General features: G+C 39.6%; 1 protein-coding gene across 1 annotated transcript; it reads right to left on the bottom strand.

The window, feature by feature from the left end:
- Positions 1-14,985: 14,985 nt before the first annotated feature.
- LOC113542770 (ectodysplasin-A) lies at positions 14,986-58,665 on the bottom strand. The gene is made up of 8 exons (XM_026940519.3): positions 58,262-58,665; positions 30,416-30,503; positions 28,631-28,654; positions 26,833-27,009; positions 26,696-26,730; positions 16,758-16,809; positions 16,444-16,568; positions 14,986-16,003 (listed from the first exon to the last, which is right to left on the bottom strand). The coding sequence occupies exons 1-8, from the start codon at positions 58,517-58,519 to the stop codon at positions 15,713-15,715; spliced, it is 1,050 nt and encodes a 349-aa protein (XP_026796320.1). The 5' UTR covers positions 58,520-58,665; the 3' UTR covers positions 14,986-15,712.
- Positions 58,666-72,089: the final 13,424 nt, after the last annotated feature.

The following is a 72,089-nucleotide window of genomic DNA, read 5'->3' as shown; positions in this document are numbered from 1 at the left end:
GCCATAGTGCATTCAAAGACAAGTGCTGGAACAAGTTGAACAAGTTTATTGACAAGTTGGAATACCTTAGGCTAAAAGATTACCATCAGCCTGGAGGTCCAGCACAAGCTAAAGAAAGCATGCATATTCTTATACTATATGGGAAATCAAAATTTCTTCAGGGAATTATCAGATAAAGTTTATATGCCCCAAGGAACAGCTCATAATATTGACAGGGGGATTTTGGAATTGACCTGCTTGCTGGCGACGTGTACAGTAAATGGTCAACCAAATGTTAATCAGTTCAACACCTCTGTAGCACTAGGGGCATTACTGGGGCCAATGATAGGTGCCTTATAAATATCCAGAGACCAGTAGTTAGAGGAGGGGATTATCTCAACAGGAAATGCTTCTATTCAGTTCTCCTACAGTATTCTCTAATGGCAGTGGCCTCCTTAAGCAGGACAATGTGCCCTGCCATACTACAAAAAATGTTCAGGATTGGTTTAAGGAACCTGACAAAGAGTTCAAAGTGTTGACCTCCAAATTCCCCAGATCTCAATCTAAATGAGCATTTTTGGTATGTGGTGGACAAACAATGGAGGCCCCAACTCGCAACTAACAATACTTGAAGGATCTGCTGCTAATGTCTTAATGCCACATACCACAGCACACCTTCAGAGGTCTTGAGGAGTCCATGCCTAGAGGGGTCAGAGCTGTTTTGGACCTACACAATATTAGGCAGGTGGTTTTAATGTTACAGCTGTAACTAATCTCACAGATCAACAGATCACGAATCTTTCGCATTCTTCTTTTGTAATACTTTTCCAGTTTCGTACTGCAGCTTCTTCTGGTGATTGACTTGACCAGTCTAAAACCTTCCACTTTTTTCCCCCCTGATTCCCCTGAACAAAGTCCTTTGTTGTGTTGTCATTGTGTTTTGGGTCTTTGTCTTTTTCAATTGTTCCTCCCAATTAGCTTTGATGCATTTCTCTGTAAATGTAAATGTAAATGCAGACAATGTTTCTGTAGACTTTTGAATTCATTCTGCTGCTACCATCATGAGTTACATCATCAATAAAGATTAGGGAGTCCATGCAACCATGCCAGCCCAAGCCATGACACTACCTCCACGTACTTGATTGATGAGCTTGGATGTTTAGGATCATGAGCAGATCCTTTTTTTCTCCACACTTTGGCCTTTCCATCACTTTAGTAGAGGTTAATCTTGGTTCCAGAACCTTTGTGATTCATCTCTGTATTTCTTTGCGAATTCCAATTTGGCCTTCTGATTCTTACTGCTGATGAGTGATTTGTATCTTGTGGTGTGGCCTCTATATTTCTTCTCTCAAAGACTTCAAATGGTGGATTGTGATACCTTCACCCTTGCCCTGTGGAGGTTGTTGGTAATATGCATGACTGTTGTTTTGGGGTTTTTCATAGCTTTCAGAATAATTCTGTCATCAGCTGCTGTTGTTTTCCTTGGCCAACCCATTTGATATCTGATTGTTAGTATACCAGTGGTTTCTTTCTTTTTCAGGACATTCCAAATTGTTGTATTGGCTATGCCCAATGCTTGTGCAATGAATCAATTTTCCCTATTTTCTTAGCTTCAAAATGGCTTGCGTTTTCCCATAGACATCACTAATCTTCTTCTTTTTTTTCCAGTCTTCACTGGCGAAACCCAGTTCTCAAACCAAGAGTAGACATTTCAAAGTTATTAATTGTTTAAATAATCATTACATGTGTTAAATATCAAGAAATGTAAGCTAAGATCCCTTTTTTCCAATTCCTTCATATATATGAATGTGTAAAAATTCCGCTAAAGCATGCAGCACCACAACACAGAACTAAGTGTGTTTAATCACTGTACTAAATTATTCTGCCCAGAAGTCTAATTATAGAAATGTAAATGATCTTCAAGACAACACATAATGATATTTATAATTTTGTTAATACCTTCAGTTCTAAATGAACAACACTTTATTCTATTTGGGATGACTGTATGTCTGACCTAGTGGGTAAATTTTGAAGTATACCCAGTGAACACATGTATGTCTGGAAGACATCTGGAAAAGATGATCATCTCTGTGCGTGTGTGTGTGTGTGTGTGTGTCCGTGTATAGGTGAGTCAATCATGCGCTACTAGGAATTGATCAATGAGATTATAAAAGTCTGCTATTTCAATTGTATATTGGTTAGCCAACTATATGATAAATATATATAGTATAAATATAGTAACAGTTATATTTTATTGTACTTATATAGCACAAGCAAATCATCATAATAATAGGTGTGACAACCTTTTTTAGTTATTACTACTTATAGGTTCCTACAGTAGTCACTACTGGGCTGGAGAAGGTCATCTAAATCATCTTTTACTAACAATACTGCTTTACATGGCCACTGTTAATGGCTGAATAGGAAACAGTATAACACCGTCCTTAAGCCAACTTTACACTGTACAATATTCAGACGGTTTTTGCTGTTGCAGGCACAACTGCATATTGTAAAGGATAATCTTTGGTCAGAAGTTGAGATTGTGGTCTTACAAGGCATAATGTGACATGCTTGCCAGTGGCCGATTTAGTGCAGAGGCAACCAAAGACAGCCAATGAAAAGGTTCTGGTAATGTCAGAAAATTTTTCTTAAAATCTCAGTGTGTGACCACTGCTATGACACTCATCTAAAATCTACCAATATAAGGATGGCATGTGATTACACAAAACTCATGGGTCAGCTACAAACGTGGAAATGGCAATGACATAATGTAAACAAAACATGGGATTTAGAGACAGAATGTGTCTATAATGTCTCATCACAGTTGTAACATAACAGGACAAAAAGGGATGCAACACGGAGAAGAAACAGAGGATGAATTACAGCTTGAACTCTATCATAGAGTTTATTTATTACTATGACATTGTGAGACTATTTTTATGATTTCCAGTTGAAGACTTCCAAACACATGCTGTGTCGATACACAGACTATGGCAGGACATAGTAGCTATCTTCAGTGTTTAATCTGGCATGAAGTACACATTATTGTGAAGTCTGTTACAGAATTCTTATTGGGATCATCTCCTGCAGTGTGACAATTAATAATCGTAAAAGACCACTCAAATCCCACAGTGTAAAACTGGCTCTACTTATGACATACTTCTGAACTGAGTCACCTAGTTAATTTGACCACATTAAGAGCCAAGATGTGGAGAGAAAGCAAGTGGAACACTATGCATTACTGTGTGAGATGCTTTGCTCCGTAGGCTCCTCCAAGGTTTAATGCTACAAAAGGCCACTGTGTCAAAACCATTGTAGATTATTATTTTATGCTGTCTGATGTTAACATGGGTGTATTATTTAATATAACTTGTTTTCCAGATACTCTGAGATATCTACCAGTATTTAAATAAGGCAGTGTTTTGTAAATTTTGTCCTGCTTCCTTCCAGGTAACACAGTATAAAACATTAAAAATGTCTGTTTGATGTCGAACTTCAATATTGGATTAGAATTCTTTGAATGAGGGGAAAAGACAGAAGTATGATAAAGCACTACTCAGAAACCAGCTGAACTCACTGGACATCCTAAGATAAGAATGATCAGAATATGGCCTCATATTTTAATGAGCGTAATTGATTGGCATCTCTCTGCACAGGACCTCCAGTCTTCTACACCCATAAATATAGGGACCTTGCATCGCGGCCTCCCAACCTCCCAACACACATGCTCCATGTCACCTGATGATTGACTATTTGCACATGGATGCAACCACACATTCTCACGCACACACACACACACACACACACACACTATAAAACCCAGTCATGGACAGACTCACGATGCGAACTATTGTCCTGTGTTTCACTGCCGACATACCAAGCCTTGTTATTTCCGTGTAGGACATTCTGGTTTTGCTCTTGTTTGTTCTCTGTTTTTTGGGATCTGGTTTTGTCTACCCAAGTCTGTTTGCTCATTGCCTGACATTTGCCTGTTTTTTTTGACCAACCTCTTGTGTATCATTTTGGATCTGTTTGCCTACTGTTTTTAATAACGTATTTACCTGCAATTGCAGCTGTCTCTGCTGCTTGACAGCATACTTCACCACAACATGGATTCAGCAGGAATGGTCTATTGGCACCAGGCATTAGCGGCTCAGGGCCACTTAGTCAGAACTGCTGGAGATTTCATAGACCAAACCCTTGTTGACACACTCAATATGAGCATACACCCACTTCAAACCCCACTCCAAGTTCAAGCTCTTGACAACAGACCCATCAGAGTCCACAATGCTCCAAGTCAGGGCTCTTCACCATGAGCACATTTTATTCCTGGTAACTGTCACCACTAAGTATCCCATTGTTCTTGGATTTCTGTGGCTGAAAGTCCATGACCTCCAAATCTCCTGGGCAGAGAGAGAGACTACTGGTTGGTCTGCTCATTGTCATGCAAAATGTCTCAAAGTTCTCCAGCTCCTTGCTGCATCGACCTCCGTAGAAAGCCCAGAAAAGCTGCTCCAATGTAAAAATTCCCCCTGTTTACCATGAACTTGAAGAAGTTTCCAGTAAGGCCATGGCCAGTGGCCTGCCCCCTCCAGAACCTATGATTATGCTATAGAGATTATGCCTGGCACCATGCCCCCTCACAACTGAATTTACCCCTTATCTGCCACTGAAAACCAGGTCATGGAGGAGTACATCAAACAGGGATATATCAGGTCCTTCACCTCCCGTGCCTCAGCTTTTTTTGTGGAGAAGAAAGGAGGCGGGCTCAGACAATGCATCAATTATCAAGGATTAAACCAGATCACAGTCAAGTATTGTTTCACATCAGAGAGAGAAATGAATGGAAGATGGCCTTGAGCACCACCTCTGGCCACTATGAGTATTGTGTCGTACTGTACGGGCTATCTTGCGCACCTTCAGTCTTCCAATGCTTTATCAATGATATGCTGTGAGACCTCCTGGCCAAATTTATCATTGCCTACAATGATGACATGCTCTATTCGCCTTCCATAGAAATCCATGTAATGCATGTAAACCAGTCCAGAGGGGGTGCTCATGGACCAAGGCAAGATCTCTTCAGTCAAGGAGTGGCCCAAGCCTTCCACCATCACAGAACTTCAAAGATTCCTAGGTTTTGCCAACCAGGAGCTTCATTCGCCACTTTAGCTTAATCATCTGCCCCCTCACGTCACTGTTAAAGAAAGGTCAAAAGAGACCCAAATGGAACACTGAGACTCAGCACACCTTCGAGTGGCTCAGAGAATCATTTACCCTGGCCCCCATTTTGAAGCACAGTGCTGTGCTGTCGTAACACTTCAGAGAAAACCCCAAACTCCATCCAATGGCATTGTTTTTCTAGGAAGCTTTCTCCAGATGATATGGACACATCTACGTTTAAGATCACAGAGAAGAACATTTGTAATCACTGTATCTCAACCCTATTGAGCTGTTCTGGGAGCAGCTTGACTGGATGGTATGAAAAAAGTATCCATCAAGCCAAACCAACTTGTGAGAGGTGCTTCAGGAGGCATGAAGTGAAACTGATGCTATAAACAGCTAGAATACAATAGGTCTGCAAGGCTGTAATTGCTGCAAGTGGAGGAATCTCTGATGAAAACAATGTTTGAAGCACTAAATTGTTATTTCAAGCAGAAATCATTATTTCTAACCTTGTCAATGTCTTGACTATATTATATATTCATTTTGCAAGATATTTGATGAATATAAGTAAAATTATGAAAGGTAGTGTATGTACAGTCCCCTCCAGAAGTATTGGAATGGCAAGGCCATTTCTTTTCTTTTTGCTTTTCAATGAAGACATTTGGGTTCGGGTTTTTGATCATTTGAACAATGGGTGGGTTCATTCAAAAGGTACCATGTTCTAAGTTGTTTAACACATCTGGATGTAAATATCATGAAATGAAAGCTGAAATTCTGACCTCTTGTCTCATATTCATCTTTTGAACTCAAACCCAAATGCATAGACAAATTGAACTTGCCATCCAGTACTTTTGGATATAAATAGAAGGTGGGGCCTTCATGGATCCGAACTCTCTTGAGCTCTTTTTTCCTCAAACCATTCCTGAACAATTTCTGCAGTGTGGCAGGGCGCATTATCCTGTTGAAAGAGGCCATTGCCATTAGGAAGTACCATGAAGGTGCGTACTTGGTCTGCAACAATGCTTAGGTAAGTGGTGCATGTCAAAGTAACATCCAGATGAATGCTAGGGCCCAAGGCTTCCCAGCAGAAAATTGCCCAGAGCATCACACTGCCTCCGCCTGCTTGCCTTCTTCCCATAGTGCATCCTGGTGCCATCTCTTCCCCAGATAAGCAACGCATCCGCACCTGGCTGTCCACATGATGTAAAAGAAAATGTGATTTATCAGAGCAGGCCACCTTCTTCCACTGCTCCATCATCCAGTTCTGATGCTCTGATTGTAGGCATTGTGGACAGGGGTCAGCAATGGCACTCTGTGCAGCCCCATACGCAGTAAGCTGCAATGCACTGTGTTCTTCCTTAGATCTTTTTTGGTAGGTACTAACCACTGCATATCGAGAACACCCCACAAGACCTGCCGTTTTGCAGATGCTCTGACCCAGTCATCTAGCTCTTGTCAAAGTTGATAAGATGCTTATGCTTGCCCATTTTTCCTGCTTCCAACAAATCAACTTCGAGAACTGGCTTGTTCACTTGCTGCCTAATATATCCCAACCCTTCACAGGTGTCACTGTAATGAGATAATCAATGTTATTCACTTTACCTGTCCGTGGTCTTAATCTTATGGCTGATCAGTATACATATCATGGTTTCCATTAGCCTGTAAATACTGGACACAGAGTCTGGTAGAATATTCACTTAAAAGACATAAAGTAAATAAAGTACATATAATTTTTAAAGTAAGTAACGATCTTTTCTACACCTCCTTTTATTCAATAATGCATGTCTCTTTAAATGAATATAGACGATGAATAGAATATAGAATATGCAGTTGTTTAAGTGCACTGCCATTGGGCATTGTTTCATTACCTGCTGCTCTACTTTACTACTTTACTCAATTCCAAAGTTCAAACGTTCTCATCCTTGCAGAACTCAAGGTGGCTGATACCAAGACATACCAACACATAATCACTGTACTATCTCAGTGGTCTAGTCGTAAAAATGTAGTCACTGTAAGTCTTTCACCAGAGCCCCTTTAGTTAGCACAATTACAAAATTAGCGTTTTAGTAATATCTTTCACATTGTTCACTGTGTAAAACACATGCAGTGAGCTATTACCTCCTCCTGTGATGGGGGTGAGAGATTGGATTTTAGGAGGCAAAAGAACTATACACACTAATTACCAAGGCTGATGGCTGGGCTGAACATGAACTGCAGCAATTATGAACTTTGTAAAAAGAGGAAAAAAAAGTCCATCTGACAAACACTGGTCTGCAATTTCAGTACATCAGTGTACTGGATTTTGGTTCAGATCATGCCACACTATGAAGCACAAGCAGTCTGCAATCATGCAAATTGGCACAAGACCTGCATTTGAAAATAGCCTTGTTCTTCTTCTTCTTCTGTGCCAATCAGTGTGCAAAGTATCTTCTCCCCTGGGTGGCCTTTAGGTTTGGATCTGAGAGAAAGATCCCTTAGGCCTTCTCGTTGCTGCCTGCTGTACTGGCCCTCAGAAGAAGTGGCACACATGGCTTCAGGCCCCCTTTTTCCCACAGATGGCCAGCTCCACAAAAAAATATCTTTGAAGTGCTTCTGGGTTATGGTCTCCTGCTGTTTGTACTTCTCTTTGTGAAGAATATACAGTCAGGTCCGTAGGTATTTGGACAGTGACATAATTTTCGGAATTTTGCCTCTGTACATCACCACAATGGATTTGAAATTAAGCAATCAAGATGTGATGAAGTGTAGACTTTCAGTTTGAATTCAAGGTGTTTAACAAAAATATTGCATTAACCATTTAGGAATTACAGCTGTTTTTTGCAGTGTCCCTCCATTTTCACAGGCTCAAAAGTAATTGGACAATTGATTGATAAGCAGTTTAATGGCCAGATGTGGCCTGTTTCGTCTTTATTTTATGATAAATTAAGGAAATAAAAGGTCTGGAGTTGATTCCAAGTGTTGAATTTGCATTTGGTAGCTGTTCATGGGAACTCTAATTGTGCGGTGCAAAGAAGTGTCAATGCAAGTGAAGGAGGCCATCATTATACTGAAAAAAACAAAACAGACCTATCAGAGAGATAGCAGAAACTTTAGGAGTGGCCATTTTTAAAAAGGTAAATTCATAAAAAGAAGGAATGCACTGGCGAGCTCAGCAACACTAAAAGGCCTAGAAGACCACAGAAGACACCTAAAGTGGATGATCACAGAATTATTTCCTTGGAGAAGAAAAACCTCTTCACAACATCTAGCCAAGTCAAGAACGCTCTGGAGCTGGTAGGTGTATCATTGTCAAAGTCTACAATTAAGATACGCCCTCAAGAATGTAAATACATAGGGTTTACCTCAAGATGCAAACCACTGGTAACACTCAAGAACAGAAAGGCCAGATCAGATAGATTAGTCTGCCCAGTTCTTGGAACAAGACAGATGCAAACAAGATTGTACCAGAATGATGGGAAGAGAAGAGTATGGAGAAGAAAAGGAGGCCCTCATGATCCAAAGCATATCACATCATCTGTCAAAAATAGTGGAGGCATTGTTATGGCATGGGCATGTATGGCTGCCAATGGAACTGGGTCACTGGTGTTTATTGATTATGTGACTGCTGATAGAAGAACCCAACTGAGCATGCTTTTTACTTACTGAAGACAAAACTGAAGGCAGAAAGACCCACAAAGAAGCAGCAACTGAAGGAGGCTGCAGTAAAGGCCTGGCAAAGCATCTCCAGGGAAGAAACTCAACATTTGATCCATGGGCTCCAGACTTCAGGCAGTTACTGACTGCGAAGGATTTGCATCCAAATATTAAAAATCAACCTAATATTTAAGATTGTTATTTTGTCCAATTACTTTTGAGCTTGTGAAAATGGAGGGACTATGTAAAAATGGCTGTAATTCCTAAATGATTCAATATATTTTTCAATATATTCAATATTTTTGTTAAACCCCTTGATTTAAAGCTGAAAGTCTACAATTCAATATCATCTAGATTGCTTCATTTCAAATCCATTGTGGTGGTGTACATAATTGTGTCACTCTCCAAATATTATGGACCTGACTGTAGCTGTTCACAACTGCAGTATCCACCAAGACAAGGAACAGCGTCTTGTACCAACAAATTGTCTTCTGGGTGGTGCTGAAATACTTGATGAGATCATCTGACAAGTCCCCTTGTGTATCCTTCCACTTCACATATGGGAGAGGACCATCCCTGATCCACCTCATGTCTCCACACTCAGCTTTCTTTGGCAGGGCTTTCAGGAAAGCAATCACTTGCAGCACTCAGTGATGCAATTATGGAGAGAATCACTATACACTTTACTCACTGAGATAGGTGGGTGACTGAATCCTCCAACCAATCATGTTTGACCTTTTTGGAAAGCTTATAATGAGTACACTTGGCTTGTCCACATGTCAATTACATTAAATAAAATAGTCCTTGGTATTGTACATCTATCTACGCAAAGTATTATTGGTATTGATGCAAAACTAGAGAATGATGGTTTATGACACAATCTTTCCACCAACAAGGAAAACAACTGATGCTTTTGTAAAGGACAACTTCAACTTTCAAAATATCAGTAAGATTTCTTCATATTTTCATCCAATTTTGACAAAAAAGTCAAGTGAAACTGGAAGTAAATTACCATTTTGTACAAACACATGAGCAAGCGAATAAACTAAGATATAACTGTTGTTTTTTAGCTGTCAGCTGTATTTTATTGTTGTCTTGTTGGAAAATGATTTTTGATAGCAAAAGTATTTGATTTGTGATGTCCCAAACACTTTTAAATGGCCACAATACAGGAGGAGTTCTGGCCCCCTAGGCTGTAAACAAGACTCAAAGCGACATTTGTGTTAATTTATTGAGTGCTCCACACTGACAGAGAGAGCTCAAATTTCATATAGAGATATTCAATTTATTACTTTCAAAGATGATATGCAGCTTTCATTGATATTGTCACCATTTTGTTTATACAAAATCTGTTTTTGCACAATAGTCGGACTGTAGATGCCAGTGTCTATTCCACTAGAGCACTGATCAATCTGATTTTCAAATTTAAGTGTATTTACATCAAAATTGGGTGAATCACTTTTCATATGTGGCTCCCCCTTTTTAAGGGACCAAAAGTAAATGGACAACCTAACAATCATAAATTAAATTGTCATTTTTTTAAGTACTTGATTGCAAATCCTTTGCAGTCAATCATTGCCTGATGTCTGAAGCCCATAGACATTACCAGATGCCTTGATTCTTCCCTGACGATGCTCTGCCAGGCCTTTACTGCAGCTGTCCTCAGTTTCTGCTTGTTTTTGGGGTGTTTTGCCTTCAGCAAGTGAAATGCATGCTCAGTTGGATTCAGGTCAGGTGATTGACTTGGCCATTGCAGAACATTCCACTTCTTTGCCTTAAAAAAGTTGCTTTCAAAATGTACTTTGGCTAATTGTCCATCTGCAGTGTGAAGCTGCTGGGGATGGCCCCATATGGACAGCCTGAAAATCATTGGGATTGCTGGGGATGGTGCTGTATGCGGGCATGGAGATGGCTTGGGGATCTCATATGGGGTTGTTGTACTGTGGTGGCTTTGGGACTGCGGTTGGTGAGAGCAGTTTTGCACTCAGGTCTCCATCAGTGGACAGTGGATATGTTCAACAAAACAGACTTCGTGTGAAAACTGTAATGAATATACTGTTTACACAATTGTACTATTTGTCCATGTAGTACAGTTATAGAAGGGATTAATTTATAATTGCACCCAAATGAGGATGGGTTCCCTTTTGAGTCTGGTTCCTCTCATGGAGTTTTTCCTTGCCACTGTCTCCTCTGACTTGCTCATTAGGGATAAATTCACACATTTACATCTTATTTTGATTTAAGTAAATTTGAATACTTATTTCTGCCTTGTGACAATGTCTATTGTTAAAAGTGCTATACAAATAAAATCGAATTGAATTGAAGCGCCGTCCAATGAGCTTTGAAGCATTTGGCTGAATCTGAGCTGACAAAATAGCCCTTTACACTTAAGAATTCACTTAGATTCATCTGTCCATAACACTTTTTTTCCCAATGTTCCTCTGTCCATGTCTGTGTTCTTTGGCACATCTTAATCTCTTCTTTTTATTGGCCAGTCTCAGATATGGCTTTTCTTTGCAACTCTGCCTAGAATGCCAGCATCCTGGAGTTGCCTCTTGACTGGTGATGTTGAGACTGGTGTTTTGTGGGTAAAATTCAATGAAGCTGCCAGTTGAGGACCTGTAAGACATCGGTTTCTCAAACTAGAGACTCTAATATACTTGGCCACTTGTCCCAAACCCAAATATAAATACCCCTGAATGCTTTTTGCCACAAACCCCAAAATTAATACCCCTTGACCACTACTTGCTCCAAAGTCCAAATATAAATGCACCTGACTGTTAGGTACAATCAACCCCTATATACCCCCATATACCCATGAATACTAAATGCTCCAAACCCCAAATAAATACCCCATAACCTCTAATTTCCCCAAATGCAAATATAAATACCACCCTGACTGCTAACTGCCCCCAAACTCAAAAATAAGTACCCATTGTAATTGTGACTTGTAATTGCCCCAAAACCAAATATAAACAACATGCTGGCTGCTATTTTCCCCAAAACACAAAAATAAATACCTTGTGAACTCTGATTATCCCAGACTCAAACAAAAATTCTCCTCTGTCTGGTAATTTCCCCAAATCCAAAAGTTAATTCTCCCAAACCCAAATATACCTCCCAACTTCTATTTGCCACATACACAAAAATAAATGCCTCAGATCATGTGGAATTCCATGGAACCCACCTAGCAACACCTTAGCAACAATCTGGAAAACCAGCGCCCTAGCAACATGCTAGCAAACTTTGCTCTTTATAATTTTTTTTTAACCTTTCTCTTACCTTTTTAAACTTTCTTTTAAACCTTCTCTTTAGCTTTCTTTCAGCTTTTTTCACTGTGCCCTGTGTATTTCCTTCAAGAACTGCAAATCTAGTTTCTTTACTATTGCATTATAAACTACAGTTTAATTGTTGTGGCTGAACAAGTTTTAATTAGGAATTGTCAAAATGTTAACATTAGCTTTTTATCCTGCAATCTGTTGTAACTTAGTGTACTTTTAGAGGGAAACTCATACCATTAAGTAGAAAAGGTTATGAAAATTACTAGCTGGCTCGTTTGACATATCACTGGTGCCTGGATGTCATGGAGTGACGTCATGGAATCACTATTTTGCCATACTGTTAAGTAGTTTGTAGTATATGATTTAGAACAAAGACATGATGAAGCACATAGTTGGACCCAGTATTTTTAAACTTTATTGATTTTGGGCCTCATTTATCAACTTGGATATGAACAATTTTATAAATCTTTCACAGGAGCATTTAATGTGGTATTCATGAAAAATTATTTCAGGGAAAAAAAATTTGTATCCTACGAGCTCTCCCAATGTTGTGTAAATTTACTTATAAGAAGACTCAGTAATGTAAACCTTGATTGATAGACTTTATATTGTAAAATTGGCATGAGATATTGCAAAGTTATATATGGATTATGTCAATAAGTACAAATAGTTTATTTATTGCAAGTGCACACACAAATTTAATGAAAATTTTGTAAACCTCAGTTGTTTCATATTAACGACCTAAAAGAAAGCAATCAAATGGCGCCCTATAATAGGAGGAAGAGTTAGTCTGGTAGCCGATGTGCTGAGATGCAATTGCTGTGCTGCATCACTGGAAGATTTAGTGAAAAAAATTGTCATTTTGTCATTTTCAGCTTTGTGGGCACGTGTAGAATAAAGAAACTCAGATTTACCAAAATGTAGTAAGTTTATTAAATCTGGCACGAATATTTAGTTCAGTTTGTTCTACGCCAACATTTTCAGACACAGATTTACTACATGTTCGATAAATGAGGCCCAATATATGGTCACAGAACAATATTTTTTGGGCCACCTGGACGTCTCAGCTGTTAAAAGAACTAACTTTTTTTTTGGATTTTAGATTACAACATTTCAACTGCATTTATTTACTGATGGAAATTTTTAATAAATGTATTAATCAGTCAGATTCTCATATTTAATGCTAGTTTTAGTTTTGGCTTTACAAGTCAATCCTTATACCACAAGCACTGGCTATTAATGTTTAATGAGCTTTTATTGTTTTATTGTTTTAATGTTACTCACTAGAGGCTCTGCAGGAAGACCTGTAAGAGATGGAGAGAAGGATGCAGACACATCAGAACCTGGCTCTTCACTTTCCCCTAGAGGACAGACACACAGTAAAAACATGCCAGCTTTTACTGGCATATATTCATGTAGTATTGTTTCTGAAATGCCAAAGCATCATAATTACCTTTCATTGGATACTGTAATATACTAATATATACTCCTTATAGACACACGGTATTTCATTCTTCTCACGTTCCAGTAGGCCTCAATCTCTCTAAAAGTGAAAAAAAATTATCTGGACTAAAAAAAATTCTGTCTATACCGACAGTTCTAAATGTTCCTCTAGCATTAGACATCTTAGACTAGGCAGCATATGGGAATGTCTTGGAGCACGGCTTTGGAGGTAATTGCAAATTTGTATTGAAAGGAAATTTGTATTAAGAAACATCAAACAGGCAATTATATCATGTTAGGTTTTTAGTTACCCAGTAGGTACACTGGATGTGCTGTCATGCTGGAACATGTTTGGGCTAGGCCCCTTAATTCCAATAAAGGGAAACTGTATTGCTATAGCATACAAAGACAGGATAACTGTGTGCTTCAAACTTTGTGGCAACAGTTTGAGAAAGGCCCACATATGGGTATGATGGTCATGTGTCCACAAACCTTTGGCCGTATAGTTTATTTTGTGATGTACCACAGGTTAGAATAATTGGAGGCTTAAGCATCTGTGGTTACTCTTATAACTATAAATCAACTGTAGCTGAGATATCTTTTGTTATTAGCTTAGGAATAACCACTCAGCTGTATGGATCTTCTTGCCATCACTTTCAATTCTAATGTAAATCATGTTAAAACAATTTTACAGTTTTGACAGTTTACATTTTGGTCTCCAGCACATCAAGTAAACACAGCAATGTAAAGAGTATGACATAGCCAAACTTTTCAGAAACTGGTGAGTCACACTAAATCACAATATGAAAACAAACTGAAAAACAGACTGACATAGCTCCCATGTGTGTGCCTTAAATGTTATCAATGGATACCTGGCAACTGCTGCTACTGGAAGATAAAGTGCTTTTATAATATCCTTACTTTGCCTTTCAAGTGGCCTCTTGGATTTAACGCTGATAACCGTAAATTTAATGTTGATTAAATTTAACCTACCTATCTTGGCTAACCTTACCAAGATATTTCAAAAGTGTTCCCTAAGGTCATACAGTCAATAAATTATTATGAAATTATTATGAAATTATTACGAAATTGTACCATCACCTCATGTTCATTCATGCTGGTTTGCTAGTTAAACTATCAGTACAATGAGCTAGCTTAGACCTAAAATTATAAGAACTTCCTGCTGAGGGTCTATTAGAACAGTTTAGCAGAACAAAACATAGCTTTGCTACAGAGCTGTCAAGAGCATCAGGTGTGTGTTGGAAATGTATGCGTTCATGAGGCTCTGAAGCTATTAATCACCTCATCAACCATATCCTTGTATTCATCACCAAATAGCTCCTATAAAACGCATATAAGAAAAATATTTGGGGGAGATAGCAAGGTCAAATGAAACCTGTAAAAAATTATGGCACACTATTCCCAAAAATAATTTGTGGAGCTGTAACTTAAAATAGAAGTTTGCCCTGGATCCCATTCACTAACATGGGAATGGGCAGCGTTAAGAATTGTACTGTAGTACAATATGCATGTTGTTCCAGGTGGACTTTTTCTTTAAATGTTAACAAAAAAGCTTTTATTTCCCAAATATGTCCAAAATCAGTTAAGCCTCTGGAGGCAAGTTTTTAAACCTTGTGCTGGGATACTGCTGGAACTAAGTTTACAATGTTCTCCATCAGGTTATGTTTATTTATACAGTAAACCAGGCACATTGTCTAACAGTGGTCCAGTATATGGAGCAGTCAGTGGTTTTAATAGGATTTGATTGAGATTATTAGGCTTTGTTAATCACAAGTTGCAAAATCATATAATTTTCAATTTAACATGAGAGTGAGAATTAGAAAGATTTGAAAGGTAAAAAAAGATTTGAAGCCATGTTTAATTTTATTACCTCTTAACAGTAAATGTTCCTGGTTCCTTTAAATTTCCACAGACAGATTGTTTAGCATCTGCACATTTTAAAGCAACAGTCCACATAAGGTATACATAAGCATTTATTGTACTTGAATCATTGTACAAAAATATTTTTTATTTTATATACATATATACATTGAGAAAACAATTGTATGTACAGTGTAAAATGATTTCTCCAGTTTAACTAAAAAGTTTACTTTGAAGACAGAGATGGCACATAATGGCACTAAATATTATGCTTATTAATAATGCTGGCATAATATTTAGTGACATTAAGTGAAATGCTGACTGGATGATGACTACACATAAGGTGATAATGTTCTATGTGTTTTAGAGTGACCAGAAGAAGGCACATCTCCCAGGCGCACACTACCCAGAAAAGTGGAATGATCAGTCATGCTGATTAACAAGTCCTCATAAACAATGCGGATGGAGATGCGTTGGTGGGCACGCAGCATGCTCACACCAGCCGTATAACACGTGTTGAACTTGCGCTGTCCAGTCTCAATGCTACATGTACAGCGCAGAAATGGTAAGCGATCCACCAGCACTTCGTAGCTTGCTATGTCCGTGAAGTTGAGATAGTAGATCTAGTCAACAGCAAAACACAGAAAACATGACCCTGTAAGAATGTTTTCATGTTAACCTTCTTTCTTCTCACGAGTGCAAAGACATGCTTGTTGCATGCAAAGACATTGTGTGTTTTTATAAGAAAATGAATAAGCCATATGCTTTTAGAAATAAGCAATATGCTCTTATATGTATTAAGCATATACAAAACTTCTGGTCGCTACCTTTAATAGAAGCAATTATTCAACAGGAAGCCATTATATGATTTTCTGCACATAGCTGTTATAGTTGTATTATTTGTTTCTCTGTTAAGTCACGTTCTAACTCATTCAGTGGTTTCATCTTCAAGCAATAATGAAATAAGTGGACTAAATGGTTAATATACGTAAAATAATTGTAAAATTTATGTCAGAGAGGGGCATGCTGGGAAAAGGAGGCCCAGGAGCGTACTCACTTCTACCTGACTATAGATGAAGTAGATGCCATCCATGAGCACCTCTAGCTCTCCAGAGCGCGAGTGCATCTTGAAAACATTGTGTTGCACTGAGACAGTTTTCCAGTTTTTCAGCAAACCCTCTGGAAGATCTCAGTATAAGAAGAAAGACACTCAATACCAGTCACAGAAAACTGAAGAACTTTTTGATTGTTATTATTTTTTTTTTTACTGTTCCTTTATGTTATAGAGTCACTTGTGTGTATATCTGTTGAGCAGTTTGGCAGGCATGAAGGACATCTGAAAAAATTGCGAGAAAATATGCGACAAATTATCCTTACCTTCTCTTACTAATATGGTTGTCTCTTGGCCTTGCAAGTGAACAACAGCAGGCTGAAAACCATAAAATATGTGAGGATTACTACAAATCATGACAAATATACAATAGCCAACAAGTTAAAAAAAAAAAGACCTATGAATAGGCCTGGTTAAAGACGTACATTTAAATCTGTGCTGTGACATTATAAACTAGCTGAAACAGCAGGGTGGCCAGCCAGCAACACATTACAGTAGTCCAGTCTAGGGTTTATGACACAGTGTATTAGGTTCTCATCAGTAGTGGTAGGATAGGTCTTATTGTAGCTGTGTAATAGCACATAATTTCATAGATTTTAGTTATTGGGAATCAAATAGTAACTGTAACGAGGAGTCAACAGAATGGGGATCCATTAGCAGCGTTTTAATAAAAGGCAGACACAGTCGTACAGGCGTGGTCGGGCAACAGCGAAACAGGGTAATCAGAGGCAAAACAAAGGCAGAGTGATCAAACAGGCAGATGGTCAGGGCAGGCAGCAAAGAATCAGAAACGAGAAGAAACAGTCCAAGGTCAGGGCAGGCAGCAAAGAATCAGAAACGAGAAGAAACAGTCCAAGGTCAAACACAGTAATCCAACAGAGAAGATATAAACGCTCAGAAATGTTAGCTGGGGCAAAACAAGACTTCGCAATGAGTGAGCGAGAGGCGGAGGCTTAAGTAGTCCCGGTAATAGGCTGCAGGTGAGCTCGTAATCAGTGCTGGGTGCGGGGTGATGGGAAATGTAGTTTCGAGGGGAAAGTCAATACTCGGGTGATGGTGACCTCTGGTGACGATCAGGGGGAACCACAGAGGCCGGATTCGTTACAGTAACAGTGTTGAGGGTTATACAAAGATTCTTAGCTGTAACGTTTGGTTTTACACAATAGCCATTAATGTCTAGTGTGAAAGAGTTGACAGTGGTTCCTGTGACATAGTTCCTGTTTTTGAATCATTTGCTGGGAGTTTCTTGCCTGCGTCAGTGTTTAAATTATACAGTTTTTTTCTTTTTCCTCAATAATTTTGTGGTATCATTTCCCCTTCTGGCACATTTTCATTTTCTCAAAGAACACTTTTGTTTTTTTGTCTAAAGACAGCGAGCGGAGGCTAACCACGCCCGGATCTGTCTAACATAATTTCAACTAATCTTCAACTAAGGTACATTAAACACTCAACATGGCAAACATTCAGCTTGTTTAGTGTGTTGAGTGCAGAATGTTTAGTCATTCTTCCATCAATAGCAATAGCTTTATTTGTGATAACTGTATATTAGTTTGCTCTCTGATGGAGAAAATTGCAGCATTAGAGGTGTGCATCCAGACATTAGAGAGGGTTAGAGAGAGTGAGAGCAGTCTAGTTTCTGTAGGAGAAAGTCTGGATGCCATAGGCAGAGTTAGCAATAGAGTTAGCTTTAGAGCCCTCACAGCGGGGGGAATGGTTGAAAACTCAGCGGCATAATCGCAAAGCAAAAGCTAATGCTAAGACTCGCCCACGGGAGCACTCCTCTCCACTTCAGGTTTGCTATCCTCAGTGAAGCAACCACTGAGAAACCTGAAAGAGCTCTGGTTATAGGAGACTCTATCGTAAGGCATGTGAAATTAGCTAGGCCCTAGGCTTAGGGGCATCAGCAGCACTAGTTAGTTGTATACCGATAATGAGGGCGCTGGACATAGCAGGTACTCTTAGGGTCTTAGGCAAGCACAGGTTTTCAAATATAGTTATTCATTTAGGAGCTAATGATATACACCTTTGTCAGTCAGAGGTTACTAAGAGTAACATTGTAGAGGTGGGTAAATTAGTGAAGGTGATGTCCAATGTAGTAACATGCTCTGGCCCCATCCCGAAGAGGCATGGCGATGTAGCTTACAGCAGGTTATGTTTGCTGAACTGCTGTATGTCCAGGTGGAGCACCAAAAACAATGTGGGCTTTAATTGGTAGATAATTGGAGCAGTTTTGAGGGAAAGGCTGACCTGTTAGGGCAGGAGAGTATCCACCCCCCTCAGGAAGGTGCTGCTCTCATTTCTTGCAGCACAGCACAGAACAGGCCTGAACAGATCTCAGAACAGGTCTCAGAACAGGCCTAGTTAACTGGTGACAATCCAGAGCCAAAGCCAGGGAGCAGACAAACAGGCTAAACTGATCGTCTGCTAGCTGCACTGAGTAGTCACTCAGGTTGCACTATATTGAGCCTGTGTCTGTTCCCTGAGCTAAAAATGTAGAAAAATCTCAGAAGGTTTGTTGTAGTAACCTAACTAAATCACACACACACTAATATCTAACAGTCCTAGCTTCAGATCAAAGGTGCTGGCTGTGACGCTAGGACTATTAGATATTAGATCTCTTACATCTAAAGCATTTATTGTTAATGAAACTATTACTGATCAGGAGTTTAATGTACTGTGATTAATAGAAACAAGGCAGTCGTGGCCTAATGGTTAGAAAGTTGGACTTATAACCCGAAGGTTTTCAGCTGAAACTATTACTATTAGCATCATTAGCATAACATTATATACATTTCAAGGTGGTTAATCCAAATAATTTCTTTACTCAGCTCTCTAAGTGATAAAAACATAACTACTGGATTTGTTATGTAAAAAAGGCCACTGAAAAAGCTTTAGACAGATTGTGTTTACAGACCTTTCCAGGAGCAAATAAAAATACTCCATCTTGGAAAAACACTGCCAGTGTTTATCCTGGAATTATTGTATTTAATGTCTTTAAGTTTTTTTTTTCCCCTGAAGCACAGCATGATGTTTGTTAACACAAGAATTATCTGGCTGCACTGGGAGCTTACAGGCTTCAGCTGTGTTTCTTTTCCCTCCCAGCATGCTGCAGGGGGCCGGGCAGAATGAAGGGACGCTGGGGACTGTCTATAAAATGACTGACACGAGGCCCATCCAAACAATTCCAGATTGAAGTGCATTTGCAGTTTTGCAAAGTTTTTTCAGCCATATAATACACTAATGCTGAGACCATGGCTTAAACACCATTATTTTTAATCATGTTCTGCATATGTTTCTGGTAATTTGTACATCTTGTTACTCTACAGACATTCTCCTCTAGGGCTAATATAATTGTTTCCTGTTCAAATTACAACCAATTACAATTAAAACTAAGTAATCTGGTTAGGAATTTATTTAAAATAAAGGCACAAAATACTTGAAATTTGTGGTTTTAAATTGATCTTTCTCTCTACCTTTTGATCTAAACTGTAGAATCACAAAGACATTCATCATTAATATTAATCCACAATAAATCGGGCTAAACTTAACCGGCCTCGTTAACTATTAAATTGCTACAGCTAATCGAAAAAATATCAAAAACCTTAAATGAAATGTAATATGGGTCTATAAAGCCAGCTGTTATATTGTGAGAGAGATGTAGCTCAGTCAAGTTCACATGAACTTGGTACAAAATGTCATTAAACCTTTTCCCGATTTCTTTCTGACAACTCAGTCCGGCGTCTTGTTATCTAAGCATTGTTATCTAATGCCAACATCAGCATTTCTATTTTATCTGAATCTAAGAGAAGGAATTTTCCATTCATGCAAGCTTATACAGTCTTCTATTTTGTGTAGCTGAATGTGGCTTAACTGCTCAAGTGTAGAAGTAAAAGTAAGCAGTATGTTTGTGAATTTTCCAAAAGGCTGTATATAACAACAACATGGCAATAAACAATTCTCTGCATTTTTTTAGGCCCTGAAAAATGTTTTTTCAGTACGCCAATAAACTGATAACAGTCTGTCAAATACGCTCTAAACCAGGCATGCCACTTGCTGCTTCTGCTTCCAACACCAGACTAAAATGCACCATACTTTTTTTTCCTTCTTAGAAGAACTGACCTTTTAGGCAACAAAATTATAGAAAGGAAAATATAGATGGTAATGAGAGAAATCTGAAGGGTCAAGAAAAAATTTTGAGATGTGCCCCAAGCTATTTTATTTTGTTCAGTAATTAATAATTTATGATAAATGGCCCGATTTATATACAGTGTAAATAAGTATTTATGGTATATTATTCTTATTGCTTTTATTAGTTTTTAATTTAAATAACTAATGATAGTTATTTCTCATACAAGATGGTGGTACATTGTCCAACACAGACCTTAGAGATTAATTTAACCCATTATTCAGTTGGTCAAGCTGGGATTTATCATGCAGAATCGGACTGTCACAAACAACATGCCCCACAATTCAGCCACACTTTCTCAGCCCATTACAACTACAAACAACCGGATTGGCCATCTTAATAAATAAAGAATCACATTCACACATATTACTATTACAGATCCCAAAGACAGTTGCATCATAATAAACATCTCTATTAACAACAACCCAGTAAGTATAGCAAATATAAAACGCTGATAACCCATCAATCTTCTGTAACTTCTTCACATATCTGGAAAACTTCCTGGACTTCCCAATTATATTTGGTGGTGACTTTAACACAATCATCAACACAGACTTAGATAAAACCACTAGTACACGTAAAACAATGAACTGGCAGTCCACAGAAACAATAAAACACTACATTTCTGTCTCCAGTGTCTCTTACCTGGAATAAAAATCACCTTCAAAAGAGGCACTTTAACACATCACTACTCAAAAATCCGGGAAACTTGATAGATATACCAAAAAAGAATGGGCATCCTTCATCAAAATAAATGATTCTCCAGAAACCCCACCAACATTACTATGGAAAACACCAAAGGACACAAGGCGTATGTGGCAAGGCATTTAGGCCATCATAGACTATAAAACTACACCACTTGTCTGTGACGGTGACGCCTCACTCCCAGACAAACTGAACGATTTCTATGCATGGTTCGAATCATGTTGACGACCAGCCCAACTCCCACCAAGTCAGTTGTCCCTGTGTCTTTCAAGATGACCACCATCATCCCTGTGCCAAAGAAATCATCTGTGTCCTGTCTGAATGACTACAGCCCCTTGCACTCACATCTATCATCATGAAGTGCTTCCAGTGACTAGTCATGAAACACATAAAGGGCAGTCTTCTCACTGCACTGGACCCATTTCAGTACACTTACCATCCCAACCGCTCAACAAAGGACACCATATCTGCTACCATCCACCTTTCTGACCCATTTGGACAAAAAGGACACCTATGTAAGGATGCTGTTCATAGACTTCAGTTTAGCATTCAACACAATCATCCCACAATAACTGATAGGAAAGCTAACCTCCTCCTGCAACTGGATCCTGGACTTTTTGACTAGGAGACCCTAGTCCACAAGGATCGGCAACTCCACCTTCAGCACCACCACACTATACACCGGTGCTCCCCACACTGCTGACACATGAATGTGCTACAAAGTACAGTTCAAATCACAAATCACAGTTTTCTAATGACACTACAGTTGTGGGCCTCATCAGCAACAATGATGAGTCAGCATACAGGGAGGTGAACCAGCTCGCAGAATTGTGTAGAGACAATAATCTATCTCTTAAGGTTGATAAGACTAAAGAGATGATTGTTGACTTCAGGAGGACCCGAGTCTCCTGAAGTCTCACTGTCCACTGCACATCAATGGAACAACTATGGAGAGAGTCAAAAAGCTCCAAGTTTCTTGGTGTGCACATGACAAGAGGCCCTCTCCTGGACTCTCAACACCACCTGCCTAGCCAATAAGGCCCAGAGAGCTCTCTCCCTCCCATCCTCACAACCTTGTATAGAGAGACAATAGAGAGCGTCCTGACCAGCTGTCTCACCATGTGGTATGGGAACTGCACAGTGTCCAACTGCAAGACCCTACCGCGGATTGAGAGAACAGCTGAAAAGATCACAGTTTCTCCACCCACCATCAACACCTCATACAACAACTGCTGCATCTGCAAAGCCACCAGTACTGCAGTCAACCCCTCTCACCCATCCCATGCCCTCTTCACTCTTCTGCCATCTGGCAGAAAGTATCGGAGCATCCGTGCCACCACCAACAGACTCCGCAACAGTTTCTTCCATGAGGCAGTCAGATTACTGCTGCCTCCCAACACTCACCTGGGCTAGACAAACACCTGGGCTAGACAGAATGACTAAATACCACTGTACACCTGCACTTTATAAAGCTGCATCAGACACTTAAATGTATTGCTGCTACCCTACCAATAGTTTACAGTTTACAGCCCATGTTCTGTGTATTTATTTTTCCTTTGTATTTATTGTCCTGCACTCATCTCACACTGTCATGTATTTGCACTTTATGTAGTCTTGCATACTGTTATATGTTGCACCATGGTCCTGGAGAAATGATATTTCGTTCCAATTTATACAAGCTGTATAGAGGAATGACAATAAAAACCCACTTTACTTGACCTGAAAGCTATTCTTAGAGGAAAAATATCCTATGCATCATATAAGAAAAAGAAAAATAATTAAAGTAAATTAGAACAAAAAAATACTCAAATATACTGACCTAGTAAATGAAAAAACTCAATTCCTACTACAAAGACTCATGAAAACTTTGAATATAATAATAAATTTGGAAAATTCCTAGCAAACCTCATTAAACGAAATAAAGAAAGAACAACAATCCCAGTCATCAAGAACTCAGCAAGAAAGACCTTACAAACCCCAGAGTAAATTAATAAATTAATACATTTAGATCATTCATCTTTCAAGACCCATACTCATCACATGAGGGCCCAGACACAGAAGACTTCAACACTTCTACACAATATCAATCTTCCAAAATTAACTGAAGAACAAGCAAATGCCATAGATAAACCAGTAAAACCCTCAGAGATCCATAATCCCTTAACCATATGCCTAACATTAAAGCACCAGGTCCAGCCAGGTTCCCTGCCGAGTTCTATAAACACTTCTGGACTATTTTAGTGCCACTATTTAATAGATTACTAACTGAAATTAAACAGAATATGATACTACCAACAGAAATGAATACCACCATTATATAATTTCACCCACAACCCAACAAAGACCCCACCTTACCTTCTAGTTATCACACATTATCACTCACCAACTCAGACACAAAAATTATAAGCAATACTCTAGCTGCTAGAATTTAAACTGTTATTCCTTCACTAATCCACCCCGATCAAACAGGCTTTATTAAAGGCAGACAATCAACCACCAACATGCACAAACGTCTCAACCTGATACACTATATATCACATAAAAATCTGTAATCAGCAGTAGTAACACTTGATAAAGTAATCCTTGATAAAGTGAACTGGAAATTTCTACTTACCACACTAAAGAAATTAGGTTTTAGGGAGTCATTTATTAAAATGAATATTATTAAAGTTCTCTACACATCACCCAAGGCCACAGCTATCACTAATGGACTAATAGTTTAAAGTTTCACACTGCACATAGGCACTAGACAAGTATGCCCACTCTCCCTGTCACTGTTAGCCAATTTTATAGAACCTCTAGTGGCAGCAATAAGACAAAATACAAATATTAATGGGGTCCAGACAACAAACATTGAACAAAAAAAAATCAGCCTATATGCTGACAATATTTTACTCTTCCTGCAAAAAACCTACAAGTGTCAATACAAGAAACTGTCCGAATCAAATGGATAAAGCCTAATCAGAGAGATGAGCTATGGCTAGAAGCGGAACAAACACTATGCAAAGAAATCGGAACCTCAGACCTACAGTTCACCAGCCCAGCTGTCGGACACCACACTTGTTTCAAAGATTGCAGTGACTCTGACAATTTGGTGGAAATTGTATAAAATCACAAACTCACCACTTCTACTAACCAAACACACTCCCATATGGCAAAACTCCGATTTCTCAAATACTGTGAAGATACCAAACTTTTCCATGTGGGTAGAAAAAGGCATTATGCATCTTAAACCCATCTGTCAAAACAACACATTTATATCCTTCCCATAGCTAACCAAGAAGCATTAATTGGAGAATAAACATTTTTTTTAATTCCTACAACTCCATTATATGCTCCACACAGATCTATTATATGCTCTAAAATCTATCTAAAGGAAAATACATTAGAAATATTGAAATGTTAGTATCAGAACTTCTCAATAACTCATCTTTTAAGTCCTATCCAAATTATATAAAATATTGTCCAAATCCAACCCTACATTTGCTATACCATGTAAAAAATTGGAAGACAACCTAGCAATCACAGAGATGATTTTTGGCCACAGATTTTACAGAACATGTCCTATATAACTAATAACATCAGTCTACACCTTATACAAAACAAAATAGTTCAAAGGACTCATAATACAGGGCAAAAAATGTTTAAAATGGAATATGACATCTGTACACATTGCACAAAAAAATAAGCCAGACGATTACATACATGCTCTATCGGACTGCACACTCGTTAGACACTACTGGAAACAAATCACTAAAGAATTATCCCATCACCTGAATCATACCATCCCACTCTCCCCATCACTGTGTTTACCTGAAGATACATTCGGGTCCATAAGTATTTGGACAGTGACACAGTTTTCATAATTTTGCCCCTGTAAACCACCACAGTGGATTTGAAATTAAGCAATCAAGATGTGATTGAAGTATAGACTTTCAGCTTTAATTTAAGGGGTTTAAAAAAATATTGCATTAACTGTTTAGAAATTATAGCCTTTTTTTTTTTTTTTTTTTTTTTTAAACAGAGTCCCTCCATTTTCATAGGCTCAAAAGTAAATGGACAATTGACTGATAAGCAGTTTCATGGCCAGGGGTGGCCTGTTTACTTGTTATTTCATGACAGATTAAGGAGATAATAGGTCTGGAGTTGCAATGAAGGTCGATGCAAATGAAGGAGGCCATCATTTGGCTGAAAAAACAAAATAGGCCTATCAGAGAGACAGCAGAAACTTTAAGAGTGGCCAAATCAACAATTTGGTACATTCTTAAAAAGAAGGAATGCACTGGCGAGCTCAGCAAAACCAAAAGGCCTGGAAGACCATGGAAGACAACTAAAATGGATGAATGCAGAATTTGATATGACTGTTGAAGAAAAACCCCTTCACAACATCTAGCCTAGTCAAGAACACATTGGAGGAGGTAGGTGTATCATTACCAAAGTCTACAATCAAGACACGCCTTCACGAATGTAAATAATAAATTTTTCATGAATGTAAATAAATTTGCATCTTGACGGTTTCCCTCAAGATGCAAACCACTGGTAACACTAAAGAACAGAAAGGTCAGATTAGACTTGCTAAAATACCTAAGCATTTGGTGATGTCCATGGGTTTCAGAATTCAGGCAGTCATTGACTGCAAAGGATTTGTATCCAACTATATCCAATAATCCTGATATTTATGATTATACTAGTTTGTCCAATTACTTTTGAGCCTGTGAAAATGGAGGGACTGTGTAAAAAATGGCTGCAATTCCTAAATGGTTAATGCATTATTTTTGTTAAACCCCTTGAATTAATGCTGAAAGTCTACACTTTAATCACATCTTGATGGCTTCATTTCAAATCCACTGTGGTGATGTACAGAGGCAAAATTACGAAAATTGTGTCACTGTCCAAATATTTATGTACCTGACTGTATGTCTGAAATCCCTAATGCACCATGTTTTTGACAGCATCTAGAAGCAAAATAAATTAACCAAGAGTCCAAAAAACCCCGAGATGTGCCAATAATAGCAACACCACCCCCTTTGTTTACAGGGGGATGGTTAAAGTTTGAATAGGAAAAGGACACTTGACTAATCGAAATCTTGAAAATGCAGCCATTATCGACATATTTGGAAAGTCACTGTTATTCCTGTCTTCAACAATATAACCCATAAAAAATCTAACCCTTTTTCTAGCAGTCTTACCTAATCACCCAGTAGTGCCCTGCTGGTCAACCTGCATATTATTATAAAAGAAATTTGGAGTACTTTGTACATGCAGAACAAGAATATTTATTATTGTTAATTTATTTCTTTCATGAACACCTACCTGTAACACTCTTGCTTTGGTTTTATCAACAGATCCTGGGGATGGGGAGGGGGGATTGCATTTATTGAAACTGAATTCAAAAAAGTAAAAACATCCACTTAGGTTAAAAGATTTAATGTACAAATCACATTTTTCACCTGCTGGCCCTTGTGGGCCTGGAGGGCCCCTTGGACCTGGGGGTCCAGGGGGACCTAATGGTCCTAAACTATTGCTGCCAGGAATACCAGGAATACCAGGAATGCCAGGGGGTCCCTGTGGCCCTGGAGGACCTGGAGGCCCAGTTGGACCAGGTGTGCCTTGTGATCTTTTCCTGCCTGTGACAAGAGAATATGCAATAACAAATAACTATTTGTAGACACAGACCTCAGATAAACGTGTGGTGGCCTGGGAAAACCCTTCACATTGTGAAGTTTTCACCTTATACTACATATGGTTCTGAAAGGTACAGACTTTCCTGAACTGAAATGCATTTCTTTTTTGCATGTATCTCAACCACAAGTAGAATTATAGCATTTTAAAATATGGTTACCCCTAAAAGAGAAAAGTGAAAAATAAATTACACAGAGGGCTAGAGTAAACACTGCTTATCTTATAAACGGTGACTAATACAAGTATCTTTGAGCACTAGGAATTTAGCCTTTCAGTTTGAGGCATTTCACTGTATTTGAAGGCAGTATACAATTGCTCAGCACTTATATTAACTGGCCATACTTGTAGGTTGATCAGCCAATGCTGATTACCTAAAAATGCTCGATATTGGCCAATCATGGATTTTATAAATAAGAGGACTTCAGCTGTCCATTAACCAAGGGGTGTGGGGTAGAAAATACGGGTATGATGGTCAGGTATCCACATACTATTGGCCATATAGCGTATGCTAAAATGTAGATAGCTAAGCTAAATTCTCTCCACTAAAAACAGTGCTGAACTGTTACTGTTTTTCCCTGAGTTCATTTTCAAAGTCTTGGAATCCCAACTGTGAATGTTTCAAAGAGAAAGCACAAAATAAAACAAACAAAAAAACAGGTAATGATGACCAAAGAGACATGTTAAAGTATGTTCAACAACACCATTATGAAGAAAGTAGTAACAGAAGAGCAACTTGTAAGAAAGTATCAAAAGACTAAAGTAAAAAGTAACCCGGACACATACCCAGAGGCAGAGACACCATGAATATACAAAAACAGTAGAATTTCTCTTTCAGCAATCCAGATTCTCACATATAACTCCCAGCAAAGGAAAGAGAAACAACAAAAGAAGGACTCAAGAAGGGCAGTCCTAGCATGTGGGAAAACAATTTCTAATCTTCAGACAAACGGCACATCCAGGTTCTTCTACATATTTAGTACAGCATAGGAAACTGATTTAGCTTGTGGCTGTATGACAATAAAATTGACATACAACATACAGTTATGACATAATAAATATTATGTATGACAAAATAATGAATCAGCACATTCCTGCTTAGCATCAGGCTGCAAAAGACTGATTTCAAAGAAGACATTTGTTAGTATTCATATCCAAAATGCTTCACCCTTCATTGTAAAGGCTGTTAAAGCTAATAAATATTAATGAACAGTGGTGAAACTATGTTATTTATATTAATGAAAATTTAACATTACACATTACACACACACATCTATTCCTCTCTGCAAAAAATATGATACTGGAACAGATGTTTCTCTTAAAAGAAATTGTGGTGTCCTACTTTAATCCCATGAAAGATGTCTATACCTCAAACATTATATAACCTGTATATCATACCTCTTGTAAAAAATAATCTATAACTCATATTGCTTTAAACCACTAGGCTGTGAACAAAGGATGAAAGATGAAAACATTTGAGGCATGATGTGATTATCAGTTTTGGTCATTCATATTTTATAATAATTTAAAATAGTTTTTGAATGACAATTTGGAGATAGGTTGACATACCTTTTTTCCTTTTTCCGTTGGATTCTGAAACAGAATTAACAAGAGTTTGTATACAATAAGTAAAAGTACACTATTTGGAGGAATGACTAAGGATTAAAGTTTGTACATTTGAAATTAATGGAAGTAATTTAATTAAACTAAGTAATTTAAGTAATAAAAATAATTTGAAAATATTCCCCTTATTACTCAAAGAGAGTGTGCACTCACTCACACAAACACATCCACAAAATACAGACTTACATTTTACTGTAAGTTGAGGACCTAAATTTCAAGTGTCATAGCAAAGGGTCTGAATGCTTATGTCAATGTGATATTTCAGTAAATTTGCAATATTATCACAAGTCTGGTTGTTGCTTTGTCATTATGGGGTATGGAGTGTAGATTGATGAGAAGAAAATAATTTAAAGCATTCAGCATAAGGTTGCAACATAACAAAATGTGAAAAAACTAAACTGCCTGAGTTCGGCCTCTTTCTCGGTACTGTAGATCGCAGAGGCGCTACTGAGCGTTCAAGCTATGGGTCACATCACAAGTGTGGACAATTCCCATTTTGGTAGTGGTACAGGCTCTCCACAAAAGTAAGCAATCACATGACCAGTCTAATGTAATCTGAGTTGTTGTATTTAAAGCATCAGAGGTGAAAGTAATTCTGATTATGGAGTGTTCACCATAAACTGATATCACTATATGATGACAGTGATTTCAAACAAAGCCTCTAACTGTTGCATGTTAAATGTTGTTCAGTGGAACCACACCTGTTAAAACTGCTGTTATATAAAAAATGAAACCATAATAAGTCATGTCAGTTCTTTTTCCACCTTACTGTGATACAGCAACTAACAAAATGTAAATGAAAAACAAATAGAAATGTTTTAGGGGAAAAAAGGAAAAACTTAAAAAAATAACCTGTTTGCAAAAGTGTGCATACTAATACTTTGTTAAAGCACCTTTTTGCCTGTAAAACAGCACCCAGTCTCTGTCTTACCAAATCTTCATTTGGCTATTTTATTCCACTCTTTCTTGCAAAAATGCTCCAGTTTTATACAACTATGAGGGTGTCTCCAGTGCACAGCCCCTGTCAAGTCATTCTCCGCAGATTTCAAACTGGGCTCTGAGCAGGCCATTCCAAAGTGTTGGCTGATCTTCTTCTTCATTCCTTTGTTGACCTGGATTTGTGCTTTGGGTCATTATAATGCTGGAAGGTGAAAATCTTCAGCTGTCCAACAGAGGCCTGCAGGTTTTGTGCCAAAATACATTGGTATTTAGAGCTAGTCATGATTCTCTCCATCTTGACTAAAGCCCCAGTCAAAAGAGCACCAGCTAAAGAGAAGAAATTTAGACAGGTTTGGATGTTTTTTTTTATTTTTGTCAGAAAAGACTTCCATCTAGCCACCCTACCCCATATCCCAGACATGTGAGGAATACTTGATTGTTGATTCATTGATGTGTCATCAATAAACTGACACATCAATGAATCAACAATCAAGTATTCTTCACATGTCTGGGATATGGGGTAGGGTGGCTAGTTTGAATGTGATTGGTTAATTCTGAGCACAGTCACATGCCCCGTTAAAAAATGAGGTAAACAGTTACCAGGTTATTGTACGTTTTTTTCTTTTTTCCCCCTAAAATGTTTCTATTTGTTTTTCACTTAATTTTGTTGGATGCTATTAAAGAAATCACATTAAAGGTGGAAAAAGATCTGACATGATTTTCTACATCTCAAAACCCTGCAATTTTAACAGGCGAGTTTTTTTGTATATCCACTGTATATGAAAGCCTTACCTTTGGTTGCTCTTTTTGTTCGCCAAAAACTGATTCTCTTTTCTTCTGTTAGGTCAGTGAAATCATGGTTTTGTGCTGAGATCTCTATCTGTAATTAACAAAGATACTTATTACTTCTGGATCAACCCTGTAAATATTACTGACACATTTTTGGACATTGGTATTGTGCAAAATCAGCAGGGGTTATATTAGGAAAAATCCATTTAAAGGCATTGTGATTGTAGTTTATAGCCAATGCTTGTGTTTATAAAAATTCAGAATATAATTCAATATTTTACATTGCTCAATTCAGCAAATAGCGAAACACTAAAAACAGACACGTGACATGTTTAAAGAAATGTTGAAAAATTATCCACAACATCAGCTGTGCACATTGGCAGATGCACATTTGTCTTAAGAGCTGTCTAAGAGTCTTGCACATCACATTTAAGCTTTGGTTGTATGTAAGCTAGTGGAAACTTTATCTAATCTTGCACCATGTTTTTGACAGCATCTAGAAGCATCTCTTGTAAGAGTGGATAAACTTTTCACAAGGGAACAGAATGTCTCCAACGTCTGAGGCCAAACAATGTTCCAACAGTGGGATTTGGGGCTAATTGGTTTGTGCATCTTTCAAACAGAAAATGTATCTTTCACTTAAGGCTTTTTACTGATCAGTATAGCCAAACAATAGCCATGCAGTATCAACACTGTGGAGTTCAAACATGCCATGGCGGGGCCCAAGCATTCCTACTAAATATATTTTGGCCACTTGTAGTTTAATAAACCTAACACCATACACTATATGACCAAAAGTATGTGAACACTCATTTGACACATGCTGTGGCTTCCACCTGAGCGGCACTAAGAGGAGTATCACTTACAGACATTTACGAAGTGGCAACACAGTGCTCACTGTCTGCCGACAGATTTTACAGCCTGAATGTTACTTCATTGCAGCCCATGTGCTCTCTACAGAGGATGAGAAGCAGTATTAGAATGTTCAGTGGTTCATCACCTCAATATAGGGGCAGTATCAACACTTAAGTAAAGTATCATTTATCAATGTTGTTCTTTATTGTCTGATGAGGTGCAATATATGCATTATATGCTAAAAAACCTCTGTATGACTTTGAAAAACCTCCACTAGCTCTGAAAGAAATCGCTTTGGTGGTCCTGGAACAAAATTAGTCGAACAGATTATGTATGTAACTGTTGTACATTACGATACGATAAAGTATGATAACCAACAGCAGTCCACTGAGTGATTTGGAGGAACCTCAGACATTGCAGGAGCTAAACCTAGCTGCAAAGCCATTAAAGACATTAAACATTACTGAAGACTCATTCAACTGCCCAAATTAAATCCACAATGAAGATTCACACTAACTGTTCTCAATATGTATCCACAAAATGACAACTGGTTGTCTCATACGTGATTTGTAATATTGCTCCTTGCGAAACAATCAAAGGTGTAATTATGTTTTGCCATAAGTATGTTTCATATAATTATATATATATATATATATATATATATATATATATATATATATATATATATATATAATGTATGTATACAGTCAGGTCCGGAAGTATTTGGACAATGACAGAGTTTTTGTGATTTTGCCTTTATACACCACCACAATGAATTTGAAATAAAACAATCAAGATGTGATCGAAGTGTAGACTTTCAGCTTTATTTTAAGAGGTTTCACAAAAATATGGCATTTACTAGTTTGGGAATTACAGCCATTTTAAGCAAAGTACTTCCATTTTCAGGGACTCAAAGGTATTTGGACAATAGACTGACAAGATTTTAATTGACCAGGTGTGGTCCATTCCCTCATTACTTCAAGACAAATGAAGCAGATAAAAGGTCTGGAGTTGATATCATATACAGTGGATATTCAAAAAACACACCCATGTTAAAATTGCAGGGTTTTGAGATGTTGAAAATCATGTCAGATCTTTTTCCACCTTTAATGTGATATCTTTAATAGCATCCAACAAAATTCAACAAAATGGAGGTACTTTGTTGAAAATGGCTGTAATTCCTAAATGGTAAATGCCATATTTTTGTGGAACCTCGTAAAATAAAGCTGAAAGTCTACACTTCGATCACATCTTGATTGTTTAATTTCAAATCCACTGTGGTGGTGTATAAAAGCAAAATCACAAAAACTCTGTCATTGTCCAAATACTTCCGGACCTGACTGTATACATACATACATACATATATATATATATATATATATATATATATATATATATATATATATATATATATATATATATATATATATATACATATATATATATATATATACATACATATATATATACATATATATATATATATATATATATATACACACACACAGTGGAGATCAAAATTAGAGAACAATTTATGAACAATTAATTTTTTCAGGAATAATGTAATCTTCATTGCTCAACATTTGAAGGAATTTTTGTTGTGGCTATACCATGCTAATAGAACAGTGTTTTACAAAATAACCAACGCACTTCAGCAAAAAACCTTTATTTTGTAGAAAACACAATGATCAAAATTAAAGAACAGCAATGACTGTAGCACGGAGAAAGATTCCAACTAAAATTTCTGAAGGTTACAACAGTCAACAATTAGTAGGAAGTGTACAGGCCCTTTGAATGAGGCCACAGGACTTCACATCTGTGGCCACAGGACTTCACTAGTCTCTCACATTGCTCTAGTGTGATTTTGGTCCACACTTCTTCCAGTCTCTTCCACAGTTCAGTGACTGTAGTGGGTTTCTTGGCCATAACTTTGTCGCCAAGGATTTTCCAGAGGTTTTCTATTGGGTTTAGATCAGGACTCTGGGCTGGCCATTTCATTATTTCAATGTTGGGTTCAGTCTTTCTCCAGTTTGGCGACGAACATAATATTTCCCATCTGACCCAAATAAATTAAACTTGCTTTCATCACTAAAGTGAACTTTAGACCAGTTCTCCTCTGTCCACACAACATGCTCCTCGGCAAAGGTTAGTCTAGCCTTTTGATTGTTTCTGCTAATGAGAGGTTTGGTCACTGCAGAGTGGGCTTTCAGTCCAAATTCTCTTAAACACTGTATGATGAGGCACTGAACTGGTGAGCAATCCCAGCTGCAGTGTTGAACCAATTGCCCATCAATTCCTTCATCTTCGAGGAACTGCCTGCATACTCTAGCCACATGAGGCCGGGCATTGTCGTGCACTAGGAGGAACCCAGGACCCACTGCACCAGCATAGGGTCTGACAATAGGTCCAAGGATTTCATCCCGATACCTAATGGCAGTCAGGGTGCCATTGTCTAGCCTGTAGAGGTCTGTGCGTCCGTCCATGGATATGCCTCCCCAGACCATCACTGACCCACCACCAAACCGGTCATGCTGAACGATGTTACAGGCAGCATAATGTTCTCCCCGGCTTCTCCAGACCCTTTCACTTCTGTCACATGTGCTCAGGGTGAACCTGCTCTCATCTGTGAAAAGCACAGGGCGCCAGTAGCGGACCTGCCAATTCCGCTTCAATGGCAAATGCCAGTCGAGCTCCACGGTGCCGGGCAGTGAGCACAGGGCCCACTAGAGGACGTCGGCCCTCAGGCCACCCTCATGAAGTCTGTTTCTGATTGTTTGGTCAGAGACATTCACACCAGTGGCCTGCTGGAGGTCATTTTGTAGGGCTCTGGCAGTGCTCATCCTGTTCCTCCTTGCACAAAGGAACAGATACCGGTCCTGCTGATGGGTTAAGGACCTTCTACGGCCCTGGCCAGCTCTCCTAGATTAATATAATTTTTTGTAATTATATATGCTGATCAGCCATAACATAAAATCCACTGACAGGTGAAGTGAATACCATTGATTATCTCATTATAGCAGCACCTGTCAAGGGGTGGGATAAATTAGGCAGCAAGTGAACAGTCAGTTCTCAAAGTTCATCTGTTGGAAGTAGGAAAAATGGGCAAGTGTAGGAATCTGATCCAAAAGTGGTCCAAGGAAGGACAACTGGTGACATGGGCGCCCGAGGCTCATTGATGTGTGTGGGGAGCGAAGGCTAGCCTGTCTGGTTTGATCGCACAGAAGAGTTACTGCAACACAAATTGCTGAAAAAGTTAATGCTAGCTATGTTAGAAAGGTGTCAGAACACACTGTGCCTCGCAGCTTGCTGCATATGGAGCTGTGTAGCCACAGACAGGTCAGACCCATGCTGACCCCTGTCCACTGCCAAAAGTGCCTACCATGTGCATATGAGCATGAGAACTGGACCATGGAGCAATGGAGGATGGTGACCTGGTCTGATAGAGCATGTTTTCTTTTACATTATGTGGATCATTTTACATTATGTTTTCTTTTACATTATGTGGAAGGCAGGGAGCGTGTGCGTCACTTAACTGGGGAAGAAATGGCACCTGAATGCACTATGGGAAGAAGGCAAGCTGGTGGAGGCAGTGTGATGTTCTGGGCAATGTTCTGCTGGGAAACCTTGGGTCCTGGCATTCATGTGGATGGTACTTTGACACATCCCACCTGCCTAAACATTGCTGCAGACCAAACATTCCCCTTCATGGCAACGGTATTCTCTAATTGCCTCTTTCAGCAGGATAATGCACCCTGCCTGCATCTGTGGGTGCTGAACAAACAAATCTGATCCATGGAGGCCCAACCTTGCAACATACAGGGCTTAAAGGTTCTACTACTAATGGCTTGGTGCCAGGAACCACAGCACACCTTCAGACATCCTGTGGAGTCCATGCCTCGATGGGTCAGAGCTGTTTTGGAGGCACAAGGGGGACCTAAACAATATTGGACAGGAAGTTTCAGTGTTATGGATGATTGGTAAATATTATAATTTGCCACTCATCTGTATCTACTAGAGACATTAAAAGCAGTGAGGAAACAAACAAATTAGCAGTTATATTCAGATGATAAAATACTAGAGACATTATATCTTGACTATATTACCTGTATTAGGTTTATCTAATGAGGTATCTGTCACTTGGTGTTTCTTCAGCTCTTCTTTTTCTTACTTCTAAGTTTCAGTCTGTTCATACAGTGTTAGTGGCACAGGGTTGTGTTAGCTGGAGGGCAGTATGAGGCGTTGTCGGGAACACACACACGGGACACACCAGATATATATAAAACGTGGTATATTATACAAGATATATATACAATTGCTGTACAAGCAACAGCTGGGTGGAGCTTCAGGGTAGACCAAGGCCATAATAATATACAAAAGACACTGTTTTAGGGAACTACCTGACCTACAAAGAAACACCAAAACAAAATACAGCAAGACTTCCCTAACTCCCTAAGCAAAAACATAGATAAAACCCACTCCCAAAATAAATGGCGGACACACCCCTACTACCGGTGAAAACTAGCAAAGAAGAATATTTACAAATATACAGCGGCTAGTAGCTATTTACAAACAGCAAAAGTACCAAGAGGCAATCCAAGTTCAGAGTCCAACAGCAGTCAAGCAAGTCAAAACACAGGTCATACAAATAAGAATGGCAACACACAAAACGAGCAATGCATCAAGGAAGCAAGCCGAGCTCCTGAGCTGAGCCAAGCAGAGTTTTAAATACTGTCGCCTCTGGATGACATCATCGTAGACGGCTGCCACAAAATCCAGGCGTGGAGCAGCAGGGCAAGGTGGGCCGGACTGGATTCCGGATTGGCATACCTGCACAGATTGACACACAAAGGAGACACACAACCAAGGCATACAGCAGGATACTGTGGGTCAAGGCACATAGTTTTTGTTTACTATGCACTCTACGCTTGGAATGGAGAACCATGGGGAGAGCAGGTTGCTTCATGAACACACGTGATCAGTTTCTGGTGCTCCATAATGCAGTTTAATATTCCTGAAAAACTGCTGAGACCATACAGAGGATGCAGAGCTGGATTCAAAACAAAGGCAAAGAGGAAACGCTTCAAGCCTTTCATTCCCTCCATCATCATGGGAAATGTTAGGTCTCTTGGCAATAAAATGGACGAGCTCAACGCACTGGTCAGGACCCAGGGGGAGTATCGGGAGTGCAGTGTGCTTTGTTTCAGTGAGACATAGCTGCACGATATTCCGGACTCAAATGCTTTCATCTCCAGCTTTCAGACAGTGGGTGTACAGAGATGCTGGACTGAGTGGTATGAGGAAAGGTGGAGGGGTTGCACTGTTTGACTCCAAACCCAGCATCTGAACTCTTTCACTGTAATTTCTGGGGATTTTAATCATGTGTCACTCACCACTACATTACCAAAGTTCCAACAGTTTGTCACCTGTGTTACCAGAGAGAGCAGAACCCTGGATTTCATGTACGCAAGTGTGAAGTGTGCATAAACTTCATCTGCTCTGCCCCCACTGGGAAGGTCTGACCACAACCTGGTTTGATGTCCTAAGACAAAAAAGACCATAAGAAGATGGTCACAAGAGACAGGGGAGGCTCTGCAGATCTGCTTTGAGACTACAGACTGGGAAGTGTTGTGTGAACCAGCTGGGGAAGACATTAACATGAGAGACTGCATAACGGACTACATTTCCACACGGACACTATTAGTTCCAGTCAGGAGGGTGCATTGTTTTCCTAATAACAAACCCTGGATTAACAAGGACCTGAAGGAACTACTGAACAAAAAGAAGAAGACTTTCAGGTAGAAGGACAATGAACAGATGAGGAGGGTGCAGATGAAGTTGAAGGTTAGGCTGAAGGAGAACAAAGAAGCCTACAGAAGGCAGTCTGCCTACCAGCCACAGGTAGGCATGGACAATGCAGTAATATAACTACTGCAAAAGTAATATAACTACTGCATCTGGACTACAACGACACCACACTGAGAATCACTTTCTTTGATTTCTTGAGCCATTTAACACCATCCAACCTCTCCTGCTGACAGGGAAGATTAGAAGAATGCAGGTGGACATGTCCCTGATCTCCTGGGTCACTGACTACCTGTCGGACAGTCCCCAGGTTGTGTGGCTGGGAACCTGCCTTTCCAAGTGCCTGTTGAGCAGCACTGGAGCACCATAGTGCTCTCCCCCCTCCTCTTCACCATGTCCACTGCAGACTTTCAGTACAGGTTATATCTCTGCCACCTTCAGAAATTTTCTGACAACTCTCTGGTGGTCGGGTGCTTCAGGGATGGACAGGAAGAGGAGTCCAGGGACCTGGTCAACAACTACATAGAGTGGTGTGGGAGGAACCATCTGCTCCTCAATGTGGCCAAGACCAAGGAGATGTGGACTACAGGAGGTAGAGGACCACAACCAGCCCCATTAGCATCATGGGTCAGGACGTTGACCAGGCTGACACCTACAGATACCTTGGTGTCCATTTCAACAACAAGATGGATTGGAAGGTCAACTCAGAGACTGTTTACAGGAAAGGGATGAGCAGACTCTACTTTCTGATGAAGCTCGGGTCCTTTAATGTTTGCAGCAAGATGTTAGAGATCTTCTACCAGTCTGTGGTAGCCAATGCAGTCTTCTTTGCAGCAGTATGCTGGGGAGGTGGCATCAGAGCTGGAGATGCAAAAATACTCAATAAACTGATCAAGAAAGCTGGCTTAGTCTTGGGCTGGTCTCTGGAGAGTTTTGAGGCGGTGGTGCAGAAGAGGACACTCAATAAACTCACAGCCATTCTGTACAATAAACAGCTTCCTCTGTTAACCTATTGGTTAAACAGCGGAGCTCCTTTAGTAAAAGAGTCATTCAGCTCCGATTTAGAAAGGAGCAATACAGGAGGTGTATTGCAATACCAAAGGTGATCACATGTACAGTAGCTTATCACTGTGCTGGGACGCTATTTTGAATGTCATAGGATAGCTGAACTTGAATAGTTGAACTACCACCATCCATTATTTTTATCCATTTGCAGTTCCACTTTACTTCCATTTTTTTCTGTTTTCACACTGTTTACAATATTTACACTGTTGACAATATATGCACTGCACTGCCACTTTAATTGAACTCAAGTCTGCTGCTTGTATCTACAATGTTTACACCAACTGCTCTACCACATCACATTCATACACTTTATTTGCATCATTTATACACTTTATTTGTACCCATCATTGTGGTACAAATTAATCTTGCATCAGACCTGGTAAGGCCTTTTTTAGAGGTTTTTAGCAAAGTCTAATCTGGAGTTTCTCTTCTTGAGGGTTACCTTGAGTGTATTGCATCTTGAGGTAAACTGTCTGTATTTACATTCATGTAGGCATCATTTGATTGTAGACCTTGACAACGCTAGTCTACCTCCTCAAGAGTGTTCTTGACTAGATGTTGTGAAGGGGTTTTTCTTCAACAATGAAAGAATTCTGCAATCATCCACTTTAGTTGTCTTCTGTGGACTTCCAGGCCTTTTAGTGTTGCTGAGCTTGCCAGTGCATTCCTTCTTTTTAAGAATGTACCAAATTATTGATTTGGCCACTCCTAAAGTTTCTGCTATCTCTCTAATAGGTCTGTTTTGATTTTTCAGCCTAATGATGGCCTCTTTCACTTGCATCGACACCTCTTTGGACCACATATTGAGAGTTCCCTTGAACAGCTACCAAATGTAAATTCAATGCTTGGAATCAACTCCACACCATTTATCTCCTTAATTTGTCATGAAATAATGAGGAAACAGGCCAGACCTGACCTTGCTTATCAGTCAATTGTTCAATTACTTTTGATGTCGTGAAAATGGAAGGACTCTGTAAAAAATGGATGTAATTCCTAAACTGTTAATGAAATATTTTTTTTAATTCCTTGTATTAAAGCTGAAAGTCTACACTTCAATCACATCTTGATTGTTTCATTTCAAATCCATTGTGGTCATGTACAGAGGCAAAATTACAAAAATTGTTTCACTGTTCAAATACTTATGGACATGACTGTATGTGTATATCCATCTTTTTTCTGCACCACTTATCTAATACAGGGTCGCGGGGGGAGCCTGGAGCCTATCCCATGGAACTCGAAACACAAGGCAGGAGACACCGTGAACAGGGTGCCATAGTAAGGCACAATCGCATGCACACTCACATACCCATTCACACAATACAGACAATAGGAATGCTGGCTATGATAGAAAGGTGTCAGAACACACAGTGCAGCTTGCGGCATATGGGGCTGTATAGCCACAGACTGGTCAGAGTGCCCATGCTGACCCTTGTCCATTGCCAAAAGCTCCTAAAATGGGCACATCAGCATCAAAACTGGACCATGGACCAATGGAAGAAGCTGGCCTGGTCTGATGAATCACATTTCCTTCAAGGTGTTGACTTTGCCTCCAAATTCCCCAGATCTCAATCCAATCAAGCATCTGTGGGATATGCTGGACAAATAAGTCCGATCCATGGAGGTGACACCTCGCAACTTACAGGGCTTAAAGGATCTGCTGCTAACGTCTTGGTGTGAGGTACCAGAGCCCACCTTCAGAGATCTTGTGGAGTCCATGCCTCGATGGGTTAGAGCTGTTTTGGTGGCACAAGGGGAACCTACCCAATTTTAGGCAGGTGGTTTTAATGTTATGGCTGATCAGTATATATATATATATATATATATATATATATATATATATATATATATATATACATACATATATTTTGTTTTATTTATAATGTTAAATTACTTTTAGTATACTTCTAACTCATTCTGCTGCTGCTATAATAGGTGAATTTCCCTCTGGGATGAATAAAGTAATCTATCTATCTATCTATCTATGTATCTATCTACCTACAGTCACAGAAAAAATCTGTAATGCAATAAAACTACATCTCTGTCCTTATAATATTTACTCACATTAGGTTGAAAAGTAATGCTAATTAAAAGTGTTCTTACAAGTACAATCTATTTTGTAAAAAAGGCAATTTGCTGTTTGATATGTTTTACCCCACACCAATTCTTCTTCACTTACATTCTTGCTCCTTGCTGTTTTCCAATACTTGGCCTAACGACACTCATCTTTTTCTCTCTAATAGCTGACAATAGTTTCATTTTAAATGTCTATGTATGTAGGGGCTACTAAGAGTAGTGACATTTTTTGGTAGGTGGAAAGAAACCAGAGAACCCAGAGGAAACCCACTCAGATACAGAAGAACATGTGAAACTCCACACAGACAGTAAGTCAAGGATTGAACCAGGGAAACTGGAGCTGGGAATGGCAAATTACGCCACCATGTCCCCTCAGGACAGTATTCAATAAATTACTCATAATTTTGCACTACACCAGATTATTTTTGAGTTTAAAACTGAATAATGTTTGATTTTCTGTAATCTGTAATGCCATACAAATTGCTTTTGCAATATAAGTAAAATCAGTAAAACCAGTACAATCTTGTTTGGTTTATGAAGCAAGATGTAGTAAATTTTCATTACAGTAAAAATCCAAATCAGATAATCCAGTCATAGACCCACCTTGTGCAAATTTAAAGAGTTTAAGGACAAGCATGATACAAAACAGAAAACTGTCTAAATAACCTAAAGTGTAACCTAAGCCACTTTTCTTTACTTGTAAGTTTCAGACACTCACATGAGCACAAATGCAAATTTGTCACCCATCCAAGAAGTAGATTCATTCTCAGGTTTTCAAATTTCTAGTCTATTCAAATACGAATAAAATACCTGAAATAGGCCAGTACCAAGGTTCTCAGATGATGAGACCAAGTTCATCCCTATGAATAGTAAATAGGCATCTGTTTCCCATGGGTAAACTGAACACACTTTGACTGTTATCTGTGCACTGTTTTGAGGTGCACTCATTTATTTTCAAAAAAGTGCTATAAATATATGCTAATGTCAAATAAATTACATGCATTTATATCATAAATAAACATATATTCATTTAAATCTGGGAGCTACTGACTATTGTGGGACTGGAGGTAAGCTGAAGGCAAATAGTCTGAACTGGCAGTAAATCTTCTGAAAATAGGTAGGGCAGTGGCACGTACAGTGACCCATGGCAAGAAATAGGACAACTTGTCTAGACTGTGCAACCTGAGTCTTAGACTCTGTGTATTGGTTTTGAAAACATCTATGCTATATTTCACAATCTGCTTCAAGCAGAAACCCTGTGCATTTCAATAGGATGTCCATAGATATCATGCAACTCATCAGCTAAATGTCAAAGAAGAAAAATAAATCTTCTTAATAACCTAAAAGGTGTGTACTGTCTGGCTGCTTCCATATGGGAAAGATCTCTGATAGGAAACAGATGTCCATTGCTAATTGTAAAGACAGCACTTGGAAGAGTGCCTAAAGGTACAACCATGTTCTAGAGTAACCCCATCTGGTTCTGACACTATATTAAGCCAAGTTTGACTTCTTCAGTGTATAGCTCACCATTTTTATAATTCAAACTTGTGTTCACCCTAAAATATTCCCAGTATTTCTTTTGCGGTAAACCATGCACAACTACAATCAAAACCAAGTTAAAATGGCAGATTTTCTTGAAGTAAAAAAAAAAAATGAAAGTAAGATTAATCATGTCAGAAGTATTTCCACTCTCAATGTGAAATTACAATCTATAAAAATTAAGCGAAAAACAATCAGAAACATTTTAGGAAAAATTTGGAAAAATAAAGTTACAACAACCTGGTTGCATAAGTGTGCAACACCCTTTTACAATTGGGGATGTGGCAGGATGTGGTGGATTATCACACACCTGTCATCAATGAAATTATTCTGATTAAATTCAAATAAAGACCAGTTGTTTCTGTAGGATTTTCTTGACATCTTCTTGGTTTCATCTGACTGCTGAAGCCATGGTCTGCAAAGAGTTTACAAGCCAAAAACTCAAAAGACATGATGCCAAGACACCAACAGCTACATTAAAGGAGCTGCAGGAATATCTGAAAAGTACTGATTTTTCTCTGCATGTGACAACATTCTCTCGTATTCTTTACATATCTGGGCTTTAAGGTAGAGTGGCTAGACAGAAGCCGTTTCTCAAAAAAATGATCCAAGCCCAAATAAATCACCCCAAACCATGTGGCAAAATGCGTTATGGTCTCATTAAACCAATTCCTAAAGGTATAATTCCATAATTTCAAAAGGTTTGTTTGGTGCAAAAAAAGGTGTGTCACTAAAAGAACACCATATCCACAGTGAAGCATGGTGGTGGCAGCATCATGCTTTAGGGATGCTGTTCTTCAGCCAGAACTGGGGTTTTTATCAAGGTGGAGGGAATCATGAATACCAGTCGATTTTAGTACAAAACTTTCAGGCAACAAAGGTTACTTACTGAGTGATCTGTAGCAAATATTTAAGAAGTATTACAAACAGTAATTGAGAAAACCGTTAAACACTTTTAATGGACTGAACCTGAAATGGCATAACGAACTGTCAGGATATGAAATGAAACATTTAGCTTGACAAAAACACTATATGGTAAACAGTATGTGGACACCCCGGACCATCACGCCCATATGTGCTTGCTGAACATCTCATTCCAAAGTTGCTACCCCTTTTGTTGCTGTAACAGCCTACAATCTTTTAGGAAAGCTTTCCACTAGATTCTGGAACTTGGCTATGGGAATTTCTGCCCTTTTAGCCACAAGAGCATTAGTGAGGTTGAGATCTGATATTGGGTGAGAAGACTTGGTGCACAGATGGCATTCCATTTCATACCAAAGGTCTCCTTGGCAAACCATGTCTTTGTAAACCTTGCTTTGTGCACGGGGCATAGTCATGCTGGAACAGGTTTACGCCCCTTAATTCCAGTGAAGGGAAATTTTCAAGCTACACCATACAAAGACATTCTAGACAATTGTGTGCTTTCAACTTTGTTTGGGGAAGGCCCACATGGGGGTGTGGTGGTCAGATGTCCACATACTTTTGGCCATATAGTGTAGTTTACTGCCCTGTTGTATATCAGCAACCCAGATAATGATCTGCAAGCTAGACATTTTTATTTGTAATCTTTAAATCTTAAGCCATTTCGATTAGATAATAATACAGTTTGCACATGCACTTCATCAGAAACTGACACACTGTAAATATAAAGCTGATATAAGTTTGTTTTATTTTTCATTTTATTGGTAGTGGGGTGACGTGAACAGTTTTGGCAAGGGCCCAACTGGGGAAGTTCGTGCCATTATTATTGTGTAAGCTGTCTAAAATCCTGTTCAACTGCAGCATATCAAATTTAAACGGCACATGTCCAACATCCTAATGTTCATCCAAATCTTGCTAAGTTTCCACAAGCTAGTGCACCTGCTATTAATTTATCTACTGTGTAGCCACCTGCTACCTTATAGACTAACTGCTTCCCAAATCTTCCACACAGCATTAATTTTATTCATTACAGATTCAAATACAAATTTTGGACAAACAAAAAAGATTAAACAAGCCGTGTAGAATCAAAACTAACATCTTTTTTTCAGGACACCAGAGCTGGCATTTTTCTATTTTTCATACTGTTGGTAACGTGTAAATAAAAGGAGTCTTCTCCCATGCAATTTTCTCATTCTTAAGCATTTATGATTTGAAGATTGCTTTACAGCTAATGTAAGGCTGCAGAGGTAGAAACTCACAGTGGAGACTTGAACGTGCATTTGGTTGAAATTTCAATGTTATCTGAAACATTACTGTTGTGTAGGTAAAGTATGAGGGAGTGACTGGTCTTGGATGCTAGCCCGTGTACACACCAGATAATAAAAAAACAAGGTGAATGCTAATCATCAGACATGAGACGATACAGCAAAGAAACAATAAAAGAAATATCCCTATACAGGCTTGACAAGACGATGTTGACACAAGATTTTATTGACACAAATAAAATACAAAATTTTAATATATTTATTTTAACAACCTGTAATATACATTGTATTGTAAGAAAAGTGGATCAGAATTTATAATAACAAGGTGTACTTCTTCCCTATTATAAAAATTTTTTAAAGCTTTTTAATTTTAATCTTTTAATTTTAATCTTATAAATGTATTTCATGACAAAGTTATTAAAATGGAACGACTGATTGCCTTAAATGATTAGGCTAAATAAGAAATTTGCGTCTTCACTGCTGTTGTCTAACATCCATCCTAAATGCATAAGTGCATCAGACTTACCAACTTAATTGAACTGAGGGGAAAAACAATCATGATTTTATTTTGTATATTTCCTCATCCCACCAAAATTAATTTCTGGTTACACCACTACAGACCATTTTGGTATTATTTTTTCCAAGTTCATATGGGCCAGTGAAATGATGCTGCATGTTTGACATGTGCCATAATGCTTCCTTCTGATAAGCTTAACTTTTTGGACTACTAAGTAAGTATGCTTCGAAGGCAGTATACTACTATGTCTGGTGCTGCTCCCTGGTGTATAAGAGGTAGAACACATAATGAATCTTCAGTGGAAATATTGGGATACACCACATCACAATATCACAATATTCGAGACAACAAAATTCTGTCTCATGCCTAATGATCATGCATCAAGAGCATATTATTAGTGTTGACTGGTTTGTATCAAAAGTTTTCCTGTACAACCTTAGACCTGTTCTATTATGTTCTGTGTGTTGTTGAAACTTTATTCCCTTCCATTCAATCAAGCTTTCTATTGTTATGAGTTTTGTTGAGAATCACATAACACCACTGATTTACACTGAGGAATACGGTCAGTGATATTTTTTTTTAAATGCCATTATAAGCTTCTAGCTAAATTTACCCCTACAGTCAGGCTTTTTTTTTCTTTTTTGAAGGTTTCTATGACACTAAAACTATGCCAGACACCAGCACAAATGAGAAAAATCCACTTTGTTCAACACTACATGTACCAGCCTACCTACCTACCTGTTTGTTTGTTTATCTATTTATATACTTATGTATTCCTTATTCTCTGCACAAATGTTTTCCTTTTGTTGATACAGAGCTCACCTTTATGTTTCTTGGGAAAACAGGGATCATGTCAACAATTGCCATCTATATCTTGTCTTCAGGTGGGATTACAACCCCTGGCAAAAATTATGGAATCACCACACTTTTTTACTTTATAGCAAACAAACAAATCACAGATATGACACAAAAAAGGTTTTGTTCAATAGCTTAACATTCTGATTTGTGAAATATTCATAAAAAAAATTCAAGGACATTTTTTTTTTATTAATGGCATTTCTTTTTCCAAATCAAGTAGAGGAAAAAATTATGGAATCATCAACAAAAAAACACAAGTAATACTTTGTTGCTCCTCCTCTGGCTTTTATTCTTTGAGGCATAGACCTCACTAATGAAAAACAATATTCCCCATCAATCTGGTTCCAACTTTCTCGAATAGCAGTTGACAGATCAGCTTTGCAGGCTGGAGCCTTAACATGGACCAGTTTTTTTTTTTTTACAGAAAACAGACTGTTTTCTGGCCATGTCATTGAGCTGATATGCCTTTCCTGAAAAAAAGTTTTAAAACTGTTTGCTCTGTGGCAAGATGCATTGTCATCCTGAAAAATTATTTCATCACCACCAAACCTATTTTCTATGGATGGAATGAGAAAATGTCCAAAATTTCACTGTACAACTGTGCATTGACTGCTGAGGTAATGACTGCCATCTCCCCTGGTCCTTTACCTGACATGCAACCCAATATCATAAATGAGTTGGGAAATTTGATTGATTCAGGCAGTCATCTTTATATGTTTTGTTAGAACGGCACCAGACAAAAGTTCCAGCATCATCTCCTTGGCCAATGCAGATTCATGATTCGTCACTGAATTTCACTTTCATCCAATCATCCACACTCCATGATTGCTTCTCCTTAGCCCACTGTAACCTTGTTTTCTTCTGTTTTGGTGTTAGTGCTGGTTTTCTTTTGGCTTTTCTATATATAAATCTCATTTCATTCAGCCGGTTTCTTACAGTTCTGTCACAAACATTGACTCCTGTTTCCGCCCATTTGTTTTTCATTTGTTTTGTTGTGCATTTTCTATTTTCAAGGCATAGTGCTTTGAGTTTTCTATCCTGATGCTTTGACATCTTCCTTAGTCTGCCTGTATATCTACCTTTCATAACCTTCCCATTAAGTTTATACTTGCAACAAATTTTAGACACAGCTGACTGGGAGCAACCAACCTCTTTGACTACACTCCATGTTGAAATTCCTTGTTGAAGGAGTTTTATAATTATTTCCATTGTTTCAACTGACAACTCTCTCATTGGAGCCATGTTTCCTTTCAATTAGCCAAGTCCAACAGCCCATTAAAGTGTGTAAGCACTCCCTTTTAACTGCTGACTTATTAGCATTTTTAGACTTGTCCCAGTATTTGTTTTAGAAATGGAAATAAAAAATTGATTCCATAATTTTTTCCTCAACATTGAGTGATTCCATAATTTTTTCGTCTACTTCATTTGGAAAAAGACATGCCATTAATAAAAAAAAAATGTCCTTGAATTTTTTTTATGTATATTTCACAAACCAGCTGCTTGTGTTTTTAATGAGTTGTAAAGTATTTCCGTCACAGCAAAAACCTCTTCTGTATGTGATTTCTGAATGGCCCCCGAGAAGAAGAGTTTGTGACATGCAATAAAGTTGCTCAGATAATCATTTTCCTGACAATCATGAGCATGGATGCTCTCTTTATTGAAAGTAACGTTAAATGCACACATTATCCATCAATATATTACCTTTACTCATTTTCTGGCGTTAACCAATATTAAACGTAACTCTCTGGAAATAACTGCACAAGAAACAACCATGTGTATATTCTGCATCCTTGCTGAATATCTGACTAATTTCAAATGCTGAGCCAGCTTTACTGCGGTTAATTCCAATTCCTCCTTCCTGCCTTAAAATGAAACCTTGTTGCCAAAATAACCACGCAATTATTCTAAATAGATTAAAATGTGTATCATGAACTGTGGCTCAAACACACATGCACAGAATGCATATATGAAGATTCCGTTAGTGAAAGTAATTGGACACAAAGATTTATATGGCTGTTGTTCTATTTAACAGATTATTAAAAGAACATTAATCCACCTCCTTCAATCTTATAGGACTTTTGGTCTGAATAGCCGAAATCAGTTTACAGTTGAGGTGTATAGGCTATGTTATTAGGCTGAATGTAAACAGCTAATGACAGAATGTGAGATTGTTTACGTAATGTTTATGTATGTTTCAACAATTTGTGTGAGTCTGTGCTGCTTTGGTTTCTTTTTTTTTTTGGTGAATTCATTTTGAGTAATGATCTCAAGAATTTTTTTTTCATTCATTCAATTTCTTCATTCAGTAGTTTCTAAATTCTCAGATATATATATATATATGTACCAAATTTTTTGTAAAGGCGATTTATTTTTGAATAATAAAACATGTTTTCAGATGTGAGCAACACAATTTTCCTTGTGCTACCTAACTTTCTAGCTTGCTAGCAGCAGTGCTACCACTTAAAAAAAGTAAGCATTAAGCCCTGATACTGGGAAGACTGACAACACCTGTCTTGCTGAGTAATTTGATTTTGGCAGCAGTTTTCCCTCATAATGAGATATGGTGGACTCTCTGAGAACTTCTGGCCTGTGAATGGCAAGCATTTCAGCTGCTCTTTTTCAGATATTGTGCAGGTCCCCAGTGAGTTATGGTGGCCCATCAGTGCTGCTGCCTTCACTTTCCGATACTATGGGCTTTGCAGCCTGTTTGGAGGGGATGTAATGCTCTTCATCAACCTTATCCTCTTCAAAAGCGATGTTCATGGGCTCATCTGCTGAGGCAGACCCACCTTCTGGGTTGGCATGTTGTGCAGCCACGAGGCTGTCACCCGTGTTGCCAGCAACGTCATGGCTGCTCCCACTCTTTCCCACTCACCTTCACACACACCGGGTTTTCCAAATAATATATAATGTTAAGAAAGAAATTTCAGAAGAACTTGCACGTTCTTGGGCGGGGGTTCGTGCTAGGCTAATGTTAAGAAAGAAATTTCAGAAGAACTTGCACGTTCTTGGGCGGGGGTTCGTGCTAGGCTAAAAACAAACCCTAGCCGGCCAGCTCTCCCGTCCATCCTGCTCTCCAATGTCTGCTCCCTGGATAATAAACTGGACTACATCCCACTCCAGCAAGCTACGCGGCGTGAGTTTAGAGACTGCTGCGTCTTTGTTTTCACAGAGACGTGGCTCAGCGACAGAGTTCCGGACGCCGCCATTCAGCTAGACGGGCTAGCCTCGTTTCGTGCCAACAGAAACACAGCTCTGTGCGGTAAGGCTCGCGGCGGCGGCTTGTGTGTTTACATCAACACGGAATGGTGCAAGAACTCTGTGCTAGTCTCTAGTTACTGCTCATCGCTGGTGGAGTTTATGACTGTTAGATGTAGACCTTTTTATTTACCACGGGAATTCACTACTGTTTTCATAATCGGTGTCTACATTCCCCCCCCGTGCTAACGCTAATGCTAAGGAGGCGCTCTGTGTACTGTATGGGGCTATTAGCGAGCTGCAGAATTCACACCCTGACGGACTGTTTATTGTTGCCGGAGATTTCAACCATGCAAATCTCAAGTCAGTGCTCCCTAAATTCCATCAGCATGTGGACTTTGCAACGAGAGGGAAAAACGTGCTGGACCTTGTTTACACAAACATCCCCGGCGCGTACCGGGCGGAGCCCCGCCCCCACCTCGGCTACTCAGACCACATCTCTGTTATGCTAATGCCAGCATACAGACCGCTAGTCAGACGCTCCAAACCGGTTCTGAAGCAGGTGAAAACCTGGCCAGCCGGAGCCATCTCTGCTCTTCAGGACTGTACACAGAGTCAACCCACGGAAGGCTGCTGGACCAGACAACATTCCTGGCAGGGTGCTCAGGGGATGTGCAGACCAGTTGGCAGATGTTTTCACGGACATCTTCAACACCTCTCTGTGCAGCACCGTTGTCCCGACCTGCTTCAAGGCCACCACCATCGTCCCCGTGCCAAAGAAGTCTTCAGTGTCCTGCCTCAATGACTACCGTCCCGTTGCACTTACACCCATCATCATGAAGTGCTTCGAGAGGCTCGTCATGAGGCACGTCAAGACCCTGCTGCCTCCCTCACTGGACCCCCTGCAATTCGCTTACCGCCCCAACCGCTCAACAGATGATGCCATCACCACCACCCTCCATCTGGCCCTCACCCACCTGGACAATAAAGACACTTATGTTAGAATGCTGTTCATAGACTTCAGTTCAGCATTCAACACAATTATTCCTCAGCACTTGATCGGAAAGCTGAACCTGCTGGGCCTGAACACCTCCCTCTGCAACTGGATCCTGGACTTCCTGACTGGGAGACCTCAGTCAGTCCGGATCGGGAACAGCATCTCCAACACCACCACACTGAGCACTGGGGTCCCACAGGGCTGTGTGCTCAGTCCACTGCTGTTCACTCTGCTGACTCACGACTGTGTAGCAATGCACAGCTCGAATCATATCATCAAGTTCGCCGATGACACGAACGTGGTGGGTCTCATCAGCAAGAACGACGAGTCAGCATACAGAGAGGAGGTGCAGCGGCTAATGGACTGGTGCAAAGCCAACAACCTGTCTCTGAATGTGGACAAAACTAAAGAGATGGTTGTTGACTTCAGAAGAGCACAGAATGACCACTCTCCGCTGAACATCGACGGCTCCTCTGTGGAGATCGTCAAGAGCACCAAGTTTCTTGGTGTTCACCTGGCGGAGAACCTCACCTGGTCGCTCAACACCAGCTCCATAACAAAGAAAGCCCAGCAGCGCCTGTACTTTCTGCGAAGGCTGAGGCTGATCTTCCACCCTCCATCCTCACCACGTTCTACAGAGGGACTATCGAGAGCATCCTGAGCAGCTGCATCACTGCCTGGTTTGGGAATTGCACTGTTTCAGATCGCAAGACCCTGCTGCGGATAGTGAGGACAGCTGAGAAGATCATCGGGGTCTCTCTTCCCTCCATCACAGACATTTACACCTCTCGCTGCATCCGCAAAGCCACCAGCATTGTGGATGATCCCACACACCCCTCACGCACACTCTTCACACTCCCGCCGTCTGGTAAACGGTACCGAAGCATTCGGGCCCTCACAACCAGACTGTGCAACAGTTTCTTCCCTCATGCCATCAGACTCCTAAATACCTAGAACTGGACTGAAGGAACACACACACACACACACACACACACACACATACATACATATACACACACACACATATATACACACAACTGAACTGGTCCAAAGGAACTCACGCATACATACATACATATATATACACACAACGGAACATCCTCTATGCACATGCACTGCACATGTTTTGCACATGTCTTATTATTGCTGCTACTTCTATGTTTACACTACCTCAGCTGTAATATTTGCACTACTGTCACTTTAACACTTTCAACAGGACTGTGTACTGGTCGGCGTCGTAGTTATGTACTGTCTGTTCTGTCTTGTGCACTTTACGTTTAATTTATGTAATTTATGTAGTCCCCGTAGTTCTGTGTTGTCTTATGTGGCACCTTGGTCCTGGAGAAACGTTGTTTCGTTTCACTGTGTACTTGTATATGGCTGAAATGACAATAAACTCCACTTGACTTGACTTGACTTGACGTGCTTCTCTACCAAGAACATGTCCTTAGTCTCCTATCTCTCGTCTTTCCGCTCCACTTTTCTTTATTTCAACATATTTGTAGGTATCTATACTATTATTGCTTGCGTGATATTTTTCAATATCAATATTGCACAATAAACATTGTAATTATAATTGTAGCTATAAACATATTAATAAATGATTTAATCATCCAGAAACTGAGCATTTCGACCATTTCAGGTTTACAGAGAGTAGAGGAGGCATAATATCATCTGTGCAGTCGGAAGTGGCAGTGGTAATCACGAAAACTCAACCGGATGGTGGAATTTTTTTTTAAGTGATTCTGCAGTAATGTGCAGTAAACTGAAAACAAAAACACAGTAGTACATCAATATAATCCTGTGGAAGCAGGGCATGGTTGAGCATTGCCTGTGGACGAAGTGGAGGCGGGGGAACAAGCCGGTAACGCATGATGATTCTCACCTGTGTGTGAGATCATGGCGAGTTGACTTATGTGAGTCTTTTGAGGAGCCGTGAACCAGAGAGAGACAGCTGAGTGGAACTTGTGTGTCTGTCTGTGTGTGTGTGTGTGTGTCCACGAGTGAACATTGAAACACTGAAAAAAGCTCGCAGAATAAATTAAAATAAAAGGAGCACAAAGCTTTTTAAAGAGTCGCCTGTCTCCCCAGTCCTCCTTCCTTCCCATACACTCCAAGGTTCTACAGTGTTGCCGAAACCTGGGAGGAGGTACCAGACGCCATCATGGAACTTTCTCCACTTATCGAGATCATTAAGTCCCTTGCCAGCCTCCACCAAATGCAATACCAGGCTCTGCTTGACCTGCACCATGAACAACATCAGACAACACTTCTGGGTCCAGAAACCCATTGAAGTCTGCTGACCATTTGTGTTCATGCAGCAGCTCAAGGACTCCTATCGGTGGTAGATGCTGGCTGAGGAGTGGGATGCTGAAGTAATCATCGAACTGGTGGTGCTGGAGCAGTTCATCGTGCAGCTCCTGAACCACGGATTGGGTCCCGTGCCACCGACTGGCTTCCCTCGATAAGGCCATCCAGCTGGCGGAGGATCACCTGGCGGCGTCTGAACCACGGCAGATGGCTCTCTTGTTTCTCTCGGTCTCCCCCCCCCTCCAAATTCAGATCCCTGAGCTGCCAGGACCCTGAAACCAGTTCCCCAAACCCGGTTTCCCCCCTGCTTTTCCTCTCCTGCCTCTCTATCTTTCCCAATGTCTTTCCCAGCTCACACTCTCTCCACACAAGTAGAAACTTCTGGGCCCACAAGGACTGGGGCAAAGCCTGCACAGCGTTGATGATGCGGCAGAAATGCCCGGCTTCCCCAGGACCAGCGTTCCCTCATGGAAGTGGGAACACTAATCTGGATCCCAAACATGATACAGGCCTCCTCCGATTGAACAGGAACGTACCATGTGTCAGTGAGTATACAAAGGAGTCCACTTCAGGCCTTGGTGGACTCAGGGTGTAACCAGATCACCATCCAAAGCCATTCAATGCGGGACATTGGGAAAATGCCATTGCTCCCATTGCCCTTAATTGAAGTCCCCTTTGAAAGAATTGGCATAGACCTTGTCAGACCATTAGAAAGGCACACACTAGATATAGGTTGGTGTTAATCTTGGTGGATTATGCAACGTGACATCTGGAAGCATCTTAGCACGCAGTGTTGCAGATGCACTCTTCCATGTAATCTCCCAAGCTGGAATCCCAAAAGAGATTCTGACTGACCAGGGCACTATGTTTGTCATAGACACTACACCAGCTTTACGAATTATCAGGGATTAAATTGATTTGCACCAGTTTTTACCATATGTAAACAGATGACCTGGTAGAGCAGTTTAATCAGACTTTAAAACATGATTTTAAGTGTTCTCACGAGGATGCACAAAATTGAGATAAATGGCTCAAGCCCCTGCTATTTGGAGTACGAGAGGTACGAGAGAGAAAATCTGGAGGAGGGAACTTCTAACAGCAGAAATGAAATTCAGTACATTCTGGACCTGAGAGAATGTGTGTCAGGCCCAGGAATGGCAGTCCCGACTGTATAATAGGGGTGCTAGGCTACAGGAATATGCACCGGGAGATAAAGTACTTGTTTTACTTCCCATGTTGAGCTCTACATTACTCAAGAAGTGACAAGGGCCATTTCAGGTCACAAGACGAGTTGGGAAAGTTAACTATGAGGTTAGGTGAATGGACAGAGGCAATACACTGCAAACATACCACCTCAGTCTCCTCAAACCATGGTGAGAGGTGGTTCCGACCACTCCTCTCAGAGAAAGAGGAGCTGGGACCAGAGGTGCCATTAAAACCTCCGGCTCAGTCCACCCTGGTCCCTTGTAGAGACAATCTCTTGCCGTCCCAGGTTGCCATGTTGCAAGGGGAATTTTCCATTGTGTTTTCGCCTCTACCCGATCTCACAAACCTCACAGAGCACCACATTGAGACGCAGCCACTCCTATCATTTACCTGAACACAAGAAAAAGGTAGTTTGGGATGAGCTCATGGCTATGCTCAACATGGAAGTAATCAAGGAGTCTCACAGTGACTGGAGCAAACCGGTGGTTTTGGTACCTAAAGCTGATGGGTCCATCCGGTTCTGTGTGGACTTCAGAAAAGTGGTAGGAATGAAATCCAATGTGGTCTACTGCTGTTGTAGCCCATCCACCCCAACGTTTGATGTTTTTAAGAGCGTTTAAAGGCTGTAAAGTGTGATAATTTGAGTTACTATATCAGTCCTGGCAACTCGAACAAATCTGGCCATTTTCCTCGGAACTGTCTTATCAACAAGGTGTTTCCACGCACAGAACTGTCACTCACTCAATGTTTTTTGTTTTTTGCACCATTCTGTGTAAACTCTAGAGATTGTTGTCTGTGAAAATCCCAGGAGATCAGCAGTTTCTGAAATACTCAAACCAGCCCAACGGGCACCAACATCCATGCCACAGTTAAAGTGACAGATATCACATTTTTCCCCATTTAATGTTTGATGTGAACATTAACTGAAGCTGTTGACCTGTACCCACATGATTTTTTGCATTGCGCTGGTGCCACATGAATGCCACTGAATGATTGAATAACTGCATACACCAATCAGCCATAACATTATGACCACCTGCCTAATATTGTGTTGGTCCCCCTTTTGCTGCCAAAACAGCCCTGACCCATCGAGGCATGAACTCCACTAGATCCCTGAAGGTGTGCTGTGGTATCTGGCATAAAGACATTAACAGCAGATCCTTTAAGTCCTGTAAGTTGCAAGGTGGGGCCTCCACGGATCAGACTTGATGGCCAGCACACCCCACAGATGTTCGACTGGATTGAGATCTAGGGAATTTGGAGGCCAAGTCAACTCCTTGAACTCTTTGTCATGTTTCTCAAACCATTCCTGAACAATTTTTACAGTGTGGCAGGGCGCATTATCCTGCCGAAAGAGGTCACTTCCATTAGGGAATACTGTTGCCATGAAGGGGTGTACCTGGCCTGCAACAATGTTTAGGTAGGTGGTATGTGTCAAAATAGCATCCACATGAATGCCAGGACTCAAAGTTTCCCAGCAGAACATTGCCCAGAGCATCACACTGCCTCCGCCAGCTTGCATTCTTCCCATAGTGCATGCTGGTGCCATCTCTTCCCCAGATAAACGATGCACACACACCCGACCTTCCACATGATGTAAAAGAAAATGTGATTTATCGGACCAGGCCACCTTCTTCCATTGCTCAGTGGTCCAGTTCTGATGCTCACCTGTCCATTGTAGGCACTTTTGGCAGTGGACAGAAGTCAGCATGGGCACTCTGACAGGTCTGTGGCTACACAGCCCCATACGCAGCAAGCTGCGATGCATTGTGTGTTCTGACACCTTTCTATCATAGCCAGCTTTAACTTTTCAGCAATTTGTACTACTATAGCTCTTTTGTGGGATCAGACCAGACAGACTAGCCTGGTCTGATCCCACAAAAGAGCTATTGTAGTAAATGAGCAGCCTTGGGCGCCCATGACCCTGTCGCTAGTTCACCAGCTGCTCTGACCCAGTCATCTAGCCATCACAATTTGCCGTTGTCAAAGTCTCTCTAATCCTTATGCTTGCCCATTTTTATTGTAGTAAATGAGCAGCCTTGGCCGCCCATGACCCTGTCGCTAGTTCACCAGTTGCTCTGACCCAGTCATCTAGCCATCACAATTTGCCGTTGTCAAAGTCTCTCTAATCCTTATGCTTGCCCATTTTTCCTGTTTCCAACACATCAACTTCGAGAACCGACTGGTCACTTGCTGCCTAATATGTCTCAACCCTTGACAGGTGCTATGGTAACAAGATAATCAATATTATTCACTTCACCTGTCAGTGGTCATAATGTTATGGCTGATCGGTGTAAATGAGCAGGTGTACAGGTGTTTCTATTAAAGTGGACAATGAGAGTGTGTGTGTGTGTGTGTGTGTGTGTGTGTGTGTGTGTGTGTATATATATATATATATATATACACACACACACACACACACACACACACACACATACACAGACACATATACAGTCAGGTCCATAAATATTGGGACAGTGACACAGTTTTGGTAATTTTGCCTCTGTACACCACCACAGTGGATTTGAAATGAAGCAGTCATGATGTGACTGAAGCGTAGACTTTCAGCTTTAATTCAAGGGGTTTAACAAAAATATTGCATTAACCGTTTAGGAATTACAGCCATTTTTTACAGAGTTCCTCCATTTTCACAGGCTCAAAAGTAATGGGACAATTGACTGATAAGCAGTTTCATGGCCAGCTGTGGCCTGTTTCCTCCTTATATCATGATAAATTAAGGAGATAAAAGGTCTGGAGCTGATTCCAAGTGTTGAATTTGCATTTGGTAGCTGTTCATGGGAACTCTCAATATGCCGTCCAAAGAGGTGTTGATGCAAGTGAAGGAGGCCATCATTAGGCTGAAAAACCAAAACAGTCCCATCAGAGAGATAGCAGAAACTTTAGGAGGGCCAAATCAACAATTTGGTACATTCTTAAAAAGAAGGAATGCACTGGCGAGCTCAGCAACACCAAAAGGCCTGGGAGACCACAGAAAACAACTAAAGTGGATGATTGCAGAATTCTTTTCTTATTGAAGAACAACCCCTTCACAACATCTAGCCAAGTCAGGAACACTCTGGAGGAGGTAGGCCTATCATTGTCAAAGTATACAATCAAGAGCCACCTTCATGAATGTAAATACAGACGGTTTATCTCAAGATGCAAACCGCTGGTAACACTCAAGAACACAAAGGCCAGATTAGACTTTGCTAAAAACCTCTAAAAAAAGCCTGACCAGTTCTGATGCAAGATTAACTTGTACCAGAATGATGGGAAGAGAAAAGTATGGAGAAGGAAAGGAAGGGCTCATGATCCAAAGCATACCACATCATCTGTCAAACATGTGGAGGCAGTGTTATGGCATGGGCATGTTTGGCTGCCAATGGAACTGGGTCACTGGGGTTTATTGATAATGTGACTGTTGATAGAAGTAGCAGGATGAATTCTGAAGTGTATAGAGCTATACTTTCTGCTCAGATTCAGTCAAATGCTGCAAAACTGATAGGACAGCGCTTCACAGTACAGATGGATAACAACCCAAAACATACTGTGAAAGCAGCCCAAGAGCTTGGAAATTAAATGGTCTTAAATGGCCGAGTCAGTCACCTGACCTCAACCCAACTGAGCTGCTTTTCACTTACTGAAGACAAATCTGAAGGCAGAATGACCCACAAACAAGCAGCAACTGAAGATGGCTGCAGTAAAGATTTGGCAAATCATCTCAAGGGAGGAAACTCAGCATTTGGTGATGTCCATGGGGTCCAGACTTCAGGTAGTCATTGACTGCAAAGGATTTACCTCCAAGTAATAAAAATAATCCTAATATTTATGATTATATTAGTTTGTCCCATTACTTTTGGGCCTGTGAAAATGGAGGAACTCTGTAAAAAATGGCTGTAATTCCTAAACGGTTAATGCAATATTTTTGTTAAACCCCTTGAATTAAAGCTGAAAGTCTACGCTTCAGTCACATCTTGACTGCCTCATTTCAAATCCACTGTGGTGGTGTACAGAGGCAAAATTACCAAAACTGTGTCACTGTCCCAATATTTATGGACCTGACTGTACATACATACACACACTGAGTACGTATATACACCGTATATGCTAATATAGTCGAAGTCTCGGGTGTCCGCACTCTCAGAGAGAGAGAGAGAGAGAGAGAGAGAGAGAGAGAGAGAGAGAGAGAGAGAGAGAGAGGCCAGGGAGAGAATGACTGTTAACTGTCGCTATAAAGTGATAACAGGAACCAACTTGTCTCAAGGATGTTCCACAATATTAACTATATGCAGTTAAAAGCATCATGTGCTGTTCAGTAAAGATTAAACATTGTAATCGTTGGCAAACTGTGCAACTTCGAGCAACCTTCTGAGCATGCATTAGCTACTTTCTCCTGAAAAGAGATGGCAGCCTTGTGTGCAACGACTTTTTCTGCTACTTCAGTATGATGATCTGCTACTTATGAATTAAACCCATCAGTGTAAAACAAAATCCCTCCCTTGGTGATGATTTATTTAATCTCACATTGTGATAAACAGGTTTAGTTCAAATCGCAGTCACACACCTTTCCTCCCATGATTGATTGACATAATCAACCTTTTAGGGTGCTAATTAGACGAAAACGTGACTCACTAAAATCAGCACCCGAATAATTAATCCAACTTGTTTGAATCTACAAAAAGCGGAATGTTAAGGACATGCATTAGAGCAATCCAACAAGAACGTGTGGCTTCCCAATGTGCAAATGAGCTGCATGAGACTTAAGAGTGGTTGGCTCACTGTGGAACTTAACAGATTTTTATGTATGGACGATATGTATGCAGAGTAAAACTGTAAGAATTAGAGCCAGGCTATAAGAGAAGATTCATTAACACAGACGACAAGACAAAAGCAGGAAAACAGAAAAATGACTGCACAACAAAACGAACAAAATTCAAGAGAAGGTAAACAGGCTTAAGGAAGTAAACAGATAAGCATGTCAAACTTTAACGTCCATCAGAATTGCCATTAACAGATGTGGTTTAAACATATAGGCTACATATGAAACACTTCCTGATAATCGTGTCTGCCAAGGAACCAGAGCAGTAGACTAAAGATTTCAATGTAGAGTATAATAAGACTAAGGGAAAAAAGAAAACCAAATAAAATAATTAATTCAGCCAGTACCTAAAGGCCAGTGTAATATCTACTTTACTTTGGTGAATGCGGTAATATTAGTGTAACGCTTCAAGAATTTGGCTTACATCAGAAACGAATATTAGTTCTTCAGGATCTGCTCTTCTCTCCATATCGCCGCGTCTCGTGTGAAGTTCGCGTTTCCATTCGGATCGTAGGTCGAGAAAGCACGACAGCGTGACGACATGTAACGAGAGCGACACGACGAAGAAGCCGAAGAAGATCTTGCAGTTTCTGCAGCAATTCTGGCAGACGCATGAAGAATGAAGATGGGTACACTCGTCCTTGATGCTACAAAATTTATCCTCAAAACATTCTGGTGTCATGGTCGCAGGAGGTAATTTGCGCTTTTGTAGGTGTTGCAGCCTACAAAATTTATCATATATTATATTGCACAGTAGTGTAACGCGTCTGCAGTTCGTCCCCGCTATTTCTCGGAGTATGGCAGAGCACCAATATATTCGCAGCCAAGATTCTGCAGCGAAGGCGTTCTGTATCCGCCCACCTCTTCTCCGATTGGCCAAGCCACACTGCCACTTTATGTCAATATTCTATTCAAAGGGTAATTCTAATTTAAAAATTCTAACTTTTTAAAAAAAACTTTCCCGAAGAGTATTTTATTAGGACAATCTCAGACTTTTTACCTTAACTAAATTAATACACTTAAATAGGTTTATTTATTTACGTACTGAATTAACGAAATAAAATTATAGGCTGTCTTAATTTTATATGCACATGATGCAATTGGTTTATTTATTTCAAACAGGCACCTAAGAATTATGCATCGAGCTCACAAAAAGGAAGCAAGCAAATCGTGATATTTTGTAAATACAGTTTCGAAAGTCTGTTACTGAAGATGCTCTTAACACAGAAACGGCAAACATGCTGAATAAATGGCTCACTGTAAATGCGTAATCTTCTTACAACTATCCACATATCTTTCATTTTAAAAATGTTTTTACTCAAAATATAACAAAACAAAATTTTATGAGGTGAAAAATTGTGGTTTATTGTCTTTGCTTATTAACTGATTGCTTTTCCAATGAAGAAATGTATACTGCTGCAGCGTTTTTTGACATATTATAATTGATCAGCTGATGCGACTTTTGCCTCAACTCACAGTTGTTTAGAAACAAGAAGGCATAATCGTTTGTGCAATAAGGCTTTACATTGAAGACAGTTAAGATAGCTGGAAAGAATTTGGGATGAAGTGAGTTAAAAGTGAAGTAAATGTACTTAAAATAAAAATAAAATAAATATTGCTGCAAGCAGCTAGTGAGGGGTCAAGCACTACAAATGACAATAATGTTTTAGAAAATGTTTTTAAAGCACTGTAGAGATATGATATTCAACGGAGTTCGCCTGTAACATACAAAAATAATTTGATGGCAAAGCCACCAAACAAGAAGTGAGACCATGTCTTGACAACAGCTTAATGGATCCATATGAAACTTGAGAATGCTTATTAGGACATCACCTCCAGGGTCCCCAAAATTTTCATGTCATTTGAGCACGAGGGGGCATTAAACATGAAAACCCATGTTTTTGCTATTTACTCTGGAACCATTTGGAATAAATTCACAATTCTGGTGTCATCTGATTTCTAACATGATAAAGAGGGTGTACTTTCTTTTTCCTATGATTGTACATACTTGTAGACCCATGGCAAGTCAAAAAAAAAAGCAATGTTGAGGCCCACCATGTGTGCACAGCATACAAAGTCTTGCTAGAATGTTAAAAAAACAAAGCACACCGAGCATTTTTATTATTGTTAAAAATTTCTATGATTTTTTTAGTGTATTTTTACTAATATAAAGTTTTCAATAAAAAAATATTAATCATATGTATACACACTAAATGTTGCTTGAATTGCACTTTAAAAAATTAGGAGTAAACAGAAGTCCAGTCATATCAAATTGTAGAGTTATGGTAATAGTAAAACCACCTGGGTTGAGCTAAAATCATAATGTCTTTGTAATATGGTTCCTTGGAGACTGCCACTTTAAAGTCATGTATTGCTTTTGAAATCTGCAATGTAATATTGCAGACATCGAGGATGAAATAGCCAAAAAACTGTGAGGTCATATTTCTGCAGTGTATCTCATTGTATTGACACCAAATTTGAAAGCCATGTTGAGGACCATGTCCTGAGGGAGGACAAAACATTGGTGTGATTTGACCCCAAGGTGGTGGTATGTAATACTTGGCCCCTTAGTAGCTGCTTGCACTTATTATTATTATTGTTATTATTATTATTATTACTCCACTTGGGAATCGATAGAAGTGCATAGAACACTTCATAGGTATTTTATGAAATTTGGCACAATGACACAGTCTCAGCTACTGTCACAGCAATTTTTGTGTACACTACTCAAGCCCTCTAGCACAACCAATAGGGCAAATTTGGACATACATTATAATAATAACTCTGCAGTGCAATGTCATAGAAATGCGATTCCACTTTCCTCTTTGGGTGGAATTCTTTGGTTAAAATGTTTTCCACCGTGTTGAATTTTTTTCAAAAATAGTTCTTGTGCTTTTTTTCTTAGAAATTTTGTCTAATCATCACCAAATTTGGCAAGTAGCATCATGAGACCAGCCCAAAAAAATTTGGTTAATTTGATTTTTGACTGTCCTGTTTGACCAAACAGGATGGTTCATCCATAACAGGCAAACGGAACTGTTGGCAAAACTGCCAAACAGGATCTGAAAGCATATCTCATCAACCATGTGACCAATTTTGACCAAACTTGGCAGACCACTAAAGAACCTCATCCTAAGGGTCTCCAAGAAGTTTTGTATAATTCAGTTCTAGGTGGCACTAACAACAAATTTGTGATTTCTCAAACAGGAAGTCAGTCATTTTGCATTTTTACAAAATCTACAGTAGGTAGCATACATGAGGCTATAATTCATAAATTTGTAAAATTGCCCATAACTTTTGAACCTGTAAACATCAAATCAAGACTCTTGTTTCTCTTGATTCCCTCTGAGTGTTCTTGATGTCATTCGTGATTTCTCAAACAGGAATCAGCCAATGTGAATTTTAACAAAAAATGGTTTTGCTTCTTCTCCTACAAATTTTGTCCCATAACAACAAAATTTGTAAGAGAGAATTGGGAGACTAACACAAACAAAAGTTGCTTCTCAGATTTTTGATATTATGGATGGTTCTTCCATAATGCATAAATGAATTTGACGGTGAAATCACCTAACAATGAAGCATTTCTCAGCAAAGGTGTGATGGATTTTCACCAAACTTTGTAGATGAGTATTGGCCTTGTCCTAAGGGACATTAAGACATTTCCCTCTAGGGGCGCTATAATTCACAAATTTGTAACACTGCTCATGACTTTTGAACCAATTAACCTGCAATCATGATTCTTCTTATTCTTGATTCCATGGAAGGTGCAATTAACAAATTTGTGATTTGCTAAACAGGATGTTTGCCATTTGAAATTTAATAAAAAATGCTTTTTTTGCTTCTTCTCTTTACAAGTCCCATCATTACAAAATTTGGATCACAGCATCCTGAGATCAGCCCAGTAAAAAAATGTATGAAATACTGTATGTATGTGACATTTCATCTATAACCTGCAAACCACTTCTGATGGCTATGTGCCTAAACAAGAAGTGCGGGCATATCTTGGCAATACTTTTACATATTGACATCAAATTCCTCCCATAAATTTAGCAATGTAACCTAAATTTAAGAAACAAGACTTCAATTGCAACTTGCGAGGGCTACTGAAACAAAAAGTGAGGCAATATCTCAGCAAAGTCTTGATGTCTTGACATTTGCCTTCAGATTTAGCATACCTCCTTGGGAGCAAGTGCAGATGGTCCCAATGGCTTCTGGTCTTCCTCTATCACTAAGGGGTGGAGACAGAAAATGCTTGGCCCACTTAAATGCTGCTTGCAGCTATATTTACTTATTGGTGCCTGTAGCGTGCTCGAGCGTTGGCTGTGGATGGAGAGGAGGTGGGTCGAACTGGCAGGTAACACGTGATGAAGTGTTACAGTGCCATTAGAGCTTTGTATTCCTAAACATTGCACACACAGTTCCCAAAAGAGTTAAACTGCGTGAATATAGTGAAGTGAAGTGAAGTGTAGCCAAGTATGGTGACCCATACTTGGAATTTGTGCTCTGCATTTAACCCATCCAAGTGCACACACACACACACAGTAGTGAACACACACACACACACACACACACACCGTGAACACACACCCTGAGCAGTGGGCAGCCTTTTTTTTTGCTGAGGCGCCCAGGGAGCAGTTGGGGGTTCGGTGCCTTGCTCAAGGGTCTCACCTCAGTTGTGGTATTGAGGGTGGGAGAGAGCGCTGGTCATGCACTTCCCCCACCTACAATCCCTGCCGGACCTGAGACTCAATGTAGATTCTAAACATATTGTCTCTGACAGTTTAGGTTAGGGTATTTAAGAAGTTGAATTTATAGGGCTAAAATATAAAATTATATTATCTTAATCCGCTGCTTTCCTATGACCAAGGACAGAAATTGGGGCAGCCGAAGGTTAAATGTGTGTTTTAAATTTATGACTTAAATATTTGACTCCAATACATATAATTAAAGATCTGATTCCAATTTATAATAACCGTTAATTTAATTATCTGACTCCAATTCACTAGGTTAACTTAATGTAACTGATTACCATATGGGAGAGACACAATATATTTTATGGTAGGATGGACCCCCAGTCAGGTCAGCTCACACTAAGGTGTTGTATGTTAATTCGGATCCTGAGAATGAGTCTGGAGAACAATGGCAAAAGGTCTCCGATGCAGACCAGGTGGTCCCAGTATGCATATGTGTGGGTGTAGGAAGAAAAATCACACATTGCAAAATACAAGACCGTATACTGTAAATGTTATTTTGTAAACTTGTATGATACTTATGATGTCACCACATTGCTCACTATGACATATGGTTTAAATACTAACATACCCTGAGGGATATTTTAGATAAATGTAATTTAGAGGACCAGATTTATTCCACGTGGTCTCTCTCAACTACATTTCTGATCATTTTAATCTGACCAGTCCAGCATCATCCTACTGCCACAATTTATAAATATACTACAAATATACATAATATACAAATATCTTCATTCCTTCATATTTAGGGTAATTTTCAAATATGTTTCTGAAAAAAAAAGTTGCTAAATGTCTGCCCAGAAAACTAAAAGCAGGTCACAACGACTTTATTATGTAGCTCACAATATGAAATAATGCATACAAAGTATCTTAAAATCTGATGTTTATTGGTGTTTAGATATGATAGATATATACAGTCAGGTCTGTATGTATTTGGACAGTGACACAACCGTTTAGGAATTTCAGCCATTTTTTACATAGTCCTTCCATTATCACAGGTTCAAAAGTAATTGGACAAATTTTATTTTTAATACTATTTTTAATGTAAATCCTTTGCAGTCAATGACTGCCTGAAGTCTGGAACCCATAGACATCACCAAATCCTGAGTTTCCTCCCTTGAGATGCTTTGCCAGGCCTTTACTGCAGCTGCCTACAGTTGCTGCTTGTTTGTGGGACTTTCTGCCTTCAGTTTTGTCTTCAGGAAGTGAAATGCATCCTCAATTGGGTTCATCTATCAGCAGTCACATCATCAATAAACACCAGTGACCAAGATCCATTGGCAGCCACACATGCCCATGCCATAACACTGCCTCCACTATGTTTGACAGATGATGTGATATGCTTTGGCTCATGAGCCCTTCCTTTTCTTCTCCATACTCTTCTCTTCCCATCATTCTGGTACAGTCTTGTTTTCATCTGTCCAAAGAATCTTCTTCCAGAACTGGGCAGACTTATCTGTCAAATCTGTCTGATCTGGCCTTTCAGTTATTGAGTGTTACCAGTGGTTTGCATCTTGAGGTAAACCATCTGTATTTACATTCATGAAGGCATCTCTTGATTGTAGACATTGACAATGATACGACTACTTCCTCCAGAGTGTTCGTGACTTGGCTAGATGTTATTAAGGGATTTCCTTCGCCAAGGAAATAATTCTGCAATCATCCACTTTAGTTGTCTTCCATGGTCTTCCAGGCCTTTGAGGTTCCTGAGCTCCCAAGTATATTCCTTCTTTTTAAGAATGTACCAAATTGTTGATTTGGCCACAAAGTTTCTGCTGTCTCTCTGTTAGATCTGTTTGGATTTTAGATGGAGGATGGCCTCCTTCACTTGCATCAACTATGGAGGGACTATGTAAAAAATGGCTGTAATTCCTAAATGGTTAATGCAATATTTTTGTTAAATTCCTTGAATTAAAGCTGAAAGTCTACTCTTCAGTCACATCTTGATTGATTCATTTAAGATCCATCCTGGTGGTGTACAGAGGCAAAATTATGAAAATCATGTCACTTTCCGTACTTATGGACTTGACAGTACATACGTGTAACATACAGTAAAGATTTTTACTAAGTGTTTTAACTAAATAACTGACATTTACAGTATATTTCTAGTTAGGGTCCCTGGTGGTCTAGCAGCTAAGGATCCTACGGTCTCACTGCCGTGGCCTGAGCTTCGATTCCTGGGCAGGGAGCCAACCCAGCCACTTGGAGTGTACTCTCAGTGCCAGTCCCAAGCCCAGATGAAATGGGATGGTCAGTTGTGTCAGGAAGGGCATCCAGCATAAAACTTGTGCCAGACCAATGATCCACTGTGCCAACCACTAAAGAGAGCAGCCAAAACAACAACATATTTATAATTAACCTACTTGGATTAGCCTCTTCATAAAAGCAGCCTTTAGTCTATGTGAGGTCTGTTCAATTTACATTTACAGCATTTAGCACCTTATCCAGATTGACTTACAGAAGTCAAAAACATATCCTCATGCTAGTTCACTAGGACAGGGACTAAAAGTACCATCAGTCTACTGGGGGGAGGTTAGGCTTAGGGTACAGTATGAATAGAAAATACAAGACAAAGCTTGAAGTTACACTTAAAGTTAAAGAAGTGTTAATTCACTTCTATACATAAACTTCCCCATCATGTTAGGTGGGGCGAGAACTGCTTGTAAGCCAATACAATGCAAGAGATGCAGCTCTGTCCTGACAAAATCAGCCGTAACTGGTTTTATGTCCAACTTATTTCTAATAAATGAATTGAGTGTAACTCCTGGAAACTGTAAAACAGTGAGATTTAACTTTACGTTGGAACAGAAATGATCATAAACCAGGCTACAAAAAAGCAAGCATTTTGCTACAATTAATACCTTTAAATCCACTACAGATGTATTAAAATAACTAAAATAATAGCCTAATAATAATAAGTGAGACTAAAGAGATTCATATACCAAGAATCAGCATTAACAAGATTACATAATATCACAAAGTAAAGCTTAATGTAAAATACTTTAACACAGCATATTCACATAAATTAATCAGGTAACTTAAAGGTAACTAAAGATGTGATAGATTTATTAATATTAGATTAGTAACCACTGGCTTTAAGACTACACAGGAAGCACGGCTTCCCCTAACATTTCATTAAAATGCAGAAATGTTTACCAAACTCTATATTATTCATCAATCATGGTGGAATTGAATATTTTAGCAAAGCAAATGATCATATTGAAATATTCATATCATACTGAAATATTGCACTGTTCATTCATTAAGTTCAAAGTCTTTCCTGTGCACAGCTCAGCCTTTGCAATTTGCTTTGCATCCCCAGACACAGAGCTAATACACACAGAGGGAAGCATGTGTGTCAATTAATGTATATTAGTATAGTGCAATTTTCTTCAATTGGCAAAAAATATATGTTAGCATATTCATCTATAAATCCATATTTAACCTTGTTAAAGGTGAATAATGTTCAGTTTCTAGGTACAAGATGCATTAACCAGTTTATTAGAAACACTCTAACTCTGGAAGTATATCCATTATATAGTATATTATATAGTATATTCCAGTATATCCATATACAAAAACTGTATATATAAATGTTATGAGATTAGTGAAATAAAAGTTCTGAGAACAAAATATACACCTACTACACTACACCTAAAGCAAAAGAGATTCATTTTAAAATTTTAAAGGACATCTATCCTTCCGCCGACTTTCTAAGGTTACAATTTAATTTTGACCAAAATAACTGTGTCTTTTGCAGTAATGATATTGAAATGAATGATCATCATTCTTTTCATGTCGAATCTTAAATAAATTTGTCAGAGAGGTTTTTGAGTGGATTAAAAAATATATTGATGTGCCTATGTTTAAAAGTAAAGATGTATTATTTGGGATTATACTGGATAACACAAATAATGATTATATTGTAAACTGCATATTAATTCTTGTGAAATTCTTTATACATAAAGCCAAATTTACCAAGATCTAACCACATTTCAAAATTTTCTTAAGTGAACTGGAGTTATTTGCTAGTTCATTAAGTTACTGAGTTTATTGTAGCAATTACCTATTTTTTGAAGATGTTTATTTATTTATTCATTTATACACACACACACACGCGCACACACACACACACACACACACATACATACATATATATATATATATATATATATATATATATATATATATATATATATATATATATATATGTGTGTACATTTGAGATTTTGTTGTATCAGTCTTACTGTTTCATTTGTTTGTTATTTGTATTTATTTTATATACACCGATCAGCCATAACTTTAGAACCACTGACAGGTTAAGTGAATAAGATTGATTATTTTGCTACAATGGCACCTGTCAATGGGTAGCAGGAAAATGGGCAAGCATAAGGATCCGTGTGACTTTGACAGGGGCCAAATTGTGATGGCAAGACGAGTGGGTCAGAGCATTGCCAAAATGGCAGGTCTTGTGGGGTGTTTCCGGTATGCAGTGTTTAGTACCTACCAAAAGTGGTCCAAGGAAGGACAACTGGTGACCCGCCAATAGGGTCATGAGTGCCCAAGACTCATTAATGCGCATGGGGAGCGAAGACTAGCTTGTCTGGACCGATCCCACAGAAGAGCTACTGTAGCACAAATTGCTGAAAACGTTAATGCTTGCTATGAAAGAAAGGTGTCAGTACACATGGTGCATTGCAGCTTGCTGCATATGGAGCTGTGTAGCCACAGACTGGTCGGAGTGCCAATGCTGACCCCTGTCCACCACCAAAAGTGCCTACAACGGGCATGTGAGCTTGACAAATTTTCTTTTACCTCATGTGGACAGCCGGGTGCGTGTGTTTCACATTCCTAGGGAAGAGATGGCACCAGGATGCACTATAGGAAGAAGGCAAGCCGGCAGAGGCAATGTGATGCTCTAGTCAATGTTCTGCTGGATCCTGGCATTTATGTAGATGTTACTTTGACACGTACCACCTACCCAAACATTGTTGCAGACCAAGTACACCCCTTCATGGCAATGGTATTCCTTAATGGAAGTGGCCTCTTTCAGCAGGATAATGCACCCTGCCATACTGCAAAAATTGTTCAGGAATGGTTTGAGGAACATGACAGTGTTCAAGGTGTTGGCTTGGCCTCCAAATTCCCCAGATCTCAATCCACTCGAGCATCTGGGGGATGTGCTGGACAAACAAGTCTGATCCATGGAACTTACAGGACTTAAAGAATCTCCTGCTAACGTCTTGTTGCCAGATACCACAGCACACCTACAGAAGTCTTGTGGAGTTCACTCCTCGACGGGTCAGAGCTGTTTTGGTGGCACAAGGGGAACCTATGCAGTATTAGGCATGTGGTTTTAATGCGCTTGTTCTAACACATTATTGCTCATTCACAGGGAATTGGAATCTAAGACTAATAATAAACACAGCCAGTCAATTTTATTGTACCAAGACAGCTAAAATGACATTTTTTGTTCCCTGACTTTTGAATTAATATTTTGGGCATTGGTCTGCCTTTTTTTTTCAGTCTCTCTTCATAAGTATGAGCATCAACAGACTTTCCTAAAATCAGGTTGACATTAGCAGTGTCTGCCATTCAGTGTCTGCCCAGACCCATCGTTGCCAAATTTGAACACATTAAACAGAAAGAACTTGTGAAAAGCAAAGGAAGTATTAAAAGGAACAAAATTTGGACTCAACAGTGAATTTCCAAGAGAAATAAATGAATGGCAGAAAATACTCTACCTGATTCTAAAAGACAACAGGAAAAACAATAAATGTGTGTATTTGGTTGTGGATAGACTCTTTATTGAAGAACAACTCAAACATCACCCTATAGCTCTTGTAGACCAAGAATTAGAACAATATTTATTATGACTATATAAACCTCATACTGGTGCTCTTATAGGGACATATGGACTATGTCTCTCCCCCTCTGCACCCTGCTCACACAAAAACATACACTATCTCTCTATCCTTCTCCTTCTCATAATGGACTAAAGATGATTTTTTTTTTCTTGTTTCTCATCCACATTCTCACTACACACACATCTATCTCTCATTTACAAAAATGTCAGGTTATTTGTCCCACCTTTCTCTTCCTGCTCTTCTCTTTTATACTATTTTGCTTCCTCTTTGCTGAATACTTATTATTATTATTATTATTATTATTACTACTTTCTACTGTGGTGTTATATGTTTTATATTATATAGTTACACATGCATGACACAACTTTAGTCTGTTGGACAAAATGGGGTTAACTGAGAAATGGGAAAAAATTTCACGTACAGTATTCAAATATATATTTTACAAAAATAGATTTAGCTTTAATAAGTAACAATTCCGACACTCAACCTGGTAATGTGGAAAGTGCGTGGCTTTCAAACTGTTCAACAAAATGGCACAGCGGATGGCTGCTTAACGTAAGCAAGCTAACGTGCAGGAGGCATGGCGTATGCTCGCCGACCAGATACTGTGTGTGGAACGCACATACCCAGACTCATTTGTTATTGTTCTTGGTGACTTTAACAAAGGGAACCTCACAAACGAACTCCCCAAATACAGACATTCTATTAAATGCCTGACCAGAGAGCAGAACGTTCTGGATCACTGTTACACCGCAGTAAGCTGTGCCTATCACGCGGTCCCATAAGCTGCACTGGGACACTAACCATGTCATGGTCCATCTGATTCCTGCATACAGGCAGAAATTAAAGCTCTCCAAACCTGTTGTGAGGACATCAAAGCAGTGGACCAGGGAGGCTGTGGAAGATCTTCAGGCATGCTTGGACTGTACTAACTGGCATGTATTCAGGACTGTTACCAACAGTCTGGATGCATCCTCAGAAGCTGTGACATCATACATAAGCTTCTGTGAGGATAGCTGTGTACCATTGCGCACCAGGGTGAGTCACAATAATAACAAACCCTGGTTCACAGCCAAACTCAGACAGCTAAGGCTGGAGAAGGAAGCTGCATTTAAGAGTGGGGATAGAATCAGGATTAATGTGTCAAAGTACAAGTTTAGCAAGGTGGTGAGAGAAGCTAAACAGCTGTACTCTGAAAAACTACAACAGCAGTTCTCAGCCAGTGACTGCTTCTGTCTGGAAAGGGCTCCTACAGATCACAAACTGCAAACCTAAAGCCCCCCACTCTGCTAACGACCTGCGTCTGGCCAACAGCCTGAATGAGTTCTACTGTCTCTTTGAAAGACAATGGGATAGTCCTGTCACCATCCCCTGCGATACCAGCCATCAACTCCAGCTCCAGCCCATCAGCTTCACCACCCGGACCGCAGCAGGGACTGGGGCCCCTCCACAGATGCACACCTCAGCGGTCCTCTCCCCCTCCTCCCCCACAACAAGAATGACTCTCTCCATCCTAGAGAGAGACGTTAACAGAGTCTTCAAGTGACAGAACCCACGCAAAGCAGCCAGACCGGACTCTGTCTTACCATTGACCCTGAAGTACTGTGCTGATCAGCTGTCTCCAGTGTTTACAGACATCTTTAACACCTCACTGGAGATATGCCATGTGCCAACCTGCTTCAAGACCTCCACCATCATCCCCGTCCCCTAAAAACCCTGGATCACAGGGCTTAATGACTACAGACCTGTTGCTCTGACATCTGGGGTAATGAAGTCCTTTGAGCACCTCGTGTTGTCCAACCATAAATCCATCACAGACCCTCTCCTAGACCCCCTGCAGTTTGCCTACAGAGCCAACAGGTCTGTAGATGACGCAGTTAACATGGCCCTCCACTTCATCCTCCAGCACCTGGACTCCTCAGGAACCTATGCCAGGATCCTGTTTGTGGTTTTCAGCTCTGCTTTCAATACAATCATCACGCTGACTGACAGGAGGCAGCACGTGAGACTGGGAAAACATGTCTCTAACTCCCGGAACATCAGTACTGGTTTCCCCCAAAGCTGTGTTCTTTCTCCTCTACTCTTCTCCCTGTACACCAACAGCTGCACCTCCAGTCACCAGTCTGTCAAACTGTTGAAGTTTGCGGATGACACCACCCTCATTGGGCTCATCTCTGAGGGCGAGGAGCCTGCCTACATGTGGGAGATTGACCATGTGGTGACCTGGTGCAGTCAGAACAACCTGGAGCTCAGTGCTGTGAAAACAGTGGAGATGGTGGTAGACTTCAGGAAGAACCCTTCCCCCATCATCCTGTGTGACTCCCCAGTCGATACTGTGGACTCCTTTCTTCTGGGAACCATCATCACTCAGGACCTCAAATGGGTGCTGAACATCAACTCTCTGATTAAAAAGTGCACCAGCAGATGTACTTCCTGTGGCAGCTAAAGAAGTTCAACCTACCAAAGACAATGATGGTGCACTTCTATTCCTCCATCGAGTCCATACTCTCCTCCTCCATCACCATTTGGTACGCTGCTGCCACTGCAGCATGTCATTCGCTCTGCTGAGAAGGTGATTGGCAGCATTCTGCCACCTCTTCATGACCTGTACACTTCCAGGACCCTGAAGTGGGCAGTTAAGATTGTCTGTCCCCTCTCACCCTGGACACAAACTTTTCGAGGCACTCTCCTCCAGCAGGTCCATCAAGACTAAAACCTCATGCCACAAAAACAGTTTCTTTCCATCCGCAACTGGCCTCATCAACAATATCCAGGACTCACCATGGTCTCTTATCCACCTCCATGGACATTAACGAAAAACCCCACATTGCTGTTTCATATGCGTTACATTAACGCACACAACTCGGACTGCTATACTGCACCTTCTTACTTCAAACTGTGAGCATTTGCACTGGCCCACTTTTTCACATCCTGTACTAGTCCACAGTTAATGTCTCTATTTTTATGTTTATGTTCCTAAATTTTTATATTTATGCTCATAGTTTTCATAGCTTTATACTTTCTTTATATTTATGCTTCTCATTTCATAACTTTCTTTTTTCTCTTTTACTTTCTTATCTTACCTTACAATGTTTACCTTATTAATATTTTTTTTATTTCTTGTATTTTACTGTTATTACTAAGCACCAGTACACCAAGATAAATTCCTTGTACATGTAAACCCACAGTACTTTGCAGTAAAGGTGATTCTGATTCTGTTTCTGAAGCTAAAAAGACAAAAATCCTCAGCCACTTTTTTAAGTTAAACTCAGATATTTGTTTATTACAGGAAACTCATCTGTTAAACTCAGAATTATAGTACATCAAATTTGAACAATATGATCAAATACTCTCAGCAACATATAACAGTAGACAGCAAGGCGTTTCAATTTTGGTGCATAAAAGATTAAAATTTAATCCATATTCAATTACTACAGATCCCGAGGGGTGGTATGTCATTATCAGTGCAACTATATATATATGTAACACTAAGTTAACTATAATTAACTATATGGACCCAATAATGATGATCCTTCTTTTTTCCATTCCATATTTTCACTGTATTTTCACTTTCATTTTGAATGAAACATCAAATATTATAATTGGTGGAGACTTTAATACAGTTCTAAATCCA

Source organism: Pangasianodon hypophthalmus, chromosome 7, assembly GCF_027358585.1.
Source record: "Pangasianodon hypophthalmus isolate fPanHyp1 chromosome 7, fPanHyp1.pri, whole genome shotgun sequence".
NCBI classification, from domain to species: domain Eukaryota; kingdom Metazoa; phylum Chordata; class Actinopteri; order Siluriformes; family Pangasiidae; genus Pangasianodon; species Pangasianodon hypophthalmus.
This window is presented reverse-complemented; position numbering and strand designations above follow the sequence as displayed.

What these genes read in the sequence shown, in the direction of transcription:
- LOC113542770 (XM_026940519.3), bottom strand. Translation starts at nt 58,519, where the DNA reads ATGACACCAGAATGTTTTGAGGATAAATTTTGTAGCATCAAGGACGAG. An exon ending in AACAAAAAGAGCAACCAAAG is followed by an intron (nt 28,655 to 30,415) that starts GTAAGGCTTTCA and finishes ATTCTGTTTCAG; the next exon opens with AATCCAACGGAAAAAGGAAA. An exon ending in CAACGGAAAAAGGAAAAAAG is followed by an intron (nt 27,010 to 28,630) that starts GTATGTCAACCT and finishes CTCTTGTCACAG; the next exon opens with GCAGGAAAAGATCACAAGGC.